This window comes from Cololabis saira, chromosome 12, assembly GCF_033807715.1.
Source record: "Cololabis saira isolate AMF1-May2022 chromosome 12, fColSai1.1, whole genome shotgun sequence".
Classification (NCBI taxonomy): Eukaryota; Metazoa; Chordata; class Actinopteri; order Beloniformes; family Belonidae; genus Cololabis; species Cololabis saira.
Genome location: NC_084598.1, coordinates 5,187,680 through 5,247,740, shown reverse-complemented (window position 1 = coordinate 5,247,740; position 60,061 = coordinate 5,187,680). Strand labels below are relative to the sequence as shown.

General features: G+C 40.3%; 2 protein-coding genes and 1 pseudogene across 3 annotated transcripts; 1 reads left to right on the top strand and 2 right to left on the bottom strand.

Annotated features, from left to right (window-relative positions):
- Positions 1 to 379: 379 nt before the first annotated feature.
- On the top strand, positions 380 to 26,538 carry LOC133456690 (semaphorin-3F-like; annotated as a pseudogene).
- Positions 25,847 to 36,184, bottom strand: LOC133456691 (actin nucleation-promoting factor WAS-like). The gene is given in 12 exon segments (XM_061735224.1): positions 25,847 to 26,889; positions 26,977 to 27,091; positions 28,456 to 29,003; positions 30,197 to 30,375; positions 30,485 to 30,544; positions 30,546 to 30,685; positions 31,472 to 31,521; positions 31,609 to 31,638; positions 32,328 to 32,424; positions 34,085 to 34,171; positions 35,075 to 35,215; positions 35,933 to 36,184. Coding segments are annotated over 12 exon segments (1,608 nt in total). The 5' UTR covers positions 36,035 to 36,184; the 3' UTR covers positions 25,847 to 26,830.
- Positions 36,185 to 36,763: 579 nt separating this feature from the next.
- On the bottom strand, positions 36,764 to 54,193 carry LOC133456689 (sodium-coupled neutral amino acid transporter 3-like). 2 transcript variants are annotated; one of them, XM_061735222.1, is made up of 17 exons: positions 54,043 to 54,193; positions 52,326 to 52,456; positions 50,115 to 50,215; positions 49,921 to 50,005; positions 49,679 to 49,794; positions 48,657 to 48,730; positions 45,427 to 45,519; positions 45,233 to 45,314; positions 45,041 to 45,123; positions 44,466 to 44,524; positions 44,239 to 44,379; positions 43,241 to 43,320; positions 43,050 to 43,150; positions 42,796 to 42,920; positions 40,786 to 40,930; positions 38,618 to 38,721; positions 36,764 to 37,817 (listed from the first exon to the last, which is right to left on the bottom strand). In XM_061735222.1, the coding sequence occupies exons 3-17, from the start codon at positions 50,153 to 50,155 to the stop codon at positions 37,713 to 37,715; spliced, it is 1,434 nt and encodes a 477-aa protein (XP_061591206.1). In that variant the 5' UTR covers positions 50,156 to 50,215; positions 52,326 to 52,456; positions 54,043 to 54,193; the 3' UTR covers positions 36,764 to 37,712. The 2 variants fall into 2 exon arrangements, with proteins under 2 accessions (XP_061591206.1, XP_061591207.1); XM_061735223.1 differs by lacking the exon at positions 54,043 to 54,193 and adding an exon at positions 52,664 to 52,682.
- Between the last annotated feature and the right edge of the window lie 5,868 nt (positions 54,194 to 60,061).

Here is a 60,061-nt window from a genome sequence, read left to right as displayed (position 1 = left end):
AAGATTTTGAGTTTTTGCAGTGTAAAATAACTAGTGAAATCCATCATGTTGTTCTGATTTGCATTTGTAATTATTCTATATGTATTAAGTAATAGAATAATCAAATACAAAGAGTAATTCCATAAATGTATTTAAAAAACAAACATTTACATTTTCCCTTGAAGCCAAGGTGTGGCGGCCGCCGTACCCAATTGACGCCCCTGCAGGGGAAAATCATTTTGGATTCACCAAAAAATGACAAATGGAGTGCAGCAGTGTGTCCCAGGCAGCCAGTCCCCGGCACTGACGGGGTTAATCCTACCCATATGGTGGAGGAGAGGTTTGGCCCAGTGCTGCTGTGGGCCAACAGGAGTGGGAGGCTGGTGGGGGCAGAACAGAAGGGAGAGGACGGCGGGGCAGCTCTCTCCCAACACCTGCACCTGGTCACTTGGTCCTCATTCAGACCCCAGTAAAGTCCCTTTACCGGATCACCGGAGCCACATCTTGATCCCATCACACCGACGGCTGCTGCTGCCACCCGGGCTGAAACTTTTGGAGAGATTGGAACAAGCCTCCAGGAATCTGATGCCCCTTTTCCCTTTTCTTTTTGTTCCCTTTCTTGTGATAAATCCGCGCAGAGGAATCCCCTCGGTCAAAGGCGACTGATTAGGGCACATATTTTGCTTTTTTTCCCTTCCTGAAGAGCGTTATTTTTTTTTTTAATCTTCCAAACCCTATCGGATTGTTTTGTGCCTGCGCAGATTTTTCCAGCTCCAGCTCGGAGGGCGCACGGCGCCGGGAATTGCAGCGGTAACATCCACCCAAGTTTCGGCTCTTTTAACGGCACGGTGGCTGGAGAGAAAACGCCAGAAATAAGAGGTAAGGCGTTTTAACTTGTCCCCGGGGTTAACTTTGAACTGTAGTTAGTCGGAGTGAATGGTAAAAACGGCCGCAGGGCGCGCGTTTTGGTCCGGCTCCTATTTCTGGATGTGGAGTCCGCAGGTAAGTGCGCACTCCTCCGTTTATAAACGCTCAAAAGAGAAACCCTGTCATTATTTACAGAGAAACCATATGATATTACAGCAGAACTTTAATCTGTCCTGTAGGTCCCACCCAGCACAGCAAACCAGCAGAACTGCTGTACAAATACCACAAAAACAGCCAATCTCTTATTAGAGCCCCATAAGACTAAACATAACCTTTCAACACCCTTATCTGATTCACCTGATGTTTCATATGTTTGGAGTTATTTCACTAACAATACTTAAAGTATTTGAGTTAATCTGAAATACATAGGGTATATGTCTTAAGTGACATACATTTTAACTAATAGGTTGTTATTCATATATGAATATATTTAAGTTCCCTTATATGGGAACTTAAATCGTCTAGCGTTCATCTGGTCAAATACAAATACAGGTTTTTATGATGATTAACTGTAATTTTAATGGCTTATCCCTTTTCAGCTGTGGCCATTAATGGAAAGATGTCTCTTACACATGAATATGTGTTGTTTGCACTTTTTGTATAATATTTGAAGGAGGGGGAAAAGGAATCAATATCTCCTGGTGAGCAGCTCTGGCAAAGCCTGGGACAGAAGCTGTTTACGGTTTCAAAGGCTCTAAACGTTCACCACCACACGCCAGTCATTTCACTTTCATCAGAATGCTCAGATTTTTTGCATGGGAACATGTGTCACACCCAGAATTTGTGAAATCACACTCCTTTTTTTTTTAACCACAAGCGTCTCTCCCTCTCCCTAAAAGCCCTCATTTCTCAGGCGTGCACGGGGCCGTGTGCGGCTGGAGGTCGTGGCTGCACGGATGTCATGGGGGAGAGGGGAAAGGGAAGCCTGTGGGATGGCTTAAAGCCCAGGAAAAAGCACACCTTCAGGGAGACAATTTAATGGATGTTATGGACTCAGCTTTTAGTATTCATAATTTATATGGGATCCTCTCCCAGTAAAGTGCAGATGCATAATGAATGCTTAAGTTAAGGTCTAGCAGTTAGGCTATGTTTCAACACCTCTAAACTGTCAGGGAGTGTTGCAGTGAAGGATACCTGTTCCTTTGAACTGTCATGTTTTTCACTCATCAGCTCCTGAGAGGGCTCCGGTGTGCTTTGTTGAAAGAGTGAGGGAAAGCCAGGGGGACTCATTGATTGGCATCTATACATGCTTCGGTGTAAAACGTGGGTGAAATATATGCATAAATATGTCTAATACTGTTAAGAAATTGTCCAAGATGAAGGCTAGAAGATATTGATCTCCATTTTCAAAACATTTTCCAGGAGCCCGTTGGTGAAAGGACCATTATACAGTCTTAACACATACCTCACTGCATTTACACTCTAAATAAATAATGGGGCTGTCATATTTTCCAGCCCAGGTGTGAAGATTTTGGACGTTGTTTCTCTGCTGCCAAACTATACATCTCAGCGAGGGAAGGCTGCAGGCCAATTGTCTGATCAGAGAGATCAGAGAGAGTATCCTGCCTGTCCTTCCCTCTTTTTTTTCTGTCTCCCATTTCTCATGGGGCACGCTATAATAGCATTCATTCCTCTTTCTTCTTTTGTCCAGATTTAGATCTTTGTGGGCTACCTGCATGACTGTTACCATGACAGCATCTGGAGCCCAGCTCCTCCTGTTGGCCTTGTGTGTTTACCGCGGCTGGGGCCTGCAGCAGTCCGCCCCGCGGGTCCGCCTCTCCTTCAAAGGTGAGTGGTCACTGGAAGTCCTCGGACGCTGGGGACCGGCAACACTTTATCTGTTTGGTTTTGTCCAGATAAGTCACTGGCACACACTAGGGATTAGGGGTGGGTATTGCCAAGGACCTCACGATACAATACACATCACGATACCTGAGTCACGATACGATATTTTGCGATATCCAAATTTTGCGATATATTGCGATGTTATATAAAGTTTGCTGAAAACTGTAAAAAGCTTTATGGATCTTAAAATCCGAGTTGCACGTTCATCAGATTATAGTGACAATTCATGGGACAAACTGAGTCAAAACAATGTTTTATTATAACTATACAAGCTAAAGTTACAACATATTTGTATATGTTTTTCATATTATTTTCATCATATGAAATTAACATTACATTTAGTATGAGGTTGCTTTAATTATGTGGCAAATGATAATAAACACAAGAAAGATGGTACTTCAATGGAAAATAGATATTTTATTCAACTTTGCCGCTGTTCATACAAAAAGTAAATAAAATGTCCTATCTAAAACCAAGGACAGGCACAGTGATCAGTCAGTATAGATATAAATCCATAAATAAATAAACCTCTGTCCATTATTTTTCATTTTTTAAGGACAGGCAATTGTGTTATATAAAAAATAAATTATAAAATGAAATAAAACGTGAAATAAAACCTGAGCTCAGTGCAGGGCCCTCCCGGGGTTGGTAGAGAGTGGCAATGCCCAGGACTGTCACTTAGGTAGGAGCACTGGGTGATAAAATGGGAAAAAATCGGGGATAAAAAATATATAAAAAAAAAAAATCGATATTCAAATTTTGAATATCGATATTGAATCAGCTGGAAAAGTATCGCCATATATGGCCATATTGATATTTTTGCCCACCCCTACTAGGGATGGGCGGACTAAAAAATATATCACGATAATTTCTGGCACTTATCCCGATAACAATAAAAATGACGATAGAAAAAATACCAATTTAACTCCACCTTTTTAACTTTGCCAAAACACTGCTTTAAAAGAATACTAAATGCTACTAAACTACACCAATTAAATTAGTACACCTGTACTGCAAAACTGTAATGACTCAAATGAAACAAGTTTGAAATGTAAGAACAGATTCAACATTTATTCAAACTGTACGGCTTAAACAGTGGGATAACAGTGCAAACAGTTTTCTTAGCTTATAAAATCACAAAGTAGAAAAAAGAACCTGATAAATAAAGAAACAGGACAAATAAATAAAAGCCATCCTTTGCACTCACTGTTTTTTGCAGACTCTGCATATAATAGATGATGTTTGCTCCCCGTCACTCTTTTTAAATCCAAACCAGTTCCAGATAACGGAGCTGGAGCCTCGTTTAACAACGAGCTCCTCGCTCTCAGATCCGCCTTCAAACATGTTTGTTAAGGCTGATTTATGGTTCTGCATTGAATCTTAACGCTGATGATTTAACGCAGAACAATAAATCAGCTTCACACAAAAACGTCATTAACGGGATTGAACTAATATAACATTTAGAAATTTAAGCTGAAATGTCCAACATTTTCTCTAAAGAAAAGTTCACAAAAACGTCATCAACGGGAATTTATCGTTTTTACCGCGAGATGACAAATTCTTACCATGGGGAATTGTTTTGACGGTATATCGTGAACGGTAAAATATCGCCCATTCCTAGCACACACACATACCTACACACACACACACACACACACACACACACACACACACACACACACACACACACACACACACACACACACACACACACACACAGGCTGGTTCACACACCCACGCACCGATCCACACCAGCACTTTTGTTTCCTCTTCATACATATGGAACCAGCGTATTTCCTGCCCCATGTCAAACACTGGAACCCTGAACACAAAAGGTGGATATTACGTTTGGCCGGTTACTGGCAGTGCCCTTCGCCGGAATGATCCCTCACACCCTAAAACCTACACGCACTCCAGTCCGACCTGTCAGTTCTGCCTTGTTTTTGAAGTCTCATAATGTGACACGAGACAGAAACACCCAAGTCTTGATCAAAGTGCTGTTTTGTGATTTTGCTGCAAGGTGTTACTCCAAACATATGATTGTTAGTGTGTTTTTTAAAGGCTTTTTGTGTGTGTAGGTATTTGGGATTTTCCCTGCTGTCTCCTCCTCGTCCTTATTAACCTTGAAGGCAGAGATATTCCTCGCAGATACAAGGACGAACACCTTTGATCCGAACAATGTGGGATGATTATAGCCACTTCTGCATCCCAGCCATGATGTCACCTCAGCTTGTAAACAGACTTGCAGGAACGTATCCGCGGCCCCCTGCCCTGAGTGCATATTAAGTTTAAATTAGAGGTGTGGGTCAGTTTTCTAACACTTGTTTTAGGGCTTTCGAGCGCCGCTGAGCCGTGCTTTGTAGGGCTGGGGATCCATTCAAATGTCAAGAATCGATTCGATTCCGATTATTAAGATTCAGAATCGATTATCAAGATTTGATTCGATCCGATTCGATTCGATTCCGATATTGATTTGGGTTAGTGTTATTAAAACAGTTTTTGAGCTGTTGCATGAATGATATGACTGTAGTTATGCAAAATATTACTACTAGTATTATATTGAGATTAAACAGCAAGTATAGCAGCTAATGATGCTGTAAGGACCAATCAGCTCCCAGAATGCTGATAGGACTGCTTTCAGAAACATCATGTGGGACAGAATTATCAAACAGATCCAGGGAGGAAACAGAGACGGATGAAATCGGTTTTATTTTTTTCCACATTCCGTTTTTTATTTGTTCCATTTTCTGTCTATTTTGGTTTTTAATTTTTGACCATTTGGTTTTTAGCATTTTTTGCAAATGTAACCCCAAGATGGTATATAAAGTAATGAAATATAGACAATTTATGCAATTATAACCTAACACTTTAATGTTTTCATACCTTTAAACATATTTAAAGGCAAAAACATGGCACTAGTTATTCTCGTGTCCAACAAAACATTCCTTTTTTGGGGATAAACAAAAAAATAACCAAAAGTTGTAATGTAATGATGGAAAAAAAAAAAAAAACATAAATAAATAGAATAAAAAAAAAATTACAAAAAATCGATCCTTAGACATATGAATTGATTTTTAGGAATTAATATGAGAATCAATTTAGAATTGGGAAATCGATTTTTTCAACACAGGCCTACTGCTTTGGCTGCAGGTCAGGTATGGGCAGCGTTGTCTTATCTCATCGGAGTACAGCGACTAGGTGATAAACCCTTATGATTTTGTGCAGATAAAACCCCATCTGATGCAGACGGGAGCTCCTGGGTAGATCTGAGGAGGATACCAGCAGGCTGTGTCTGGTTCTGCGGTACCGGTGACAGCTGCTGACGCGTGTCATCCACAGACTCTGTTCCATTTGGGTCTCGACAGAATAACTGCGGTGCATTTTTATACGACCTTTAACACTAATCCCCTCTCAGTAAACAGCTTACTACCGTGTAGTTGAACAAAGTGGTCATCTGACAATTTATTTGGTTGTGAACTTGTTCCTCTTGGACCTCTCGGCCTTTGCATATCTGTACGCCGCTGACAAATCCTTGTTCAGAGCAGCTGGGGGGGTTTGTCCAGCAGGTCCCTCTCTCTGATAAAGCAGCACCCAGAACTCCACCGCCCTTCCCCCCCGCGAGCAAACAAAAAAAAAAGGAGAGAAGTTGGATTTACTCCCCAACTGTTTTGTGCCACTCCGAGGATTTATTGTTCATTGTTTGTGACAGCGAGTCTCTTTGTTCCCGGAGGCGCCAGTGGAGGAGGTTTGGGGCAGCTGAAGGACATGTGACTCCTCTGAGCCACATTCTGGGGTGCATGAGGCCTGCTGAGGACAGGGATCTCGTATTGTTTTGCTAGGACGCTCTGTCAATTATACGCACTTCAAAGAGAGGGAGAGAGGCTCATTTGATGGAATTAGTCAGCATTGCTAGAGAGCAGAATGCGGTGTGTAACTGAAGCTGCGGTTTAGGATCTCAGCCCCTCCGAGAGCTGTCACCAGTTTGTTGTACGAGAGATGTGACTGCGACTAAGTGGCAGTAGTCATTAGTGTCTTAGTGACAATTTGATGTGTAGTTGTAACGTGAGAGAGGTGGCCGTGGCCCACCGGCAGAGCTGTCACAAGTATTCACATTCATTACTCAGGTAGAAGTATAGATACTAGAGTTTAAAAATACTCCTGGAGAAGTTGAAGTATCAACTCAAGTTTTTTACTCAAGTCAAAAGTATAAAAGTACTGGTTTCAAAACTACCGTATTTTCTGGACTATAAGCCGCACCTGTATATAAGTCGCACCCGCTCTATTTTTTTTAAAAATAATAAAAAAAAGATATACAAGCCGCACCTGTATATAAGCCGCATCCGCTCTATTTAAAAAAAAAGACATGCAAGCTGCAGATATTTATGTTGTTAGATTAGATATTTACTACATGTACAGAAGGATTTTGAACTGTAAATGATGTACATGTTTGTACCTAAATAGATCCTTTCCTAACAGTGTCTTTTAACACGGCAGCAAATTTGCTGATTAAAACGGGACAGAACCAAGAGAAAATAACCGGTATTTATTTATCTATCTGTTTATCTGTTTGAAATCTGCTTCTACCTACTTCTATCTGCTAAAGAAGAAGTAGCGTATTCTTCTTTGCATTTATTTTGTCTTAGTTTTGATTGTAATAGAGCGCCCCGAGCGGTGGAAGAAAAATCCACAGAATAGCCTTTGTATAAGCTGCATGGTTGAAAACCTATGAAAAAAGTAGCGGCTTATAGTCCAGAAAATATGGTACTTAAAGTATAACAGTAAAAGTAATGTAAGGGGGAAAAAGCCATTAAGGACAAAAGCCATTGAAAATGAATGGATCTTAGTATAATGTAAATATATTAAAGAAGCATATATGTGTACTATTGAGCATTAACATGTGTTTCAGAGAGCAGCAGATATGATGACTAGTTGCCTATAAGTATTGTAATGGTGCAAAAAGTCAAACTTCAGAGGCATGTTATCATTTATCCTAACCTTTATTGGAATGTACATCCAAGTTTAGTTGCAGGAATCTGAGGGAACGGATGTAAGAACAAAACTGGACAAGAACATCTGAAACAACCACAACCAAATTCACTCTATCCGGATGGAGCAATTTAACTGGATAGTTTTTATTTAAAGGCCCAAATGAAATAGAGTAACGAGGCTGTTTTTAAAATGTAAGGAGTAAAAAGTACAGATAATTGTGTGAAGATGTAAGGAGTAAAAGTAAAAAGTCGTCTGAAAAATAATTACTCCAGTGAAGTATAGATAACCAAAATTTATACTTAAGTAAGGTAACGAAGTATTTGTACTTTGTTACTTGACACCTCTGCCCGCCGGAGCTTCGTGCTAGGATTGTTCGTCCTTCCCGGTGTTTTCCTATCGGTGTCAGAATGCCGCCAGAGGTGATCGTGAATGTTTCTCAGATGATGGCGGTACATTGTTTGCTATTTTTGGACAATGGAGACATGTAAAGGGGTGTGTCGCTTCCCCATTTAGACTGTTCTGTGAATCCACTATGGCCCAGTGGAGGTTGACTGGGGCTGGGGGGCTTGTTATCCTGTGTTTACCTCCCGGGAACCCAACCGGACCTCATCCCACTGCTAGAGAGACTCCATCCCGTGTCTCCTGGAGATCCGATTGCACGGCTTATTTTAGTGGCACCTTGACTGCATCCTGTTAACGCCGGCCCCCGAAGGAAGATGGCAGCGCTTTGATGTAAATAAAGATTGTGCTTCCTCCCGAATCCCTGTAAGCTCCGCTTCTGAGGGTCTCCGTGAACATTTGTCATTATTTAAGCCCGCTGTCTTTAAAACGCCTCAGCCGTGTCCCCACAGCCACTGGGAGGGGGTCAGCGCTCCGGCACGTGTGTCCGGGGGTGGCCTGTAGGGATGGGCGGTATGGACTAAAAAATGTATCACGATCATTTCTGGCATTTATCCCAATAACGATAAAAATGACGATGAAAAAAAATACCAATTCAACTCCATCTTTTTAACTATAAATCTATCGCTCTCAGATCCGCCATGTTTGTTACACAAAAACGTATCAACGGGAATTTATCCTTCTTTCTTTCTTTCTTTCTTTCTTTCTTTCTTTCTTTCTTTCTTTCTTTCTTTCTTTCTTTCTTTCTTTCTTTCTTTCTTTCTTTCTTTCTTTCTTTCTTTCTTTCTTTCTTTCTTTCAGGCTCATTTCCTTCCTTCCTTCCTTTTTCCCTTCCTTCCTTCTTTCCTCCTGCTCTCTCCTTCCTTCTTCCCTTCCTCTTTTCTCTCTTCCTTCCTTCTTTCCTTGTCTTCTCCCTTCCTTCCTTCCTTCCTTCCTTCCTTCCTTCCTTCCTTCCTTCCTTCCTTCCTTCCTTCCTTCCTTCCGTGCTTCCTTCCTTCCTTCCTTCCGTCCTTCCTTCCTTCCTTCCTTCTTTCCTTGTCTTCTCCCTTCCTTCCTTCCTTCCTTCCTTCCTTCCTTCCTTCCTTCCTTCCTTCCTTCCTTCTTTTTTCCCTTCCTTCCTTCTTCCCTTCCTCTTCCCTTCCTTCCTCCTTTCCTTGTTTCCTTCCTCCTTTCCTTCCTTCCTTCCTTCCTTCCTTCCTTCCTTCCTTCCTTCCTTCCTTCCTTCCTTCCTTCCTTCCTTCCTTCCTCCCTTCCTTCCTTCCTTCCTTCCTTCCTTCCTTCCTTCCTTCCTTCTTTTTTCCCTTCCTTCCTCCTTTCCTTGTTTCCTTCCTCCTTTCCTTCCTTCCTTCCTTCCTTCCTTCCTTCCTTCCTTCCTTCCTTCCTCCCTTCCTTCCTTCCTTCCTTCCTTCCTTCCTTCCTTCCTTCTTTTTTCCCTTCCTTCCTTCTTCCCTTCCTCTTTTCTCCCTTCCTTCCTCCTTTCCTGGTTTCCTTCCTTCCTTCCTTCCTTCTTTCCTTGTCTTCCTCCTTCCTTCCTTCCTTCCTTCCTTCCTTCCTTCCTTCCTTCCTTCCTTCCTTCCTTCCTTCCTTCCTTCCTTCCTTCCTTCCTTCCTTCCTTCACGTACGTTGTGCGTTTTTACCGTGAGATACAAATTCTTACTGTGGGGAATTGTTTTGACGGTATATCGTGAACGGTAAAATATCACCCATTCCTAGTGGCGTGAGTCTTTTTTATGGTTTTAAACTGATATATTCAATTGTTGGAGTTCTGCTCCAGGCCATTTATCTTGCAGTAGAAGAAAAAGGTTCAGAAAGAGCTTTCAGGAGAGGAAAAAAAGAGGAGAAACATTTTCCTTTGCAGCATGTCGTAACAGGTTCCGCTCTGCTGAACACCAACCTGATCTTAACAATTAACTGCAAGTTCCACTGACCGTGTTTCCTCGGGGACCGGCTCCACGGGGCGGGCAGCGCCTTCGACTCAATCACACAGCCAGGACACATCAAATATTCAGATCTTAAAAGCAAATATGTTTCTGTAAATGCTCCACATTGAGTTATATTTAATCAGGGACACACATTTTCCACATTTTCTGGCTCCTTAAGTTCGACCAAGTCAGTGATGAACATGCAGAAGTCAATAAGGGAATATTGTGAATAGTTTTGGACCGCTGCTTCTCCTAACGGGGTGGCTGTTCCTTTTGATCAAAACTGCTCTAAGATTGAACATAATTTCTGTACAATATATCTGGGAAATATACCAACTAAACTAAATACCTCAGACAAATACCTCCTTAAAATATTACTAGTAGCTTCCAAGAAAACAATAACGAGGAAATGGCTAAACAAAGAGAGTGGGTAACGTTGTAAAGGACATGTTTGTCATGGAAAGGCTGACATTTTCTCTCAGACTCTGCACAGATAAATTAGTATTGTATAGTATAGTATAAAGTATTGGTACAAATGGGTGATGCACATGAATGTTGTAAAAGAAGACCTTTTATGTTAACATATTATGAACATGTTTTTTTATTTCCTTTAACAATTACTACAAATGCACCTCATTATTATTATTTCTTTGTCACCTATTTATCAGATATCAAAGTAAATTCTCTATGTGCTGAAGAGTAATATGGACTAAAGGCCCTGACACACCAAGCCGATTGTCGGCCGTCGATGAGCGTTGGTGCGTCTGTCGGGCTAGTTTCCCCGGTGTGTCCTGCACGTCGCCACAGGTCGGCCTCCCGTCGGCAGCTTTTCAGGGACGTCGGTCAAACAGCTCACTCTGTGATTGGCTGTTCCCAGAATTTCCCAGAATGCTTTTCGTCGTCATTTGCAGACTGAATCAAAAAAAAAAAACATGAAGGACATTTCTTATTTTTTAGTGAATAAAATCAATATTTTGAGTTAGTTTCTGCATAAAAATGCGTTTTGATTACATTTCTAGCGAGAAATATATATTTTACTTTCATAATATTCACTCAGTGAATGTACATAATCCATCGCCAAACCTTGCCAGAATAAAGGCTGATTTATGGTTCTGCGTTACACCAACGCAGAGCCTACGGCGTAGGTTACGCGGCGACGCGCGCCGTACGCCATACCCTACGCCGTAGGCTCTGCGTCGATTTAACGCGGAACCATAAATCAGCTCCGGAGCCGGCAGGCAGAAAATCCCGAAATTTTCAGAGCAAATTTCTTAACAGGCGTAGCTACAACTGTTAGATTTCATCTATTAAACCAATATTTATCTTCCTAAATGGTTTATTTCAGCCAGCGGTAATTCTCCACAGAGCTGCAGGTGGTTGTGCCGTCTGGTCTTCTCAATAAAGCTTTGAAAAAAAAAAAAAGCGCTGTCCTCCTCCTTGAGCCCCTGAATACAGACTACCGCTGCCTGCTGGTATGGAGGGGAATTACCTCTCACGCATGCGCAGAACGTACGTGCTAGTTCGCCGTCGGGTGTCGTCTTTGCGGTGTGTCTAGAGCTTCTTTTTAAGCCCAACCCAGCCCGACACAGGCGACACGAGGCGACACAGCAGTCGGCAGACAGCGGGGGAAGTCGGGTTGGTTTGTCCTCGGCTTAAAGATGATATGGACTGAATTCAAATCACACTCGGGACCCGAGTGAAGCTCCTGTCACCTTTACTCTCGGTGGAAATGTTGGAAAAGTAACCCAGAAAACAAGAAACGAACACAGAAAAGACAAACTGTATAGTGTATCTGTTCATATGTTCATCAGCATGTACATCCGTGTTATATTTGTGTTACTGTAAAAACTAAAATACAAAAATAAAGTTTAAAAACTGCTCCCCTTCCCACACAGAACTGATGGACACGAGAGCGGCGCGGCCCTTCAGCTTCTCCTTCAACACCAGCGACTACCGCATCCTCCTGATGGACCAGGACCAGGGCCGCCTGTACCTGGGCAGCCGGGAGTACCTGGTGGCCCTGGACATGCACAACGTCAACAAAGAGCCCCTCATAGTGCGTGCAAATTCCAGCAGCTTGCTCCTTAAATCCAGTCTGCTATTCGGCATGTGGTGTTAAATCTGAAGGTGCAATGATCCTTAAGAACTCCCTGTTTTTTGTGCTTTTCTGCAACCCCCAGATCCACTGGCCGGCCTCTGCTAAGAGAAAGGGGGAATGTCAGATGACAGGAAAAGGTAGACAGGTGGGATCATGCACTTCCATCCTGTTCTTTCAAAACAATAATAATAAATCAGCTTTCAAGACGGGACAGGGATGTTTAAATTCCAGTTCTCTGACTGTTCTCCGTCCAGGGGGAATGTGCCAACTTTGTGCGCTTGATTGAGCCGTGGAACCGCACCCACCTCTACACTTGTGGAACGGGGGCGTACCAGCCCATCTGCACCTTCATCAACCGAGGCTGGAGGGCAGAGGTGAGATTTATAGCTCCCAGAATGGGATTTACAGCTAAACTCCCCCAGCAGTGTACACCAGGAAAGCTTTTCCCTGTTAAATATTTCAAGAGCGCAAACTGGGACACTGATTTGTTTATGATTTTTCTGTCCTCCCTTGTCACATCTTACATCTATTTATATACATATTCCCTGTCGAATCTGTAGAGGTAGGAAGTAACAAAATGCAAATGCTTACCGTAGCTATCTGAACTTAATTTGAATACTTATTTTGTGACAGCTTTTTTGTTTTCACCTGCAACATCTTTTGCAAGCGTATCTGTAATTTCCGCTCATAACATTTTCACAAAACAGCTCATTTTGAGCACCAAAGTGCTATCCTAACCGCCTGGTCAATCCCAGTCCACACGGACGGGACGTTAACAAGAGTAATGATCCCTGGCTGGTCCGAGGCAGACTTAACAGGACTTAAAAATGCAACATGACTGAGCAGAAAAGAGAAATGTTTGCGTAAAATATCAGAGGAGAGAAGGGGCGTGGATGAAAGTGAAGCAGGAGACGCAGCAAATGATTCCTCATTTTTTGGCCTTATTTTGATAAACTATTTGAGAACAATAAATGCACCATTATTGATTCTTTTCATTAGAATGTTGAAAATACTCAATAATCAATTCATTACAATGTTCTTAAATAAATCTAAAGCTGCAAATATTTGATTTCCTTTCATTTACATAATGATGACGCTCAGATAGCACAGACACTGCTGGAGGGATTTAGCTTTAAAGGGTTTGCAGTTACACAGAAGGCTGACTTGAGTGCTTCTACATTTTCACATTTACGTATTTAAGTAGAATCGGTGCATCAGCTTTTACCAAAGTGAATTTTTTTTTTATTCAACAATATATTTATTGGTTTTTTTCCTTAAATATACAGAACAGACATCCATAAAACCCCTCCCTCCCATCCCCAATAACACAACATTCTCAGTCAAAATGTTAAATAAAGAATACAGTTATGTACATATACACATGCACACAAGCCTGCATATACATGAAATGTTTTATTGATTGTATCTAATAATTCTTTCTTTTAGGTTGACTATTTTTACACCAGTCCAGAGACAGCGGATGCAAAATAGCCTTTTGTCTAATTCCGGCACATTTTACATTGGTTTAAATGTGTTATTAATGTGCATTGTCCCTGTAATTTAAACCTTTAAATAAAATAAATAAATAAATACATACATGCATACACATATGCACATATAATCATATGTACATATACATGAGGAAATTAAATTGAAAAAATAAATAATAACGGAAGAAATTAGTAAATACAAATTAAAATTTTTTAATTAAAAGTAAATAAATAAATAAAAAATGTAAAAGTAAAAATAAAATATATTTAAATTAAATAAATCATAATTATCAGTCATCATTCTGTTTATCTCTTACAGCCAAGTTATTATTTGCACCTGAGTTACCTTAGCTGGAGTACACTTTCACAAGTAAAACCAGACTGAAAATAAAAGTACAATTACCCAATCACAAGCATCTCACATCCTCACATCACTCATAAATTGTAAGAAAGGCGTCCACATCTCATAAAAACCAAAGTTCATTTTTAATTCTTCTTTATTGCTTGAAAAGCTTGGATAATTCTTGTGAATAAAGGCTGTGTAAGTTTTCAACGTGGGCTGGTGTTGTTTGTGCAGGACTACCTGTTTAGGCTGGTCCCCGGGTATGTGGATTCAGGGAAGGGAAAGTGCTCGTACGACCCCAAACAGGAGAACATCGGCGTTCTGATCAGTGAGATGCTTTTCATTTGTAACCACAACAAAAACATGCCGACTCCTCTCAAATTCTTTCAGGTGCTGGGTAAAAAAATTTTCACCGCTCTGATCTGTTTCCCTCACCTTTGTAGATAACAACCTATATGCAGGTGTCCATATTGACTTTATGAGCACAGACGCTGCTCTGTTCAGGACCATGGGAGGGAGAACAGCAATCAGGACGGAGCAGTATGACTCCAGGTGGCTCAATGGTGAGTAAGTGTAGGTGTGAGCAGGTAAACGCTGGTGATTACACGTTCTGGTTCCTCTTATTTTACTTGACAACCACTTTTCTCCGTCCCCTTCTCTGCTCGTATGTTTTTATCCCCACAGAACCGGTGTTTATTCAGATCCAGCAGATCCCTGACAGTGCAGAAAAGAACGATGACAAACTTTACTTCTTTTTCCGCGAGAAGAGTCTGGACTCCAGCAGTGGGACGAGTCCCACAGTTTTAGCCCGGGTGGGAAGAGTTTGTCTGGTGAGCTGAAGCCCCGCTGCCTATGTACGGTGGCCGAGACCCGCCATTGCTGAAAATAAAAGTAACGCTGCAAACAGAAAGAAACGCCGCTGCAAGTAAAAGAAACGCTGCAAATAAAATAAAAAAACGACGCAAATAAAAAAGCCACAACGGAAATGAATTACCGGGGACTATTTTTGCCGATGCACCGGTGTTGCACATTAAAAATTACACGTAGCGACGTTGAACACTAACCTTTTCACTTATTTTCTCGTTCGTTGTTCTTCTTATTCCTCGCTCTTCTTATTTCTTCCTTTTCACTTACGTCCTCTTCATCTTCTTCTTCTCCTCTCACGTAAAAAACACCGGTGCATCAGCAAAAATAGTCCCCGGTAATTCACTTCTGTTGTGGTTTTTTATTTGCGTCGTTTTTTTTTTATTTGCAGCGTTTCTTTTATTTGCAGCGGCGTTTGTTTTTATTTTCAGCGTTTATTTTATTTGCAAAGCGTTTATTTTATTTGCAGCGTTTCTTTAATTTTCCGCAATGGCGGGTCTCAGCCACCGTACTTATGAGAGCTTTAATCTCAAACATGAAACACGTTGCACGTATTGCATCATGACTGAAACGCTCTCCTGTAGAACGACGAAGGAGGGCAGAAGTCCCTGGTGAACCGCTGGACCACGTTCCTGAAGGCTCGTCTCATCTGTTCGGTGATAGGAGACGACGGAGTGGAGACGCGATTTGATGAACTACGTAAAGCCATATATAAAACCTGAATCAGTCGCTTTTCATGCAAATCTGCTTCAACTTTAGAGTTAATGACTTGCATATCATTTTATTCCCCTCTAGGCGATGTCTTCATCCAGCCAGCGCAGGATGAACGCAGCCCCATGGTGTACGCTCTCTTCACCACAGCCGGGTGAGTCATTCTTACAAGCTTGCCTGATAAAATTATACCCCACCCAGCCTTGTTCACTCAGTTTGTTTTCAGAAATGTTTGTGGGTAGTCGATGCCCTAATTTCATGGGTTGGGTGAAAGCTGTCTCCCACTTCAGTCAGAGAAGGAGGATATGAGCTAAGAGGGAGATGGAATTTCAAACAACCGATTGTACATTCTACTCGGAAAAGCATGTGTGTATCTGTCCATGGGGTGAATTGTGGAATAAGTTACCTGACAACATCAAAGAAAGTAAAAATATTGCGCAATTCAAAAAAGAATTTAAAAACAATACTCTGGATATTTATAGACATGATGGTATATAGTCACGATTTTGGGGGAAATTGAACTGAATCTCTGGTATTATGTTTGGTATTAGCTGTGTATGTGTATTTATATGTATAGGTGGTAGGTATATGTGTACGTGTGAAAATCTATGAGTATGTGCACTATATATGGGTGTAGATGCATGAATGCATCAATGTGTATGTGTGCGTACTGTATATACGCATGCTATATATGATTTGATGGTATAAAGGTTAGGGCATCTATAAGCTCGTTAGCCTCAGCCCTAACCCTTTCGGTCAGACCTGTGTACCCTTTCTTTGTTTTGTTGGAAGGACTTTTTTATTTTTTTGCTGATCGAAATAAACTCAAACTCAAACTTCTCCGTCTTACTTTAATCGTTTCTGCACAAGCTCTGTGTTCAAAGGCTCGGCCGTCTGCGTGTACTCGATGGCGGACATCCGCAATGTCTTCAACGGACCGTTTGCCCACAAACATGGCCATAACTATCAATGGACAGAGTACACTGGCAAGATTCCCTACCCACGGCCCGGGACGGTAGGTTTCTGTCTTGTCGTGTCCAAGGCGATGCGGTCATATAATTTCCTGAAATTATAATCATTATGAAATTGCACACGTCTTTTCATCCTTTCAATCCAGTGTCCGGGAGGAACCTTCACTCCCGGCATCGTCTCCTCCAAGAACTTCTCAGATGAAGCTGTGAATTTCATCCGAGCCCATCCGCTCATGTTTCACCCGGTTTACCCGATCCACCGGCGCCCCTGGTGGTGAGGACGGCGGTGGACTACCGCTTCACGGCCCTGGTGGTGGACCAGGTGGACGCGGTGGACGGCCGCTACGAGGTGCTCTTCCTGGGCACAGGTGAGACGGCTGCCGGGCTGGGGGGGGATGCCTGACTGAAGATTATTTTCTGCAAGAAAGTGGTGGTCTTGAACTTTCTAAACCAGTAAAAACTACCTCATACTGTGCAATATTCCCCATGCATAATGTGCAATATTCCTTAATTCATCTATGTGCAATATTCCTTCCATCCAGTCAAGTGCAATATTCTCCCACTCATTCATGTACTTAGTTATTCTCTCATTCACTCATTTTTTATAGTGTGTGTATTAGGGATGGGCGGTATGGACTAAAAAATGTATCACAATAATTTCTGGCATTTGTCCCAATAATGATAAAAATGACGATAAAAAAATACCAATTCAACTCCACCTTTGTAACTATAAATCTATCACCACATTCAGTCTTTGGAGCCCCAAAACACTGCTCTAAAAGATACTAAATGATACTAAACTACACCAATTACATTGAATTAATAAAAACCAATTAAATTAGTACACCTGTACTGCAAAACTGGAATGACTCAGATCCTCCATGTTTGTTACACAAACACAAATTTTTCTTTCTTTCTTTCTTTCTTTCTTTCTTTCTTTCTTTCTTTCTTTCTTTCTTTCTTTCTTTCTTTCTTTCTTTCTTTCTTTCTTTCTTTCTTTCTTTCTTTCTTTCTTTCATATTTTAGGAGATTCTTTCTTTCTTTCAGGCTCATTTCTTCCTTCCTTCCTTCCTTCCTTCCTTCCATCCTTCCTTCCTTCCTTCCTTCCTTCCTTCCTTCCTTCCTTCCTTCCTTCCTTCCTTCCTTCCTTCCTTCCTTCCTTCCTTCCTTCCTTCCTTCCTTCCTTCCTTCACATACGTTCTGCATCGATTTAACACAGAACCATAAATCAGTTTTACACAAAAACATCATCAACGGGAATTTATCATTTTTACCGTGAGATGACAAATTCTTACCGTGGGGAATTGTTTTGACGGTTTATCGTGAACGGTAAAATATCACCCATTCCTAGTGTGTATATATATTTATGTTTAATGTTTCCCATTTTGTTGTTTACAGTCTTGACTTGTTTACATAGTTTTTGCATGTGTGCACTTTTACGGAGCTGCTGCCTAATCTCATTGTACCAGTATAACGATAATAAAGGCTTTCTATTCTATTCTATTCTATTCTATTCATGTCCCGCTCAGACCGCGGCACTGTGCAGAAGGTTATAGTGCTACCGAAGGACCCAGTGAGCATGGAGGAACTGACACTGGAGGAAGTGGAGGTTTTCCGGGTACGTCTTTACACTTGCCTGACAACACTAGACCTCAATTGTATTTGCATTGTATTTGTATTTTTATTTTATTTTTAAAGGAAAAAAGAACCAGGGACAGTACATATTAATAATAACATTTTCATGTAAATATGCTAGATTTACAGTGACTAATTTGCATCTTTAGTCCCTGGTTGATGTAAAAGAAGGTTCCAGACACACATACATTACATACAGTCCATGAAATGATGACAAACAGCAGAAAAATACACTAGTAAATAAGATAAAACATACAATAAAATACACTAAGATGTAATATGAGTGCAGACTTGATTCTCTAGAAGCTTGTTCTTAAGTGTTTAATGAAGGTGAGGGTGGGTTTGTCTCGTATGACATTTGCTACTGTGTTCCATGCAGAGGTGGGTAGTAACGAGTTACATTTACTCCTTTACATTTACTTGAGTAAGTTTTGGGAAATGTTGTACTTTTAGGAGTAGTTTTGAATCACTATACTTTTTACTTTTACTTGAGTAGATTTGTGAAGAAGAAACTGTTACTCTTCCTCCGCTACATTAGGCTACGTTGAGCTGTTACTTTTCTTTTATCCCTTTTATCCACGTACGTGTCAATCTCATGACATCACTGAGTGATTCTTTGGGAAAAATGTTTGTTTTTGCATGTTTTGTCACATTTACACAGACTCAAACACACACAGAGTTTCTATGAGTTCATGTTTGTTCTAGTTCTGCCTGGTTAAAAAAGAAAAGTACAAAGGCTGGAAATTTTGTGCTACTTGTGCTTAATTTATTTTTTTATTCTGTTATTATTTTATTATTTATTAAAGTACTTGAATTTACTTTAAGATTATTTTAATTTAAGCTATTTTTTATTAATTTTAATTAATTTTATTATTTTATTGATTTAATTTCCCTGAACATGATTATTTTGTACTTTTGTCTGTTTCAATGGTTGTGTTAAAAAAATAAATCAGACGTTACTCAACAGTTACTCAGTACTTGAGTACTTTTTTCACCAAGTACTTTTTTACTTTTACTCAAGTAATTATTTGGATGACTACTTTTTACTTCTACTTGAGTCATATTATTCTGAAGTAACAGTACTTTTACTTGAGTACAATTTTTTGGCTACTCTACCAGCTCTGGTTCCATGTATGAGATGCTCGGTATAAAAACGCTGCCTGCCCAAAAGCACTTTTCCTGAACGGGACAACACAGTCCCCTCTAGATCCTGCTCTGGTTAACCCGTTCATCTGTTCAATGATCTCAAACATGAAAGCTCAACTTTTGCTGTTTGTTGATTCACAGACCAGAGCTCCTGTCAAAACAATGAAGATATCTTCCAAAAGAGTAAGCATGTTTATCTTGAAGACTATCTGAGGGGAACACAAACACATCCCTGCATGTACTGAAGCCGCTTCACGGGGTCTCTGAGTTGAGCTTGTGTTGTTTGTGTCGCCGCAGCAACAGCTGTACGTGTCATCCGACGCCGGGCTGACGCAGGTGTCGCTGCACCGCTGCGGCGTGTACGGCCGGGCCTGCTCCGACTGCTGTCTGGCACGGGACCCCTACTGCGCCTGGGACGGAGAGAGCTGCTCGGCCTTCACCCCGTCCACCAAAAGGCGAGAGGCGCCTCGTATCCCCACGATGCACCGAGGCACGCAGAGAGGCCGCGTCAGTCCTGCCTAAACCTAAACTCTTATTGTTGTTTCAGGAGGAGCAGAAGGCAGGATGTTAAACACGGGGATCCACTCAGACAGTGCAGAGGCTTCAATGCCAAAGGTGAGAGCTTTCTCCCTCTCTTGGTTTGCTTCTTAGACATTGACTACGTTTATATGCAGTCAAAATTGGGGTTATGGTCAATATTCTGGTTACTGAAACATTGGGAATAATCTGTTTCCATGCGTGAGCAAACAGGGTTATCCCTGTATACATGGTGATTAATCATTTGGGATATCTGGATCAAATCAGCGACGCACGGACGTCATCGCAATTCCCCTCATTTCCGCTTCTTCTTCCTGTATCCAAATCCAAAACAACAACAATAACAGCAGCACAGCGGATAATCGGACCCGCTGGTACCCTTTTGTTTCTCGGCCCTGTAGTTCTCCTTTTCCAGCGTCTTCCAGCGGAGCTTGATCTGGTCTGGTGTTCGTACAAATCCTGCTTCGTGCAACTTCTCGCTCACCTTTTTGCAGTACTCGAGTTGTAAAAAACAATCAGGGGGGATGGTGGATTTGATCATATGGGGACAGATAATTTGTGCTGATTACAAATAATATAATATATTACAAATAATAGCAGTGACCAAAACACCTGCAGAAATACTGCAGGAATGACATAGCAGCAGTTAAATGCAGCCTTCTGTAAGCTTTAAATATCCACTGGGCTTACATCAAATACATCAAAACACAACAATAAAAAACACTTTTCTGAACTTATCAATATGACTCTGTCCTTCACAGGATAAGTAACATGGATCACTGCAAAAACTCACAATCTTAACAAGAATATTTGTCTTATTTCTAGTTAAAATGTCTCATTTTAGTAAAAAAAATCTCATAACACTTAAAACAAGACTCATCACTGGAAAAAACAACAATTTTCACCTGTTTCAAGTAGATTTTCACTTGAAATGAGTAGTAAAAAACTTTTTGCTTGTAATAAGAAGATAAATCTTGTCCCACTGGCAGATTTTTCTACTTATTTCAAGTGAAAATTTACTTGAAACAGGTGAAAATTGTCAAATAAGTTATTTTTCTGGTGTTATTTTTCTGTGATGACTCTAAATGTTGAAATAGCAGTAAAACCACATTCATTGATGAAATGACATAAGGGATGGAAAGGGGGATGGCAGTTTTACAGGGGGGATGATTTGGACCTTTTTTTTTTTCAGGGGGGGATGCCGTCCCCCTCATCCCCCCTCAACTCCAGTACTGCCTTCTTGTAAATCTTCTATCCCGGTACTTTCTACCGTCTACAAATGCAGAAATGTTCATATCCTTCATTACATTTATGAAGTGATTAGTCTCCTCCTGGTCTTGTGTTTCTCCGTGTTTATAAGAACTTCCTGGACTCAAAAGACCAGGATTCCTTGCCAAAAGAACATGCAGAAAACAAATTCCTGTTCTGTTTGATGGGGATATTCCGTTTGGCGTTTACATGACCCAATATTCAGGTTTTAAAAGGAGTAACCCAGGGCTCATATTCAGGTTTTTAAAAACCAGAATATGAGCAAATTCCGGTTATTCAAAGGGGTTATTGGTGTTTACATGGCCGTGCAAAACCGGGTTATTGCCAATATTCCGGTTAGAAAAGGGTTATTGATGCATGGAAACGTAGTCACTCTGCACAGCTCAATCTTTTTGTTTTTTTGTTAATCCTGAGCATTTTTCAACATTTCTCTTTCCATCCGTGTGTGCAGTGGAGAAACGCCTGCGAGAGACGGTGCAGTTCGGGGTGGAGGGCAGCAGCACCTTCCTGGAGTGTCAGCCCCGCTCGCCTCAGGCCTCCATCAAGTGGCTCTTCCAGAGAGAGGGAAAGAGGAAAGTGGTGAGGAAAAGCCATCAAATCTTTGAAAGGAATGGTTTGACACTTATTACGTGGCTGATCTGCCTGTTGAAACATAATCTGGCTCATAAACATGTAATCAGAGTTGAGATTATAGAGTACAGATTTCTACTCTTTGTTAGAAACATCGTGACCAACAAATCTAATTACTATCAGAGGTGTCTTCAGTATTCACATTCATTACTCAGGTAGAAGTATAGATACTAGAGTTTAAAAATACTCCTGTAGAAGTTGAAGTATCAACTCAAGTTTTTTACTCAAGTAAAAGTTTAAAAGTACTGGTTTCAAAACTACTTAAAGTATAAAAGTAAAAGTAATGTAAGGGGAAAAAAGCTATTAAGGACAAAAGCCATTGAAAATGAATGTATCTTAGTATAATGCAAATATATTAAAGAAGCATATATGTGTACTATTGAGCATTAACATGTGTTTCAGAGAGCAGCAGATATGATGACTAGTTGCCTATAAGTATTGTAATGGTGCAAAAAGTCAAACTTCAGAGGCATGTTATCATTTATCCTAACCTTTATTGGAATGTACATCCAAGTTTAGTTGCAGGAATCTGAGGGAACGGATGTAAGAACAAAACTGGACAAGAACATCTGAAACAACCACAACCAAATTCACTCTATCTGGATGGAGCAATTTAACTGGATAGTTTTTATTTAAAGGCCGAAATGAAATAGAGTAACGAGGCTGTTTTTAAAATGTAAGGAGTAAAAAGTACAGATAATTGCGTGAAAATGTAAGGAGTAAAATTAAAAAGTCGTCTGAAAAATAATTACTCCAGTGAAGTATAGATAACCAAAATTTCTACTTAAGTAAGGTAACTAAGTATTTGTACTTTGTTACTTGACACCTCTGATTACTATCAAAGCAATAATCACTTTTGATTGTTTACATTATTTTGATTAATGATACATGCCTTAAACTGGACAACAATGCTAAAAAGTCATTGAACATTTGTAATGTTTTGCAGCTTTGACGTGAAACACTCCTGTTGACAGCGATGTGTGACAGTAAAGGGCTCCTGTCTGATCAGCTCTTTGGCAGACGGGAGCTGAGAAGTCGTGTCACAAGTCAAAATAGAGACATATTGTTGAGGATTTAGCCCTCTGATACTGGGTTCCAGACTAACTGACCCCTGAAGGGCTTCGGTCAGAGAGCACACGAGCCAACAGATGAATGTTCAGACTTTTACTGAAGGACCATTGTCCCCCCCAATAAAAATACCCTAAATTATTCAAAATTGAACAAATGTATTTTCAGACTTAAAGGTTGAATATGTAGAATATTTATTAAAAATATATTTCTAAAAAAATATCGGATGGGGCCGCCTTTAAGTCTCGGCAACTCATTTTTCATAGCTTTCTTTTTTTCCCAAGACTTAGATATTTCTATTTTCCAGTGATTGAAGGTAACTGTACCTCTACTTTACTTGGCTATTTCTGTTTAATGCTACCTCATAGTTCCTCTCTTCTGCGGTGGTTGCGGTAGACTTTAGGTGGCCATGGTAGGTAAGAGTTAATTTACTAAATTTCCAAACCAGAAGGTTTTTCTGATCGATCTCCACCTCCAACATGTGCCACCTAGGTGTCCACTTTACTTATATTTCTGGTCCCAACCTGAATAAATCGTGAGGACCAGTACTAGAGTTGAGGGGGGATGAGGGGGGATGGCATCCCCCCCTGAAATAAAAACGGTCCAAATCATCCCCCCTGTAAAACTGCCATCCCCCCTTTCCATCCCTTATGTCATTTCATCAATGAAAGTGGTTTTACTGCTATTTCAACATTTAGAGTCATCACCAGAAAAATAACACCAGAAAAATAACTTATTTGACAATTTTCACCTGTTTCAAGTAAATTTTCACTTGAAATAAGTAGGAAAATCTGCCATCTACTTGAAACAGGTGAAAATTGTAGTTTTTTCCAGTGATGAGTCTTGTTTTAAGTGTAATGAGATTTTTTTTACTAAAATGAGACATTTTAACTAGAAATAAGACAAATATTCTTGTTAAGATTGTGAGTTTTTGCAGTGATCCATGTTACTTATCCTGTGAAGGACAGAGTCATATTGATAAGTTCAGAAAAGTGTTTTTTATTGTTGTGTTTTGATGTATTTGATGTAAGCCCAGTGGATATTTAAAGCTTACAGAAGGCTGCATTTAACTGCTGCTATGTCATTCCTGCAGTATTTCTGCAGCTGTTTTGGTCACTGCTATTATTTGTAATATATTATATTATTTGTAATCAGCACAAATGATCTGTCCCCATATGATAAAAATCCACCATCCCCACCATCCTGATTCTTTTTACAACTCGAGTACTGGTGAGGACTGTGACAGGAGTGGCGTCTGACATAAAACCTACAGTATGTCACAGCAGTATGTGGAACATGTTGATCTTCCACTACATTGCAGACAGATATATTATTCTGGGTTTAAATATAAACATACTCCTCCTCGGAAATGGAAAAATGAGCAAAGTCAAGTGCCTGAGTCCACCCCCTAAAACTCTCTTCTGTGAACAAAGCTGTATCCAGATGAAAACGGAAACTGTTGTACTCTACTTATCTAACACAAATATGCCATAAACATTTCAGGAAATTGTGTCAACTTCCATAAATGACAACTTAATACTTTTTATGTCATGTAGAAATGGGTGATATTTTACCGTTCACGATATACCGTCAAAAAAATTCCAAAATTCAAAAGTGTTTGTGTGAAGCTGATTTATGGTTCTGCGTTAAATCGAAGCACAACGTATGTGAAGGAAGGAAGGAAGGAAGGAAGGAAGGAAGGAAGGAAGGAAGGAAGGAAGGAAGGAAGGAAGGAAGGAAGGAAGGAAGGAAGGAAGGGAGGGAGGGAGGGAGGGAGGGAGGGAGGGAGGAAGGAAGGAAGGAAGGAAGGAAGGAAGGAAGGAAGGAAATGAGCCTGAAAGAAAGAAAGAAAGAAAGAAAGAAAGAAAGAAAGAAAGAAAGAAAGAAAGAAAGAAAGAAAGAAAGAAAGAAAGAAAGAAAGAAAGAAAGAAAGAAAGAAAGAAAGAAAGAAAGAAAGAAAGAAAGAAAGAAAGAAAGAAAGAAAGATAAATTCCTGTTGATACGTGTTTGTGTAACAAACATGGAGGATCTGAGTCATTAGTTTTGCAGTACAGGTGTAACTCATTTAATTGGTTTTTATTAATTCAATGTAATTGGTGTAGTTTAGTAGCATTTAGTATCTTTTAGAGCAGTGATTTGGGGGCTCCAAAGACTGAATGTGGTGATAGATTTATAGTTACAAAGATGGAGTTGAATTGGTATTTTTTTTATTGTCATTTTTATCGTTATCGGGATAAATGCCAGAAATTATCGTGATAATTTTTTTATCCGCCCATCCCTATCATGTACACAAATTTAAGTCAGTTTTTTTTCTGCTTTTAAACCTCTGCTGTTTCATTCCTTATAACTGCAGCTTAACCGTGCCACAGGAGTTCTTAAGACCAACCAGGGCATCCTCCTGAAGTCCCTGAACCAGTCAGACGCCGGTGTCTACCACTGCCTCGCCACGGAAAACAACTTCAAACACACGGTGGCTCGCGTGGCCTTGAGGATCCTGGACCGAGACATCGCTTTAGCGCTCACCGCCAAAGATGAGGACGAACAGCCAAAAGGTCACCAGCCGAGGCTTTACCTGCAGTCCACCCTCACCTCCACCCCTTTCCCCCCGGAGATCAGGCTGATCAACCAGTACTGCCAGTCCTACTGGGACCAACTCAACCCCAAACAGCAGCAGCGCAAGCGCACCAGCCGCAGGCACACAGAAAGCCAGGACCAAGGCCTCGGTTAGAGGACGGGACCGCTCTCTCTCCAACTCTGGCCTGCGTGGACTTTATGCTGGACTTTTAGTTTGACACGTGTTTAGGTGTCACTTCCATTCATTCGGCAAGTGATGATGCCAATCTGTTGTTAAAGTGTCTGTCGTTCTGCAAATGAGGGCCCAGAAAATTCATATTTATTCTAGTTCACACAACTGATGACCACATTCTCAATAATACCATACACTTTCTGTTACCAGAACACAGCTTTATTACCATGCAACGCTAGTGTGGTAAAAAAAAAAAAAAAATCATAAAAAAGAACTAATTTAAGGCTGATCGGTGGAATTGATCACACGTTTCACACACACTTGGTGTTCTAGGGAAAAAGACTGACTGAGATGTAAAGTACATGGATTCCTGTAGTTAATGGGCTACAAAATGCAAAAAAACCAAACAAACAGAAAAACAAAACAAAAAAATACACAGCTTTGCTTTCCAGTATGAATCTTTAAACAGAAATGTAATATATTGATTGTGAATATGTGTATGTTCATGATATGTTCTTCAGATTAGCCTTGTGTTGTATGATGCTAATGGCGACAAAAATGCATATTTTGCATGCGCATTGTTGTTTGTTGCAAGTTGTACATTTCACTGTTTCTCCGAACTTGCTATGATGTTTGTAAGGTGTAATGTATTCTGTTAAGCTAATTCCATTGGATGTTGACGTGTAATAATGCCCTTACTGTCCTGTGCTTTGGTAGGCTACGGTATGTGAGTGTGGAACATATTTGTAGCGTACAGTGTTTTCCCAGTTATGCACTTTGTCGGTGGTGGTATTTGAGGGAAATGGGGATTTTTGCACAAATGTATGAGAAAATAATAAAAGAACCTGATTTTTTTATGTACAGTATGCCATAAAAATGGGAATGAATCTGGCTCAGAAGGGTCCTTGTTCGCTGGCGTTCTGTCACATGCAGGTTTCACAGATTTAAAAATAATAACGGGAAGTTCAAGAAAACAAGATACTTTCCAGTCAGAAATCCTCACCGTCTCAGCGATGTTTTGTTATGTCGATGATACACTGGAAATACTTGGACAAATGTATAATCATTGCACTTTCAGTCTTTTATGTTCAACTACGAGTTCATTTATTTAATTGCATACAAAGTTTTATATACACACACAAGTCGTACTCCAGTTTGCACTGACTGCCTCAGTGGCGTCATCCCATGTAACAGCTGGACGGTAAAACATTTTTCAAAAAGTTTCACAGCTTCAGAATCCACAAAAATCAGAGCTGCCACATCAGTCATCCCATTCATCGTCATCCTCGTCTTCGTCTCCGCCGTCATCTTCGCTTTCGTCTGAAAGAGTGAACACATAAAGATGAGGGACGTCATTTCCTAGAAGATTTCATGGACCACATGCTCACATTGCTCTCTGGTTTTTACCGGAGGAATGGATGACCTTGCTCCTCTTCTGCATGACCATCATGAGAGCCCCCACGATGCCTTCCCCTTCCCCCCCTGGTGCTGCAGGAGCAGGGAGGTCAGGGCTCTCCGTCACCTGTCACACACCAGGACAGGACCACAATGATCAAACCTTCTTTTGCAAAACTGATTACCGTATTTTCCGCACTATAAGGCGCACCTAAAAGCCTTCAATTTTTTCAATGGCTGACCATGCGCCTTATAATCTGATGCGCCTTATATATGGATCAATATTGAGCCGCAACTGGTCTCGCAACCATAGACATATACGTATTTTGAGCGACGAAAAACAATAAAATATATTTATTCTAATATGTCAAGATCACAATAATCTTCCAATTTAGAACTAAAATATTAAAAAACTAACACAAATAAAATACACTTCTACGGAGCCCCTCTGGTGACATTTGAAAAAAATGAAATAATGCGTGGCCACGCATTAATAACTCGTAGCCACGAGATAATTAATGCGTGGCCACAAGATAATTAATGCGTGGCCACGAGTTAATCAATGCGTGGCCACGACTTAATCAATGCATGGCCACGAGATAATTAATGCGTGGCCACGAGTTGATCAATGCATGGCCACGAGATAATTAATGCGTGGCCACGAGTTATTAATGCGTGGCCACGAGTTAATCAATGCATGGCCACGAGTTAATCAATGCATGGCCACGAGATAATTAATGCATGGCCACGAGATAATTAATGTATGGCCACGAGTTATTAATGCGTGGCCACGAGATAATTAATGCATGGCCACGAGTTATTAATGCGTGGCCACGAGTTAATCAATGCATGGCCACGAGTTAATCAATGCGTGGCCACAAGTTAATTAATGCATGGCCACGAGATAATTAATGCGTGGCCACGAGTTATTAATGCGTGGCCACGAGTTAATCAATGCATGGCCACGAGTTAATCAATGCGTGGCCACAAGTTAATTAATGCATGGCCACGAGATAATTAATGTATGGCCACGAGTTATTAATGCGTGGCCACGAGTTATTAATGCGTGGCCACGAGTTATTAATGCGTGGCCACGAGTTATTTAATTTTTTTCAAATCTCACCAGAGGGGCTCCGTACACTTCAATTAAATACTTTTTTTTTTTTTTTTTTGTAATTTATTTTGCCAAGCCACTCGGAGCCGCAGTATAAGGATGAAAGAGCCGCGGGTTGAGACCCTTGGTCTAATGGATGCAGAACGTAACCCCAGCTCTACTGTAGCGCCTTATATATGGAAAAAGTTTTAAAATACGTCAGTCATTGAAGGTGCGCCTTATAATGTGGTGCGCCTTATATATAAAAACAGTTTTAAAACATTCATTGAAGGTACGCCTTAATACAGTACAACAGAAACATGCCGAGCAATCAAGAATATAGCAGTTTTAGATGTTTGTCTGTTTTCTTTATCCTGAGAAAAACCAAGTTGCTTTACTTTTTTGAGACTCTTCCCGATTCGTATCTGGTCCAGCAGAGCTCCTCTTCCGTCTCCTCCTCCTCCAGAGGAGGAGGGGGGGGCCGGGGGTCGGGGGGCTGGGGAGTCTGAGGGAGTGGAGGTTAGAGGAGGTGGGGGTGGAGGTGGGGGAGGTGGGGGTGGAGGCCCCCCTCCCCCTCCCCCTCCTCTGCTGGGTGTGGAGGGAGCAGGAGGAGGGACGCCCCCGGAGCGCTGGTTTGATGGTGGAGGGGGGGCCGGCATGCTGTGAGAGGGCTTGGAGGACGGGGGCATCTGAGGAGGCCCCGGGTGCGCCGGCGGGGGCAGTGGGGGCAGACCGGCCCGGCTCGCCGGAGGGGGGGGTGGCGGACCCCCGCGCAGCGGAGGGGGCTTGGCTGAGGGCCCTCCCCGCTGCTGGCCAGGGAGGGGGGGCAGGGGACCGGAGCGAGCTCGGGAGGGAGGGGGGGCCGGACCGGAGGGGCCGGGGCCGGGGCCGGGCAGAGGAGGCAGGGGTCCCTGTCTGCCAGGTGGGGGGGGTGGAGGGGCAGCGCCTGTGGAGAAGGGAAAGAAGGACTACGTTTACATGCAGTCAAAATTGGGGTTAAGGTCAATATTTTTCCAGCGTCTTCCAGCGGTGCTTGATCTGGTCTGGCGTTCGTACAAATGCTGCTTCGCGCAACTTTTCTCTCACCTTCTTGTAAATCTTCTATCCCGGTACTTTCTACCATCTACAAATGCAGAAATGTTCATCCTTCATTACATTTATGAAGTTATTAGTCTCCTCCTGGTCTTGTGTTTCTCCGTGTTTATAAGAACTTCCTGGACTCAAAAGACCAACGGTGCGTCCGAAATGCCAGACTAAACAGTATATACTAAAAAGTATACTTAAGTTTGGCACACTTTTGAGTAAATATCAGTAGTGTGCATTAATTTGGACGTACTATTAAGAACGCACACGTCACTTCCTGCCGTTGGGAGGAAGTGACGTGTCACAGCAGCAGTAGCAGCTGTTACCATGGTAACAGCAGCAGTAGCAGCTGTTACCATGGTAACAGCAGCAGTAGCTGCACCACTCCGCTATTTCCCCTTTATCTTGGCCCAAACAAGATGACATTATGTAATATTATTATATATACGAATATTATAATATTAATATTATATAATATTATTATACTTAATATTATACTTATGACGTATCACTTAGCAACCAAACACCGCTGCATTGCATTGTGGGAAGTTTCTGCTTAGCTAGTGTCCTTCAATCCACACTAATACATTTCTCCGGAATGAGTATGGATAGTACATACTATTGAGTACGTTCTAATGTTTCGGAAACACTAAAAAATCTTGCATACTCATTTTGCCACTCATTAGGGTGGAAGTATAGAAATTTCGGACGCAGCCCTAGATTCCTTGCGAAAAGAACATGTGCAGAAAACAATTCCTGTTCCTTTTGATGAGGATATTCCGTTAGGCGTTTACATGACCAAATATTCAGGTTAGAAAAGGAGTAACCCAGGGCTCATATTCTGGTTTTGAAAAACCAGAATATGAGCAAATTCCGGTTATTCAAAGGGGTTATTGGTGTTTACATGGCCGTGCAAAACCGGGTTATTGCTAATATTCTGGTTAGAAAAGGGTCATTGACTGCATGTAAATGTAGTCAAGGTGTGCGTTACAACTCAGCCCAGTTTCCATGAGCTCCCAGGACGAGGTGGTTACTGGGTAACATGACGGGACTGACCTCCACTGTTCACCTCCCGCTTCACGGCCTCCATGCCCCCGGACTGCTCAATGATGTCATAGATGAGCTGGGAGGTCTTTTCATCCCTGAGCTCATCTTCACTAATGCCGGCCTTGGAGAAGAGCTGCATCAGATCAGGATCAAGGTTGTTGGGGTCCCATCCAACATGTGACACATGCCTGATGGAAAGACGATGACAGGAAAAACCATCAATCAGCTAAAGCGGCTGAACATGAACAGAGCAGTAAAAAATATCTGCCGCGCCGGAGACCAGCTGTGCGGCATTACTTGAATCCGCTGGGTGCTCCTATGTCTGCTTTGGAGAGCTTAGGCACTTTTTTTCTTGCCCTTCTTGCTTTTCTTCCCTTTGTCGAGCAGAGCTGAAGGAGCCAGGGGGGAAGGCATGGAGCGGTAGCGCGACGACTGGATGTCTGGGTTCTGGATGTCCACCGTGGCCATGTGGAAGGAGCCGGGGCCGGCAGAGGGAGGCTTGGAGGGGAAATACAAACGTATTTTCAGGCTAATATAATCTTGATCTACCGTGTAATACTCAACTGATTGTTTAAGTTTAAGTTTAGAGTTTATTTTACAAATAATTAAAAAAAAAAACACAAATACAGATAATAATCAATTGAGGTTTGTAAAATGGGACTCCCCAGAAGCTACTGTAGCTTATGAATAGGGGCCCAGTCACACAGCAGAACAACTATAAATTACACATATTATACATATACATACAATATAATAACCTTATAACTTAAATAAGAAAAAAAAAAAAAAAAAAAAACCTGAGACCTCCTCAGATTTCCTAGATACAAAATATATTCATATAAAAATAATACATCAGGTATTGGTACATAAAAAAATGTAATAAGAGACATAATTTAATAACAATTTTCTTTTTAGTCTTTTTTTTTTTTAATTGAGAGATATCCAGACTCTTTTATAGCACTACCAAGCTCATTCCAAATGTTTTGGGACCTTTGCAGGTTACACTAAAACTTGTACATTTTAGTTTCCTTTTCTTTCCCGTTAAAAGTTGTTTGAGTGGGAGCATAAATGGGGATGAGATGACAAAGTCTATCATTGAGTCCTAAAAACTACATTATCCATTACACAGGCATTGTGGAAAATGTTACACTCAGAAAGTTTTCAGAAGCTTAAAAACCATAAAAAAGAGGATCAGAGGGAGCATTAAATTTGCTCCATGTTATAACCCGAATCACTTTCTTTTGTAAAAGAACAGTTTAACACTTTAACAGTTAAAGTAAAAACAAAATGAGCTGCACCTTTTTCAGGTGGGGCCGGAGGTAAGAATCCTCTATCTGCTGCAACAAAAGAAGAGAAAAGAGTTATATTTACTGACGTACATGAAGCCAGGGCCTACTGGTTTTATAAGGATTATGTCTTACCACTTTTCGGCGGGGGTCGCTGTTTCTTCTCTGTCAAAACAAAGAAATCTCAGAAACCACTTTTTAATCACCCTAACAAGATACAGGACTGTCTCAGAACATTAGAATATTGTGATAAAGTTCTTTATTTTCTGTAATGCAATTAAAAAAACTAAAATGTCATATATTCTGGATTCATTACAAATCAACTGAAATATTGCAAGCCTTTTATTATTTTAATATTGCTGATCATGGTTTTCAGCTTAAGAAAGCTCAAATATCCTATCTCAAAACATTAGAATATTCTGGGAATCTTAATCTTAAACTGTAAACCATAATCAACAATATTAAAATAATAAAAGGCTTGCAATATTTCAGTTGATTTGTAATGAATCCAGAATGTATGAAATTTTTGCATTACAGAAAATAAAGGACTTTATCACAATATTCTAATTTTCTGAGACAGTCCTGTATATGCAGCTAAAATGATCAAGTTACCTTTCTTTAAAGAATTAAGATATTATTTACATAAGATGATCCTACAGACTCTTACCATTCCTGATATTTGTTCAGAAAACTAATAATAATCTAACTAATTTCTAATACTTTTTCCCAGAAGGAGACTAGGAGCCCTGGAGAGCAGTCATTCAAAAACCTACAGCAGATGCAAATGTGGCAAAGCACCATCACATAAAAGGCAGTCAGATAGCATCTGCAGGGGAAACGCTCAACTCGCCGACCTTGACGGTTGTTTCTCTGGTTGATTTTCTCAATGACAGCATTTTGGAAGGCGTTTGCTTCCTGGAGTTCGGAGAAGTTTAGTCCCACCTGACAATCCTGCAGAATCAAACACATACGTCTCTGAAGAAAGAATTTCATATTTCATGAACAATATCTGTGAGTAACAGAGATGAATTAAACAGGTGTAGAGCTGTACAAACATGTGAGAGGCAGGAAGGTGACAGTCTGGGGTTTTTTTTACAGGGGCCTAACATCGTGGTGATAGGCCCCGGTGCTATAGAGGGAATGTGCATGACGTCACAGATGCGACTTCACAGCGGGTTATACACAATGAGTGTCAGAAAGACTGAGTGTCAGAAAGACTGAGTGTCAGAAAGACTGAGTGGCAGCGTAAACTTTCAGTTTGAGCAACTGGAAAACATCTAAAATGGGAAAGAGCTGTTGTGCGATCGACTGTACTCATAGATTTAGCAAGAAATCAGAGTTATCGTTTTACAGACTGACGAAAAATAAGCTTAAGAGAGACAAATGGATCGCTGCAATTCACAGAAACAACTGGATTCCAGACACCGAAACGTGGATTTGTGGTTCCCATTTTGTATCAGGTAATGTTGGATTTTTGGGTAGCTAACGTTAAACGGTCAAATCATAAAGTTCGGTGTCCTCATCACTTTAATTTCTACAACAAATCCTGCCTTGAAGTCGGACCAAGCGTCAAGACTTTTGTAAGCCTTCAAGCTTTGCTTCGTGTATTTCCCCGGCGTAGAAATTAAGTACATATAAATATCAGGAAACTGGATTTGTGGCCAAATATTAATGTCCATGGACCACTGGTTCTTGGTAACTGTACCAAATATTAATGTCCATGGACCACTGGTTCTTGGTAACTGTACCAAATATTAATGTCCATGGACCACTGGTTCTTGGTAACTGTACCAAATATTAATGTCCATGAACCACTGGTTCTTGGTAACTGTACCAAATATTAATGTCCATGGACCACTGGTTCTTGGTAACTGTACCAAATATTAATGTCCATGGACCACTGGTTCTTGGTAACTGTACCAAATATTAATGTCCATGGACCACTGGTTCTTGGTAACTGTACCAAATATTAATGTCCATGGACCACTGGTTCTTGGGGTAACTGTACGGCTCACTGTCAAGTCCAACTGCCTTTAATTTAAGCCCTTAATCGTCTGTTATCTCGTCTTCTCCACTAGTTGCAGCCGTTTTTGCCACTCAGTGCGAGTAAGGGGGCTGGTCCAGTGGGAAAGTGACGTCTATGCAGACCCTAACATGATGCTACGCTATTTTTGTCGTCTATTTTCTTTTGTTGCCTTTTTTTTTCTTGCTGAAAACTGACGTCACGTCATCATGCACTTAAAATGACTGACAGGTAGCATATTAAGCATATTATATTTGATTTTGTGTTTGTGACAAAGAAAAATGGAACAAAAAATCCACTTGTGAAAAAAAAGCTAGCATGTTAAAGTGATTGGACTATTCCATTCACAAAAAAGGGGTTTGTGTGAGGGGTGGGGGGGGGGGGGGGGCGGGGGGTTGGGGTTGGGCCTATTTTAACTTTTTAAATTGTACAATTTAAAAAAATGTAAAGCACTTTGTGCTACATATAAGTATGAAAAGTGTTTATAAATAAAGTTTGATTGATTGATTGATGGGCCCCTGGCGGCGTCTGGGCCCCGGTGCAGCTGCACCGGTTGCACCGCCGGCATTTGCGCGTGTTAGTACTTACATCTGCAGCAAAGGCATGGAAGAAAGGCTGTGGTGAAGAGTAAACTATTTGGTTGTAGAGCTCTTGCTCCCAGATCATCCTCCCTGCCTGTGGAGGAACATCATCCACGTGTTAGTCTCTCAACAACACTCATGTAATGTGTGTCATCTTAAGTGATAACCCAGTACTTGAGTTGTAAAAAAATAAAATCAGGGGGGATGGTGGATTTTATCATATGGGGACAGATCATTTGTGCTGATTACAAATAATATAATATATTACAAATAATAGCAGTGACCAAAACACCTGCAGAAATACTGCAGGAATGACATAGCAGCAGTTAAATGCAGCCTTCTGTAAGCTTTAAATATCCACTGGGCTTACATCAAATACATCAAAACACAACAATAAAAAACACTTTTCTGAACTTATCAATATGACTCTGTCCTTCACAGGATAAGTAACATGGATCACTGCAAAAACTCACAATCTTAACAAGAATATTTGTCTTATTTCTAGTTAAAATGTCTCAGTTTAGTAAAAAAAATCTCATTACACTTAAAAACAAGACTCATCACTGGAAAAAACAACAATTTTCACCTGTTTCAAGTAGATTTTCACTTAAAATAAGTAATAAAATCTGCCAGTGGAATTTTTTGCTTGTAATAAGAAGATAAATCTTGTCACATTGGCAGATTTTTCTACTTATTTCAAGTGAAAATTTACCTGAAACAGGTGAAAATTGTCAAATAAGTTATTTTTCTGGTGATGATTCTAAATGTTGAAATAGCAGTAAAACCACATCCATTGATGAAATGACATCAGGGATGGAAAGGAGGGATGGCAGTTTTACAGGGGGGATGATTTGGACCGTTTTTATTTCAGGAGGGGATGCCATCCCCCCTCATTCCCCCTCATCCCCCCTCAACTCCAGTACTGGTGATAATAACCCAGTATCATTTAAAAAGGAGAACTTTGTTCTCTTGAACTCGGCACTTAGCATGACCTGACCTTTACGTCAAACATCCGTATGAAGTAGGAGCGTTGGGGGTTGTCTTTGACGAAGCAGACCACTCCTGTGTGCTGCAAGCTCCAAACGGCGGGACTGTGCGGCAGAGCCATGAACAGCTGAGCCACGGCCGTGGCCATGGACTAAACACACAAACAAGACACAGAGAAGAGCTCAGGGCCCACAGGACACACCAGAGTATTTTTATTGCTCTTGACATGTAAATCAGCAGTTTTGTGGTGACAATGAACTTCCTCCTCTGCTTTCATTAGTTCACATAACAGTTTAAACTGTTGCTGGAACTGCTTTGAATCAGCAAAATGTATGTTTATTCTTGATTTGGGCTAGATGGAAAAAAAAACTAAGCAACTTCTTCTGTGCTGCAAGACGAGAGTCAAGTGCGGTGTCTAATTCTGACAGCAGAGGAAGAATCGGTTCAGCTACCATTTCCTGTTACAGCTGCCTCTTTCTTGATGACCTAATGTCAGGAAATACTTTTTACCACAAGGCAGGTCTACTAGAAGAAGATAAATGTTCAAATCAGACCTACAAACTTACCTTTTGCTAATTTAAGTAAAAGAAATCCTCGGGAGTAAACTAAACGTTAGTCAACAGGCCTCAATTCAATGCTCAACCATGAACTGAGCTCATTAAAATTCAGGATATGATACTTAACCACATTGAACAACGGAAAGTCGAGGGGGCTTCAACTGAAACTTAAGCAGCAATCACAATAACCTGCTCCAACTTTGATCCCTTTTCCTGTCATTTTTACAGTGAAATCTTTCTTCGGAGAGATGAAGCGTATAATATTCTTCTATATATTACAAAGAAGTGGGCCAGACAAGTTGAGAACTTACAGCACACCTTCTGCCCAGCAGCTCCTCCAGCTTCTCACTCTCCTGTTGGCTCAGCAGAGAGCTCCGCACATTCTCTGACTTACTCTTAGATCCACGGCTCATGATCCCTCTTTAAAGCGGTGCAGTTTATCTGAAAACTAATTTGTATCTCATTTGAAAAAGAAATTTAAAAAAAATAAAAATAAATAAAATAACGTCCTCGCAGTTGCTGTCACAAAGTCACCTCTGCAGTCAAGGAAGTTTCTCTTCTGTGTTCGGCGCACACATCAACTGAAAGCAGGAAATGGACAAGCAAACTTCTCTAACCCCCGTTTTTTTTTTTCTTCTTTCACTCCGACAAAGAGCACAAATGAATGTGTTACTTCCATTTTCAGAGAGAGACGGTGCACCGCACCGTGTTCATTTTAACCTCCAGACAAAAGAAGAAACAAAAGGGTTTGTGCATTTAACATTTCACTCAGATTAGAAAGAAAAAAGCAATACAAGTTATGTAAAAACAAAAGACACATTTATTAACAGATATCAACATTCAAATTAATTTAAAAATGTACAGGCCGAGCCACACAATAAAAGACATATTTCATTACATTTTTAAAAAAAAAAGAAAGAAAGAGAAACATCAAACTTTAATCATTTGCATAATTTGTCGATTTACTGACTAGCTGCTGGAATTGCTGCTTTTGTAACACTGCATTTAATGATTTATTTAATCCACCATTTAAGTGGCTTTGCCAAACACAATAAATATACTCTTTGGTTTTGGAACTAAACTAGGATAAAAACTTTTTTGGTTGTTCTCAATATATATATATATATATATATATATACATATATATATATATATATATATATATATATATATATATATATATATATATATATATATATATATATATATATATATTTATTTATATTTATATTTATATTTATCTATCTTTGTGCAAACCACCTCAGTGTTTGTGTGTGTTGACTTGCATGATTGTCAGTAACTGTGTGACTGATCCGAACGGACTGCAGCAAATTCAAGCTTGAAGATCATCACCTTTACATCAGTCAATGTAAGTATAGATTAAAAGAAAAAGGAAAAAAACAACAACATACAAACAAACAATTAAACAAAACATGAATTGAATTCCATTTCACTGAAAATCTGATACATTAAAATTCACTGCCGTATTTATCCGACCCAGTTTAGGGAATGTTGAGCAACACTTCACCGACAGACTTACAGGTACAATGAAACCGCAACAGAATCAACAAACTGATATGTCTGGTTTTGTTTGATAAAAGGCAAAAAAAAAAAAAAAATGCTTGCCTTACAACACCAGCCAATGCATGTCCTCTAAATTGTGAGCTGGTAGGGAAGTAGGCTGGAGGGACGGTGGCAGTGACTGAGCTATTCCATGAAAAAGATGACATCATTTGTCTAAAATGGGATTTCCATTTTAGTCATGCTGTTCCCATTCATCTTTTCTTTACTGCTTACGCATGAGCCCTAACGGCATCCTTACTTTGGGCCGTGGCAGGTTTGCCTGCAGTCAGAGTACGCTGCCTGCTGTGTTTATTCCTCCACCACATTACTTTTTTCCTCTGCCCAATCACTTGTCAAAACCTTGTTTCGATGTTGCCGACGGTTCACGTTAATTGTTCTTCTTGTGGCACCGGAACTTTTTCAGTTTGGACGAAAGCTCAGCAGATTGGGGTAATTTAGTTAGACGGAGTGCTTTGGACGACATTCTGTTTGCAGTACCTCTGTTCAGTCGGGGCCTACAGCGCCCGGCTAGTGTCCCCCTCCACTCCGGGATTCTCCAGTTGCCCAGTCGATCATAATAAATGACAGACTCATGACCATAAAGACGACTCCCAATGCTGCAAAACAAGCAGCCTGCAGGGATGGAAGGGAAAATATTAAATAAATCATCATCAAAAATACATGAAAACCAGAGGTGTCAAGTTACAAAGTACAAATACTTTGTTATCTTACTTAAGTAGAAATTTTGGTTATCTATACTTCACTGGAGTCATTATTTTTCAGACGACTTTTTACTTTTACTCCTTACATTTTCACGCAATTATCTGTACTTTTTACTCCTTACATTTTAAAAACAGCCTCGTTACTCTATTTCATTTCGGCCTTTAAATAAAAACTATCCAGTTAAATTGCTCCATCCGGATAGAGTGAATTAGGTTGTGGTTGTTTCAGATGTTCTTGTCCAGTTTTGTTCTTACATCCGTTCCCTCAGATTCCTGCAACTAAACTTGGATGTACATTCCAATAAAGGTTAGGATAAATGATAACATGCCTCTGAAGTTTGACTTTTTGCACCATTACAATACTTATAGGCAACTAGTCATCATATCTGCTGCTCTCTGAAACACATGTTAATGCTCAATAGTTCACATATATGCTTCTTTAATATGTTTGCATTATACTAAGATGCATTCATTTTCAATGGCTTTTTCCCCCTTACATTACTTTTACTTTTATACTTTAAGTAGTTTTGAAACCAGTACTTTTATACTTTTACTTGAGTAAAAAACTTGAGTTGATACTTCAACTTCTACAGGAGTATTTTTAAACTCTAGTATCTATACTTCTACCTGAGTAATGAATGTGAATACTGAAGACACCTCTGATGAAAACTGAATGAAAGAAAGAATGTGTGATATCTTTGAGAGCTGTACCTGAATCTTGGGTCTAGACTTCATGGGCTCCTGGTCTTCAGGAACAATTCGGATGTAGAAGATTCCAGGAAGGATGAAAATGAGGCTGGGGGCAGATGTGGCTCCTGCGTATGACAGGGTGACGCGGTTAATCAAGGTGTAAATGAATCTGATGTGATTTAAATACCACAGAGATTCAGTAGAAAAGCCCCCTCGTCTGCACACTTCTGTTCATAGCCGTCGGTTTTAGAAAGGGAAGTTAGAATTTCAATTTCCCTCTGGTACTTTCTTCCTCAGGGTGTTCTTCTAAAGAAATGCTGTGTTCTGCAGTACTCCCTTCTGACGTACAGTACATGTGAACCTGGGGTGAGACAGAGATGGGGGGGCTGGATAGTCCTAACTCTGATCTGGGTTCTGAAATGTCACAAGATCCTGCAAATCTTAAGCACCCACTGAAGGACATCTGTTCAGACTCAGTGACCACGGTTACGTGATGTTTTTTAATTCGGAATTAATTATTACGAATTAAATAATTCTGAATTAAACTATTTTCCTTCCAGTTTACATGGAAATACTAATTCCGAATTGAAGTTTACATGGAAAACACGTTTGATCAGCTTTATCCAATTCCTCTTAAGGTCTGGGGGGTTACGTCCGGAAGTTACGTCTAGCGTCTTGGACCTCTATGTACTTCTGTACTTTCTGTACTTTTCTGTACTTTTCTGTACTTTCTGTACCTTTCTGTACTTTTTCTGTATTCTTACATCTGTCCAGGGACTACAGATGTAAAATAGCCTCTTGGCTAACTCTGGCACATTTACAGCAATGTTTTATTGATGTGCATTGTCCCTGTCAAATAAACGAATAAATAAATTAAAAAAATAGCGGAAGAAAAACAAACTTAGCCGCTACAACTTTGAAAAGTTCGCAATTTTTATGTTTCCTGTTTCCATCTGTTCTTTTAATTATTTCCAGGTTCTCCAAGCTATTTATTAAATAAATGGTCTCTGCTCTTGACCAGCGTTTACTGCGTGCTGCATCTTGAAACTTTGTTTGGAAAACCAGCCCAGCGTGGAATATAAGATCATGGAGACAGACGGGCGAGGGAACGAGCAGAAAGAAAGACCGGAATTAATTTAAAGAGGAATGAGTGTAAACATGATCTGGAATTATTCTATTCTCTGGTTTATTCTGATTTAAAATCGGAATAAACCAGCCACTTACTTCGGAATTAAGTTTAATCCGGAATGAGCATTTTCATTCTGAATGAGGTGTTTACATGGTCATTTTTACTCATTTTAAATCGGATTTAATTTTAATTCTGAATTAAAGAGGAATTAAACTTCCCATGTAAACGCAGCCATTCCGGCCCAAACAAAGTGCCAGTTCTATCAATTCAGCGACAGGCTCCTTCACCCTAAATGTGTGAAGGAGCTACAGAAGGTCCTTCCTCCCTGCAGCTGTGAGACTACACAACCAGCACTGCTCACAGTAGACCACAAACAACCTGACAATAAATGTACATAAAGGGAAATAATGTGCAATATCATTCACTGCAACGTGCAATTATGTAAATATCCATCTGTAAATATCCGTCTGTTATTTTATATACCAGTATTTCTTATTATTTATTTATTTATTTTTTATTATTATTATTGTATATACCAGTACTGTTTATAGTGTGCCATACTCTGATATTATTACTGTATAATTATTATTTCTATTGATGCCTCTTGTTTTGCACTATCCCCTTTGCTGCTGTACACTGCGAATTTCCCCGCTGTGGGACTAATAAAGGATTATCTTATCTTATCTTATCTTCTGTGTTAATCTAGAGCAGGGTCTTCATCCCTGGTGCTCGGGACTCCCTGTCCTGCATGTTTTACATGTTTCCCTGCATCATCACACCTGATTCTGATTAATGGTCGTCATCAGCTTCTCATCCAGATCTGCACAAATCTGTTAATGACGCAGTCCTTTGTATCAGGGTGTGCAGAGAAACATGTAAAACATGCAGGACAGGGCGTCCCGAGGACCAGGGTTGAAAACCCCTGATCTAGAGTTTTTGATATGATATCCAACTTCCCACACAATAAAATGCTCTCACTTTTTTTTCTTCTCTCAATGTGCCCACGTTAATACTGCAAGTCACTACACAGGCCCGGTCCGTTCATCACGTGTAAACATACCGATGAGGCCAAAGATGTCGCGGATGGAGGGCACAAATATAACCAGCAGGTTGACCACGAAGATGAGGCAGATTGCAATGATGATGTGTCTGGCCCAGTGGAAAGGCTTGTCAGGAAAAAAGATCGTAAGCAAGGCCCTGCGAATCTGCAGATATCAGAAAAGGAAGAAAAGAAAAAAAGGAGAACTGTCATTGTTACAAGTTATACAAAGTATGAAGAATGACGTACAAAACTGTGGTATGTTAGTTTGTTTTATAACTTGGCTCCATTCCAATGATCTGACATTTTAGCAACGGCTGTTACTGGTTTCAGGCAAAATATCCGTGTTAACGCTGCACTTGTGGGTTTAAGACCCGTTTTGATTTTAAATGAAGAAATATGTTTTTTTTTTACTCAGATTTAAATGTGATGCAACACATCTAACGCTGTTGACAGAACTAAGCTTCCTGTTGCTCTCTCGATGCAAAGCCAGGCTAACTACAGAATACAGACTTGAGTATTGATCTCGACTTTGCAATGCTCTTCTCATATATCTCTGAGTAAAGAAAAAAAAAGAGATCATAGCCTAATGAGATTATTGTGAACTTTAGTTATATAATGCTATCAGAGTCGAGGCATTAGTGGAACAGGCAGCTCCGTGCGAGTCCCCGGTTCAGGGCCCTGACGTGCAGAGCTACGCTGATGTTTAGATACAGGCCTAAACGTGCACACACACTTTTGTGGTTTAAAGGTTCCCTTGCTTGTGACTGCGATGTGAGCAAAGTATGCAAATATGTCAAAACAAACTCTTTAGTGGCCTGAAAAACCAGATTTGACTAATATTAATACAAGCAATTCTGATATGAAACCCTTACTGTGGGAAAATCTTTCATTTAGAGTAATGAAAAATTATAACATTGTTATATATTATTGTTGTAAATGTAAGGTATTTTATATATTTTAAACCACCATTATTTTAGTATTTTTTCAAAGCTTAAGCTACCTGGTAGACGCCAAAGTTATTTCTTCATTATTTTACCAATACCTGATCAACAGGTACATTTTTGATCATTTATAGTCGATTATTTTCTATGTTATGAATCTTTATTTCGGCTTGTACACACTTTTTACAAAACAAGATGAAAAGGTAATAAAAAAAACATTTCCTTTGCCGAAAAGGTGTAGGCTGAAGCCGTAGCTTATAGTGCCTACCCTTTTTACTTATGATCAGCTTAAATATGAGACATCAGCTTTACTCCGTTGAAAACAAACAATACATAAAAAGACAAAAATAAGTAAGACAAAACACAAAATTGACGTTTCAGATTCAAGAATGTTTTAGATAGTATACTTTATAATTATAGTGTTTTATATTTATTTACAGTATTTTCTTTAAACATTTCCTTAAACTTGAAAATAGAACTACACATTTTTAGGTTGTTATTACAACTATTCCAAATTTCTCTAGCCTTAATTGATGTCCATCTCTTTTTAATATTAGTTCTTGCTGTAGTCGTCTCAAACATGAGTTTCCCCCTCAGGTCATAGCGGTTTCTTTTATCTGGAACAAATCCTGAATGTAGTTTGGAAGCAGTTTCTGCTGGGCTTTAAAGGCAAATAGAACAGTTTTCTGCTCTACTATATCATGGAATTTTAAAGTATTATATTTAATAAAGAGATTATTTGTTGGTTCATAATAGTCAGATCTGTTAATTATCCTTAACGGTCTTTTCTGTAACAGGAAAATAGGGTTTGTATTTGTTTTATAGGTGTTACCCCAAACCTCCACACAATAAGTCATGTATGGAACTATGAGTGAGTTATACATCAAAAACTGTGCTCTTTGACAGAAAAAATAATTTGTTTTATTTAATATTGCTAGGGTATTGTATATAGGGTATGTTTATATGAACAAAACAACTTTTCTACTTCTCATTCCAGCTATACTTTTTGTTCAGTGTCGGTTTTTCTGCATCTGTCATCTCTTGGAAGAGCTGTTGTTATTGTAAAGATTTCTGCAAGACTTCTTACCGGGAAGAGAACCACAGGGACGGTGAGCGTGACGGCCACCAGCACGGCCAGACGCACGCACAGGATCAGCACATCCAGGGGGTCCACGCGACTGTAGGTGTGCAGCAGCTCCGACTCCACCTTAACTACCCACACAGAAGCGAAAGCTGCTCACAGATCTCATACCGACTCAGGAAAATACATACGAGCTTTGGGGACAAGCACAACATCCGAACAAAGTGACCTCTGACTCTTAACAGCGATAAACGTCTTACCGTAGAAGGTGAGGTAACCAAAGAGAGCAGTCAGCAGGTACATGACAAACATGGCCATGATGGAGATGTTAGCCACAGTCTGCATACGCTTCTTGGTGGCACTGGAATAAAGCCACGCACAGAAATACAACAGTCAGCACAACTGTGCGTGCACCAAGTAAAAAGATGCAGTGGATGACATCCTGACTTACTTTCGTAGCTCAGTGTAGATTGGCAGCACTTCTGGGTGGCAGACAAATGCAAAAGCCAGGATAGGAACAGTGTACGCCGTCTAAAGGAGAAAGTCCAGAAAAGGTCAGCACAGTGAAACGGTTTAATGCTTGTTTTATCTCAAATACTGCAGGTAATACATATGACAGACCCAGAGGTGTCAAGTAACGAAGTACAAATACTTTGTTACCTTACTTAAGTAGAAATTTTGGTTATCTATACTTCACTGGAGTCATTATTTTTCAGACGACTTTTAACTTTTACTCCTTACATTTTCACGCAATTATCTGTACTTTTTACTCTTTACATTTTAAAAACAGCCTTGTTACTCTATTTCATTTAGGCCTTTAAATAAAACCTATCCAGTTAAATTGCTCCATCCGGATAGAGTGAATTTGGTTGTGGTTGTTTCAAATGTTCTTGTCCAGTTTTGTTCTTACATCCGTTCCCTCAGATTCCTGCAACTAAACTTGGATGTACATTCCAATAAAGGTTAGGATAAATGATAACATGCCTCTGAAGTTTGACTTTTTGCACCATTACAATACTTATAGGCAACTAGTCATCATATCTCCTGCTCTCTGAAACACATGTTAATGCTCAATAGTACACATATATGCTTCTTTAATGTATTTACATTATACTAAGATACATTCATTTTCAATGGCTTTTATCCTTAATGGCTTTTTCCCCCTTACATTACTTTTACTTTTATACTTTAAGTAGTTTTGAAACCAGTACTTTTATACTTTTACTTGAATAAAAAACTTGAGATGATACTTCAACTTCTACAGGAGTATTTTTAAACTCTAGTATCTATACTTCTACCTGAGTAATGAATGTGAATACTGAAGACACCTCTGGACAGACCTGAGGCCTGAGCATGGGGACGTTAGACCCGTTATCGTCACTATAGAATAAAAACACACTCATCCTGGAGATGAGGCATCAGGGAATAAGATAATATTGTTACTCTGACCTGTGAGTTCATGGTAAAAAATTTGGCCTCACAGAAGTCCGCTGTGCTGTTCTGGCCAGAGAGGGGGTCAACAGTAGGGGTTATGTTGTGATGCAGTTTATCCTCAAAAGGGCAGGGGATGTTGAATTTCTTGTATATAACCTGGAGGGACACACCCAAAGTTTAATCAAACATAGATATTTAATGACCGAACAACTGGACGTACCGTATGCATCTTACTGACTCACCGAAATGAGGAAAAACACCATACAGGAGAGGGAGAAGCCACTTGTGTAGCCAAGGTAACCTAGATGCAATTAGAAAAACATCCTGCATGATTATCTCTAATGGATGAGGCTTGACTGTGTCATTTCTGTCTCAGGCATGGAAAAAAAACAGAAATAAAACAAAAGAAACAAAAAAAAAAACTACTAAGTAGCTGGTCGAGACATATGAATAATAATAATAATAATAATAATAATAATAATAATAATAATAATAATAATAATAATAATAATAATAATAATAATAATAATAATAATAATAATAATAATAATAATTATTATTATTATTATTATTATGGTTATAATAATAATAATGAGTATTATAATTATTATAACAATAATAATAATAATAATAATAATAATTATTATTATTATTATTATAACAATAATAATATAATAATAATAATAACCATAACAATAATAATAATAATAATTATTATTATTATTATTATTATGGTTATAATAATAATAATAATAAGTATTATAATTATTATAATAATAATAAAGTGAAGAAAATGTCAACAGAATGACAGACATACCAAGCTGTTTCATGAGAGCAAGAGGAAGAATGATGAAGGCACTAACAATCATGATCAAGTAGTTTCCATTCAAGTACCAATCTCTATGAGACAGTCATACAAACAGATAAAAACAACAAATCAGTACATTGCTAAACAAAAACAAAACCTACAATGTGTGAATTTACATGATAGAAGAGCATCGACACTCACCCTGTGTTTTTAGTTTCATCCAGTAAAGCTTGAATAACCAGCGGGAGCTCAGACTTCACAATGAAGAGATAACTGGACATAGCTGAAAGGACACGGAGGGCTTATCTCGTGTTGTTTATATGTACATGCTTAATTCTGTCTGATCAAAGCTTTCAAAGACAGACATACGTAGACACAGCCGGCCTGGCCATTACCTCCAATGTTGTGTACAGTTATGATGCAGCCAGCCAACATTTTCCCCGGGGGGCCAAAAGCACGATTTCCAAGCTGCTCATATGCTCGAATACCTGAAAACAAACAAATATTGAACAAAAAACACTAAAAACTTGTACACTGTTTCAGTTGTAAGGTTCTGAGAACCAGGGCATGATTGACTGACTTCCTCCCCAACAGGAAGCAACAAGTGCAGGCTGGCAGCCGCCTGTCGGCCTCGTCACCTCGTCACCAACACCAACTTTCTTTTTTTTTTTTGTATATTGTTGATACTGATATATTAATTTATAAATGGGTATATTTATATCAGTGTATATAGGTGTGAGGATGTGTTATTATTAATGTTCATATACTATTTGTATATGTATATATATATATGTATGTCATATCCAAAAAGTGCATGTGTATGTGTGTATATATGTGTGTGTGTGTGTGTGTGTGTGTGTGTGTGTGTGTGTGTGTGTGTGTGTGTGTGTGTGTGTGTGTGTGTGTGTGTGTGTGTGTGTGTGTGTGTGTGTGTGTGTGTGTGTGTGTGTGTGTGTGTGTGTTTAATTAATTAATTAATTTTGATTATAATGAAATAGAGTTTAGGGGGTAGGATTTAATATGTTTTTACTTCTTCCTTCTCCTTTTCGAGCATGTTAATTATGATGGATGCATGTTCTTCTTTATATTTTTGTTTATTTTGTTTTCTTATTTACATTTATTTACTATTGATTATTATTGTTTTGTTTTGTTTTCACTACTGTTTCATGTTGGAAATAAAAATTTCAATTCAATACAATTCCTCCCTGTTCTCCCTGCACACCAACCACTGCCTCTCCAGCCCCTCATCCATCCAGCTGCTCCAGTTTGCAGATAAAACCACGGTCCTGAGCCCCATCAAGGCTGGCAGCGTGGTGCACACACAACAACCTGGAGCTCAACACCAACCAGACGGTGGAGAAGGTCATGGACCTTTGGAGACGCCCACCCTCCCAGCCCTCACTTCATCAACAGCTCTGGGTTCAGGGGGTGAGCTCTGAAGCTCCTGGGCACCAGAGGATGTTCTTCCTCAGACTGCTCCGTGAGATCAACGTCTCCCCCAAAGATCGCTCCCACTTCTACAGAGCCACCGTTGAGAGTGCCCCCCCCCCCCATCACTGGGTGGTACCCTGCATCCCCTGCATCCCCTGCGTCCCCTGCATCCCCTGCATCCCCTGCATCCCCTGTATCCGCTGCGTCCCCTGCGTCCCCTGCATCCCCTGCATCCCCTGTATCCGCTGCATCCCCTGCATCCCCTGCATCCCCTGTATCCGCTGCATCGCCTGCATCCCCTGAATCCCCTGCATCCCCTGTATCCCCTGCACCCGCTGCATCCCCTGCATCCACTGCATCCCTTGCATCCCCTGCATCCGCTGCATCCCCTGCATCCCTTGCATCCGCTGCATCCCCTGCACCCCCTGCACCCCCTGCACCCGCTGCATCCCATGCACCCCCTGCACCCGCTGCATCCCCTGCATCCACTGCATCCCCTGCATCCGCTGCATCCCTTGCATCCCCTGCATCCGTTGCATCCCCTGCATCCCCTGCATCCCCTGCATCCCTTGCATCCCCTGCATCCCCTGCACCCCCTGCACCCGCTGCATCCCCTGCATCCGCTGCATCCCCTGCATCCCTTGCATCCCCTGCATCCGCTGCATCCCCTGCATCCGCTGCATCCGCTGCGTCCCCTGCGTCCCCTGCATCCGCTGTGTCCCCTGCATCCGCTGCATCCCCTGCACCCCCTGCATCCCCTGTATCCGCTGCATCCCCTGCATCCCCTGAATCCCCTGCATCCCCTGAATCCGCTGCATCCCCTGTATCCGCTGCATCCCCTGCACCCGCTGCATCCCCTGCATCCACTGCATCCCCTGCACCCGCTCCATCCCCTGCATCCGCTGCATCCCCTGCACCCCCTGCACCCGCTGCATCCCCTGCACCCCCTGCACCCGCTGCATCCCCTGCATCCACTGCATCCCCTGCATCCGCTGCATCCCTTGCATCCCTTGCATCCCCTGCATCCGCTGCATCCCCTGCACCCGCTGCATCCCCTGCATCCGCTGCACCCCCTGCATCCCCTGCATCCCCTGCACCCGCTGCATCCCCTGCATCCCCTGCATCTGCTGCATCCCCTGCATCCGCTGCCCACACCGAGACCAGACTGGAGCGCATCGTGTGAACAGCCAGCCGTCTCACGGGCCTCCAACAGGAGCCTGTGTGTGTTCTGCACCATGCCAGATCCCCGCAGGGGCCCAGGAGGATTGTGGGGGACCCATCTCACCCCGCTCATTCCCTGTTCACTCCCTGTTCACTCCCTGTTCACTCCCCTTCCATATAGTCTCAGGTTCAGGTCCATCAGAACCAAAACCACCAGGCACTTGAACAGTTTTTTCTCCCAGGCCATAAACAAATACCCCAAAACCTCAATAAGCCAAAGCAACGCTGTAAAAGGAGACGTCTCCAAAATTCCCTAACGGCAGCGTCGGGTACTGATAAAGTCACACAGAAGAGAATCAAGTTGAAATAGGCATTGGACCAACAGGCAATGCACTTTGGGTATTTCCACACACTGTTTCTGTAGTTCGGCTTACTTTTTGGTAAATACATAAGAATACAGTGTGAAATGTCATGTCTTCCTCTTTTATTTGACGTTGTGTTTGACCAGAGGATTTTTTGGTGATGTCCTTATATGTAAAACATAAGAGATGCATTTTTTTTTCAGATAACTGCACATGCCTTTAAAGAAGAATGTACACATGCATGAGATGAAATGACAACCTAAATTGGTTTTGTCGGTTTCTTTAGCATCTTTTCACTTTCTGTTTTCAGAGCTATCATTATTATTATTATCATTATTATTGCTATTATTATTATCATCATCATCATCATCATTATTGTTATTATTACTATTATTATTATTTTGTGTAGACTTATGATACTTCATTTGTTCTTTTTGTATATTCTATTCTGTTAAAAGGTGGGCAAGATAAGCTTTATGCTTCAAGCCCAGACCTTTTCGTTCAAAATAATCACAATGTTGACCAGGGAAAAACCTGTGTTATCTTGTTTGTTGATTTTTTTGTGTGATTTTTATGTTTGTGATTTACCAAAATAAATATTAACTAACTAACTAACTGCTTATGAAAAGTTGTGAATATACAAATGTGTGTGTTTAGTCAAACTGTCTTACCAACGACTCCAGCACATTTTAGCAGCAGATGAATGGAATATGCAGACAGAATGGCGATGCATACTAGCAGGATTCTGAAACACGCAAGAAACAAATCTGTTGGAAAATGCCACTTGTTAAAAAACAAAAGAACCCCCCCCCTACCCCAACACGCAAGACAAACACATCTTTCGTCAGCAAGTATTCTAGTCTCTAAACAGTTCTTGTGATTATTGTAATTGTTGTTTTCTTTTCCAACCACAAAAGAGTTTGGCTTGCAGACGGCGGGTTTGCAGCTACCCCTCTGCCTCCCTCCCTGCCACATAGCACAGCGCTGATCCAACCAGGCGTGTCTTGGATCTCATCACAGGGCTCTATATTTAACCACTTAAATCTGATTTAGAGGAGCTGCACATGTATGAGCTCTAATGTACACTCTGACAGGTCAGGCTTTGGACGGTAGTAGCTGTACGTGCCACACTAGCAGTGTGACACGAACAGCTCAAATGAAGACAAAGAAAAAAAAATAATGAAGTCCTTGCCCCCACTAATCCTACCCATACTCAAAAGTCACATGATATATACTAAAATGGCCCGACTTCTGGCCTTATAAAGGACCCTCTCTTCATTTTATCCAGACTGTCTCCACTGATACAAAGTTTAACCTAATTATGACTTTAACTTGCAGTGAACACACAGTCGTGACGGTGGATATTTTAATGTTTTCAAAGAGATAAGAACCTTCAAGGCTGAAGTTTACTGTATGATGAACAAACAATAGATTAGAATAGAGAATATACGATAGCGATGTGAAAAAAGTGTTGCCACAGAAAAAAAGCTATGAAGGAGGCTTTTGACAAAAAGAGGATGTGACAAAATGATGTACATTTCTAAATATCCTGTGTTTCAAATTAAAAAACACAATCACATAAAAAAAAAAATCCACACATCGCTGAATGTGGTGTGACCCAGCACATTCCCAGACAAATACAAATACAAAAAAAAGAAGCAAAACTGGAGGGGCATTTGGTTTGCATACTTACAAAAACATAACTATTCCGGTGTTGGACATGGCGAAAGCCAACCCCAGAATTCCACTGCCCATAATGGCATTACTGAGGTTGAAAACGGACATCCCAAACGATGTCTTCCCCTCAAACTGCAGGAAGACAACACAGAAGGATGCTCAGCTCATAAACAAAGAAAAGAAAAGGTAAAAGCAGATAAATAGTATTTTATTTTACTGCAACAACAAAAAAAAAAGAGGATGAAAAAAAGCACTCACATCTGTAAAGTGGACTTCTTTCTTTGTGCCTGGTTTATGCGGGAGAAACTCGTCGTGCTCTGCCAAGGCGTCGAGCCCATCAAATCTACGAGGAAAAAACACTTGAGTTTAAGTTAAAATGTAACAACAAAGTTTGTGTTACAAGTTTAACCATAATCACCATTGCTGTAATATGATACACTCCAGAGTCTTACCCATCATCCTTGCTGTGGCCGTTGATCTTCTGAAGCTCCATCTTGGTTGATTTGATCTAGCTTTGGTTGACAAAAGTCCTCCTTCTCAAGCCTTGAAATGCCTGGAATTACAAGAAACAGTTGTGCAATTTTATATATATGAGAAAGACGGTTTGACACCAGTGGGAATTATATTTTCAGAATATATTCAATTATATACCGTATTTTCTGGACTATAAGACTCACCTGCATATAAGCCGCATCCGCTCTATTTTTTTTTAAATTATTAAAAAAAGATATACAAGCCGCATCTATTTAAAAAAAAAAGATATGCAAGCCGTAGATATTTATGTTGTTAGATTAGATATTTACTACATGTACAGAAGGATTTTGAACTGTAAATGATGTACATGTTTGTAACTAAATAGATCCTTTCCTAACAGTGTCTTTTAACACGGCAGCAACTTTGCTGATTAAAACGGGACAGAATCAAGAGAAAATAACCGGTATTTATTTATCTATTTATCTGTTTGAAATCTGTTTCTACCTACTTCTATCTGCTAAGGAAGAAGTAGCGTATTCTTCTTTGCATTTATTTTGTCTTAGTTTTGATTCTAATTCCGGTTAGAGCGCCCCGAGCGGTGGAAGAAAAATCCACAGAATAGAATAACCTTTGTATAAGCTGCATGGTTCAAAACCTATGAAAAAAGTAGCGCCTTATAGTCCAGAAAATACGGTATATACACAAAACATATATATTAATATACAAAACATTCAGCCAGTTAATGCACTGATCTATGTAACTGTCCACTTTATTAATTCAAGTTTTTTTTGTCATTAAAAGAATCATAAGGCATAAGCTTAAAATGTGTTATTTACATGGATTTCTAAGTCTTAAGAGTTGACACAAGATATTAGATTGGATCTTCCAGGAAGCTGAGTGATAATACATTTTTATTACACACACACTTTATATATATATATATATATATATATATATATATATATATATATATATATATATATATATATATATATATATATATATATATATATATATATATATATATATATAACTTTGTACTTGAGAACGGGTGTGAAATTAAAAAAAATAAAGGCCAATAAGATGTTGTTTTTTTTAAATAAAAGTATATTATTTTAAGGCTCCTCTGAAATGTGAGACATTGTAATCCCCGAGACTGACTTGGATCCCACGCTAAAGCTCCTGATAAGGTGTCACTTCTGCTCAGGATCCATGTGAAGCTCGTGTGGCAGGAAAACCCTCCAGTAACAGATATTGTCAGAGGACTGGGTCTGCTCTCTTCTGTTGTGGGCCACACAGAGCTGGCATGGACGTGCTTTAGGAATGAGCGTAGATCTGCACTCCGGCCACACAGGTCATGGGATACTTCACTCCTCTGTGGGTCAAACCGCCCTCAGGATTTTCACAGCTGAACTCTGAGGGCTGTCTTGCATTACATTTTGCCATTCCTTGAGAGTTTCACACAAAACTGAAACACTGAGCAACACCTCTTGACTTACAATAATCCATAAAATTTGGTACTTGACAGGAGTGGGAGCGACAGAGACAAATAAAGGGCACCTTTGTAAATGGTGCTATTTAAACTAAAGACAGAGTAGCCCTTCATCGTGGCCTCAGGTCACATTTGGCTAGAATAACTTTCTGTAGCTGCATACCCCACAACTTTCCCATGGCACACACCCAACACACACAACCAACAAAAATATCAGGAATGGCTTGTAATTAAACATTCACCATGAAAAGAGATCTTATGATGGATTGCCTCTGCTGATGCTGTCAAGTACAGATTTTAGTTATCAAGCTTCGTATTCCTAAAGGAAGGGTTGGTGGGGGGACTAGAAAAACCTGGTTAACAAGCAACTTGATATGTGTTTGGAATTCCACTGGCCACAACGGCAGTTATACACAGTGGGGAAAAAGGAAAAAGGGTTAGGGTTAGGGTTAGGGTTAGGAAATGCCCTTCCGTGACCCTGGAAAGCAATCAGCGTTGTAATTGATAACAAACTAGACAGCCTACGTAATAATGTTTGCAGCCACTGGAGTAAAGCAGAGGGTTTAATCCTCTACTATCTGCCAGTGCGCACCTCATGGCTTTTGTCTGATGCAAGACCAACAGACTATTGACAGTCAGCCCTTCCCTCCTCAACATCTATGCAAAAGGACTGATCCACGTTTTAACAGCAACTCACCCTCGTGGCCAAACTTTCTTGTCTGAACACCGTCCGGATAAATCCTTGTAGGAAATTCCCTCAGTTTGTCCAACTCTGCTGCTGGTGCTTCTATGTATGCAGTCCTGTTCTTGGGAGTCTCTCCAAAGCTCCTTGGTGGGGAAGAGAGGAGAGAGTGAGAGAGATTACAGGATGGGAGGGAGAGCAAGCAGGAAATGGGAACAGCCGGGTTAACCCTTTGTGGAGCCAGCCACAGGTGGTGTCAGGTTTTACAAAGACCTGGCAGGGGAGCTTCTCCCCAGGTGTCTTGCACCGGAGGGGTGAGAAAACACCACCCACGGAAAAAGGTAATGGATTACCTGTTGTGTTCAAAGACAGACCGCAGCCAATCAGCAGGGCCGCTAGTGTTTGTACTAAAGACTTAACAGTGTCAGGATGGACCGTGCAAGCGGAAAAGAGGGGGAGAAGCAGATGTCATTCGAGGTGGGCGGTTTGCATCCTGCTGGAAGTTATAGTGATGCTAATAAGCTTAGGAGATAACGGCTTTTTCAGGATTGCTCACATGTGATCTCACTTAAGAGCGTGTGTGCTAGATACGAAACAGAATGAAACCAGGACTGACACATAACACAAGTAGTGAGTGAGTTATGTATTCCTCAACCACTTCTTTACATATTTCCACACCTTTCCAACTGAAGATATATATTATTTCAAAACTAACAACAAAGATGTTCATATTTATAGACAGGGTATGAATACATTTCAGTCAAAAACGATGAAGTATACCATAGTATACCATACATACTATTGATTTACTAAATGGTACGGGGGAAGAGCAGTAAAATATTCAACCAGGTTTCAGATCCTCCCTCAGCAGTTAAAATTCCCCGCGACGGTCTGACACACAACATTTCAGTTGACTGATAAAGTTCATCTTTACAACTGAGATATTAGCTTCGCCTGCACACCCAAGAGACACCCATATTTCCTTTATCTCACCCCGACACAAATTCTTTGTATGAAGTGTGTGTGTGTGTGTGTGTGTGTGTGTGTGTGTGTGTGTGTGTGTGTGTGTGTGTGTGTGTGTGTCTCCCTCCCCCCATTTACAGCTTCACAGCTATCAGCAAACACAACCAGCTAAAGCCTGAATCTTTTTGTCTCATATTCATGAGGCCAAAAAGGCAACAAAGCTACACACTTCTGTTCTTTGACCCTCAGTTTTGCCTTTTTGAGATCATTTGAGAGTAAAGTAGAAATGAGAGTCTGTAATGATGGAGTGTGGGAATAAAAACATGGTGACATTATGGTGACTTCCGTAGTGATTAGATGAATACCATCAGATAATCCTGCATTCTTGAGTAAATATCCCCTCCTTTACTGGGAAACATTTCCCTCAGATAAAATCAGCAATCGGCCAATACATGGATCACCGTACTCATATAAGCATTTGAGGCTTTTTCACTTTTCTTGAAATTCCCCCTCAGTGATGTATGAGCCAGGATGTAACACCAACACACACACACACACACATATACACACAAAAAGAGTTGAAAACTTTAATGATCTGAACAGTTGACACCCAAGACACACCAAGAAACCCAGGGCATCCTTTGTTTTGTTAATTTAAACGTTTTTTTTGCACCCCCGCTTCACGATCTTCCCCCACACAGGAATGTTAAACTGTTCCTAACCATGTGGGGGAACACGTGGAGTGATAAAAGCTTGAAGAGATACTCACCTCTCTGGTAACAGTCAGCCTCAGGGATGTCTTCAGTCTTCAGCTCAGACAGGTGTGTCCGGGAATAAAAAGTTTAAATACTGCTTTTTGTCTCAGGTCCAAAATCTGCTTTTCCACCAAGCTGTGAACTACACAGTATCTGCAACTGTTTGAGAGGGTAAAAATGGAGGGAGGAAGCGGCTGAGCGGGTAAAGAATCTCTATGTCACAACCCAAGTCACTCCCTGTTCCTTCAGACTGACTGAGCCACACATGATGCTTTTTCACTTTATGAAATGTTGTAATATTATTGTACATAATTGAATGCTGGCATCGTTTCTTTTTTTAAACATACTGGACATTGGTATCAGTTGTTTGTTTTGTTTTTTTTTAACCACAGTAGCATTTTTTACTTTTACATAGTTAAAGTAACCACCCTATCATAACCTTGTCTGAAAGTAGATGGGGAAAAAAAGCTATATTCTAAGTGAAAATCCTAATGAGGTGACACTGGTGCAGCCTTGTAAATAGAATTGCCAATAAAGTGTACTAAATTGTAAATTTACTTTGCGCTTTTACTTTCAATTACTGACTAGGTTCTGTCATCGGCTCATTGCCATCTAGTGGGGGAAATAAATACTCTAATCAATGAGGCAAGGCAACACATTTCTTGAACTTTAAAGGGGACATATTATGGCATTTAATGTATATTTCGAAAAGGCCTTGAATGTCTTAAAAACAATCTGAAGCTTGTTTTTTCTACATAAATCAGATATTCAGCCTGTGGGCCCTGTCTCTAGTTTTTCCGCTTCTAAAGCCTTTTTCTGTGCTTCATTCTGAGGGGAGGGGGGGCTATGATAATGAGGCTCTGTGCTGATTGGCTGCTTGAATGACGTGTAGCAGGGGAGGAGACAAAGCGTCCCTCCGGGCAGAAGAGCAGCGGCTGCGTAGCAAAGCGTGTCCGCGGTTCTGCGTTAAATCGACGCGTAGCCTACGCCGTAGGCTCTGCGTTGGTGTAACGCGGAACCATAAATCAGCCTTTAGTCACCTCGTCTTCACACAGGAAGATTGAATTTAATTCTAAACAGGTACACCACGGTTATTTACTCCAATTCCTCATCATTTCACTTCTTATGTTACAAGACAAATGAATCATGTTAACTGTAAAGAAATCACAACACTGAATTTTCACAAATGGCAACTTTATTGTTAAAATATAGAAATAACATTGCTGGCTCAAGGAAGGACCGTGCGTCTTCTGAATGTGTCGTTGAACAGCTTCAGGTGCATTGCTTGGAAAATCTGAAACCATAAAGAGAAGAAAAATGTATTACGGTACTAATAGAGCCGCCGGCGCCCGGAGCCCCGAGTCCGGAGCTCCGGGCTCAGGGCTCCGGGCCCGGGGCTCCTCGACGGTCCGGTCCGTGAGCAGCTCCGGTGCTCCGGAGCTAAGCTAAATACTTAACCCATGCAAAGATCATACTTGTAGACAAATATAAATAACATAAAACAAATAACGTCACTTACCGCTGACTCGTTTGCAGTTGCCGGGTCCGTACTGTGGGAACTGATCCTTCGATGAGGGTAAATGTCGATGCAAATCCTCATTTTAACTGTCCCCTCGCTGTTCAGCAGTCACCGCTTCTAAACAATGGCTGAAGCTCCAGCCGGCGGAGAGAGCTGGTTGTGGGCGTGGTTTCAGCAGCGGAGGCCGACCTATGGAAATCTGCTCCCGTCGTGACGTCACGACGGGAGCAGATTCAAAACGGCTCAAAAAAGTCACATGACACTGGGGGATTCTGCCGGGCGGGGGTCACAGACCTTGCAGACATTCATGGGATTTCATCTTCTCTGAGTTGGCAGGGTGAGGGGAGACCACTTTATATATGTTAAAACAAGAAAAAACGTGTTTTTCATAATAGGTCCCCTTTAAAGCACTATTCATCCTATACAATGCACTGGTGTTACCGTATTTAAATGACTGTTGGGAGGTCTGGGGGAACACATACAGAAGCTCACTCCATCCCTTGTGCATACTGCAGAAAAGAGCAATGAGAATTATACACAACTCAGGTTACCAGGATCACACTAATCAATTATTTCTACAATCCAAATCACTCAAATGTCTGGATCTTGTCAGTTTCAATACAGCACAACTAATGTTCAAAGCAAATAATAATTCATTACCCGGACATTTACAGGGGATATTTTTTGAAAGAGAGGGAGGCAATAACCTCAGGGATCAGTTTAATTTTAAAGTTCTCAACAGACGCACAAACACTAAAGAGTTTCTGTATGTCGACCTGCAGATGAAACTGTGGAACCTGAGCACGGAGCTAAAACAGAGTCAAAACCTATATCACCATTTAACAAAAGATACAAAGAAACATTCTATTCAAAATACCGACGCGAATAAACAAGTAGATATGAACACTTAATATATGTATATAACTGGAGGTAAATATATGAACCAGTATATATAGTATATCTACTCTTATATAGTTATTCAAGTATATTGTTATACCATTGCTGTCTATTATTCTCTATTATATTGTAGTATTATAGTAAAGTAATGATAATGTAATACTATGCATTATAATTACGGTACTTTTTATTACTACTATTAGTACATACATACATAGTAGCACAACTTAAAGCTGGCCGTTTGTTTTGTTTTCTTTTGTTTGCCTTGATTTGCTTTTATTTTGACTATATATATATATATATATATATATATATATAATTGAGTATTATATCACTGTATTGAACAGTTATTTTTTTTATCAGCTTTTTTATCATGCATGTTCGAAATAAAATCTTCAAATCAAATCAACGAGTTTAACTTATTATTAATATTATTGTTATTATTATTATTATTGGTGGTGTTGTTATTTTAATTTCATTGGTCACTACATGTATTATAAGCCTAGTCAGGAAAAAAAAAATGTTTTTGGTTGGGTGGGATTGAGGGCAGAGAGCGCAGTAAACGCATCACCTTATAACTTAAATACTGAAAAACCTCTCGACATCAAAAGAAGTCCATGTGTACGGTCTGTAAGGTCAAATGAATTTATGGCAGGAACAAATTAAACATTTGGGTCACCAAACTTAATCCGGCATTTAAAACTAACCTCGGCGAGCATGCTGGACGTTATGAAGCAAACAAAGGCTAAAAATAAAGATATATGAACGTACAGCCTCCTTCTATAAAGTTGATTATAGTTCCTAAAATGAAAATTGCAATCGGCCAAAATCAATATAAAGACAACTGGAATCAGTGCCTCTCTCTAGTGTCAAAATATGACACTTTAGGCAACCAGATCAATCAGAGCAATCATTCTCACTGGAACTCACAAGCCTCCTCGCTTTTTTTTTGTTTTAATTTATTTATTCAAACAGATTAAAAACAAAAAATAATCAGAATACATAAAATGTATATACCAAAAAAAAAACATAAGCAAAACAAAGCAAATTAAAGAGACAAATCTATATGTAGATAAATATTTCCTGTTTGAAAGGGTGTAGGATGAAGTTTCAAAAAACTTTTCTAGTCCTACCCCTTCTAATGTTCTGCTTTTACAATTTCTTCATTTCACAGAACTCCAAAAAAAAAGCATAAAAAAGAAAAGAAAAGGTGGTTCAGCTGAGCAAGGAACTTTGGTCGTTGGCTCTCAGTTCATGTGTCCATTTCCATTTTGTATCCATTAAGAGTATTGATTTTAAAGATTTGTTTAAATTTATTTAGTGATTTGCATGATTTCATTTCATCTTTGCAGTTGTTCCACAGTCAGACTGACTCCCATCACTGATACACAATGGGTTTTGATGTTTGTTCATACATGCTGTTTTTTTAAATGAGATATTCCCCTGAGATTGTGTTTATTTTCTTTTATTTGAAACTTCTGAATATCTTGTGGCAACTGATTTTTTTTTTTTTTGTGCATGATTTGTATAGTTTTGAATTCGACCAGATCCTTAAAGGAGCCGTCTGTAAGAAATGTCCAAAACTGGTACTGCAGTCACTTTCAAAATATTGTTGAGCGGCGTGTACCCTCCCCCTCCTCCCCCTGACCAGAGGTTGCCAGGTTTTTCATCCAACACGTTCGTAGCGGCTGCTGCGATAATTAGAGCCAAGCTGGCAACCCGGATGCCGAAACAATACTGACTTGGTGATTGGGAGATAGGTGGAGGGTGGAGCTTCAGAAACAATACTGACTTGGTGATTGGGAGATAGGTGGAGGGTGGAGCTTCAGAAACAATACTGACTTGGTGATTGGGAGATAGGTGGAGGGTGGAGTTTCAGACCAAAACAAAAAATGACAACATAAACATCAGTTGAGGGCTGCAACTCCTCTTTTTAAACTGGAATATCCTGGCTTGAGTGCTGTTGTCAGTGACATAAGTATTTGAAATGAACATGATTTTTAAATGTCTGTTGACATATCGGGGTCATTTTATGATTCGTTTTATTATTGCTCTTACATACAGCGCCTTTAAAGGAGCATGAGGCTCCTTTTAAGAAATGAGACTCTCTAGCGCCACCCTTCACCACGACGGCCGTTGGGGGTACTGCAGCCAACAGTGAAGCCGGCACAGGAGAACGGGGAGAACGTGCATGCAGCGTCATATGACGTCACATCCACAGGACAGCGCGGGAAATTCGGACCCCGAATTGCAGCACATTTTGCAGCACACAGCCTGTTCAAGGCAAAGGAGAGATACACTAGAGGGCTCATTCTTTTTGGTTTGGAACGCTTCATCTGACATTATTACTAGAAAACTTAAAATGTATACGAATTTATTTCATAAATCCTGCCTCAAGCTCCTTTAAATTTGAGTGTTCTCAGTTTGATGAAGAGTGGGTTTGTTGATTCTCTAAAGGCCGCTTTATTTACAATTATTACTCTTTTTTTAAGTTTGAATATTGTATCCGTGTTTTATGTGTTCCCCCACACTTCCACACAGTAGCTCATCCTCCTGAGACCCAGCAATGCATTTTTGTCCTCTGTAGTAGACATCAGTTGGAGCTTAATACCTCCAATACTATACATGTGAGGCTACTGAGTCCTGTCGTATCTTACAGAGGACAACCATAGCTTTCCAATGATATCTCATGTGTGGGGTTGTGGCCATGTCACATGACTTTTACCTGCATTTCAAAATGGCTGCCGTCTCAACAAGCACATTTTATGGAAAAAGGAAGAGTAAGCTATTTAAAAATATTTTTCAATCTGATATTTTGATTGTATTTAATAAATAAACATCTAAGGAGTATTTTAGTGTGTTTTCAGAGTTGAATTTATTTATTTTCAGTGGAGAAAATACTAATTGATGGATGTCCCCTGTGATGGACATCAGGACTAACTATTTCACTATTTCACATGTATTTAGAAGACAGCTCTATGACAGAGTGTGAGAGGATTCTCAACAGAATCATTGGTGGAGATTCAGACATAGACCTTTCAGAAGATGAGACTGAAGAGAGAAGGGTTGAGACAGGAGTGGGTGGTGCAAATGAGGACGAAGATACAGAGGAAGATGAAAGTGATGAAGATGCAGAGCCAGAGGAGGTTGACCAAGACGCAGTGCCAGCTCAAGTGCGCCGTCCTCTATGGGCCAGAACAAACAAGTAGGTTTTTTTTTTAATCAAAGCTGTTCTTAAAATTAATAAAAAACACATGGTCATTACTTAATTATTCAATATGTGGCTTCCAGGACAGTTTGTTGTCTATTATGACTCCAAGAAATTTTATTTCATTTACTCTCTCTATTTCTGTCATTTATCATAAGTTTGTGAGTTTATCGATCCTTTTCCAAATATTATGAGCTTGGTTTTATTAAGGTTTAACGTGAGTTTATTTGAATCAAACCAACTCTTCACTCTTTTTATTTGAGCAGCAGTTTTTCAAACAGCATCAGTACATGACGTCACCCACACATATGTTCATCCCTGATTAATCTAATAATGACTTTCACATGTGCATGACAAATCATTTGTTCTGGAAAAGTACTGGTTGAAAAAGTTCACGTGTTTAAAAAAA

Bases quoted from the DNA above. Each gene is read 5' to 3' on its own strand.
- LOC133456689 (XM_061735222.1), bottom strand. From the start codon at position 50,155: ATGGAGCTTCAGAAGATCAACGGCCACAGCAAGGATGATGG. The intron at 50,006-50,114 runs GTAAGACTCTGG...TTTTCCTCGTAG, and splicing joins GGCCACAGCAAGGATGATGG to ATTTGATGGGCTCGACGCCT. The intron at 45,315-45,426 runs GTAATGGCCAGG...GTGTCCTTTCAG, and splicing joins AACTGTACACAACATTGGAG to CTATGTCCAGTTATCTCTTC.